At 36.5% G+C, this 72,089-nt stretch overlaps 3 protein-coding genes across 3 annotated transcripts in view; 1 reads left to right on the top strand and 2 right to left on the bottom strand.

The window, feature by feature from the left end:
* The window catches only part of LOC117332341, a 16,893-nt gene extending 8,059 nt beyond the window's left edge, over positions 1 to 8,834 (bottom strand). Inside the window, exons 1-10 of the mRNA XM_033891227.1 lie at positions 8,548 to 8,834; positions 7,103 to 7,305; positions 6,258 to 6,557; positions 5,983 to 6,043; positions 5,469 to 5,724; positions 4,419 to 4,549; positions 2,534 to 2,607; positions 1,568 to 1,702; positions 965 to 1,144; positions 104 to 306 (exon numbers count right to left, since the gene is read on the bottom strand). Of these exons, the coding sequence (XP_033747118.1) occupies positions 104 to 306; positions 965 to 1,144; positions 1,568 to 1,702; positions 2,534 to 2,607; positions 4,419 to 4,549; positions 5,469 to 5,724; positions 5,983 to 6,043; positions 6,258 to 6,557; positions 7,103 to 7,305; positions 8,548 to 8,730 (1,726 nt within the window). The 5' untranslated portion in view covers positions 8,731 to 8,834. The remainder of the gene's footprint in view (positions 1 to 103; positions 307 to 964; positions 1,145 to 1,567; positions 1,703 to 2,533; positions 2,608 to 4,418; positions 4,550 to 5,468; positions 5,725 to 5,982; positions 6,044 to 6,257; positions 6,558 to 7,102; positions 7,306 to 8,547) is intronic.
* Positions 8,764 to 15,072, top strand: LOC117333578 (peptidoglycan-recognition protein SC2-like). The gene is made up of 5 exons (XM_033892931.1): positions 8,764 to 8,914; positions 11,358 to 11,507; positions 12,082 to 12,303; positions 13,300 to 13,644; positions 14,008 to 15,072. Exons 1-5 carry the CDS (start codon positions 8,863 to 8,865, stop codon positions 14,121 to 14,123), a joined length of 885 nt encoding a protein of 294 aa, XP_033748822.1. The 5' UTR covers positions 8,764 to 8,862; the 3' UTR covers positions 14,124 to 15,072.
* A 20,827-nt stretch (positions 15,073 to 35,899) lies between these two features.
* On the bottom strand, positions 35,900 to 56,496 carry LOC117332340. The gene is made up of 20 exons (XM_033891226.1): positions 56,359 to 56,496; positions 53,350 to 53,464; positions 52,950 to 53,114; positions 52,165 to 52,275; positions 51,354 to 51,476; positions 50,860 to 51,123; positions 50,256 to 50,379; positions 48,371 to 49,541; positions 46,988 to 48,167; positions 45,452 to 46,821; positions 44,516 to 45,206; positions 44,115 to 44,231; positions 43,637 to 43,953; positions 43,272 to 43,376; positions 42,839 to 42,995; positions 42,224 to 42,407; positions 40,456 to 42,056; positions 39,036 to 40,274; positions 36,978 to 37,493; positions 35,900 to 36,310 (listed from the first exon to the last, which is right to left on the bottom strand). The coding sequence occupies exons 1-20, from the start codon at positions 56,494 to 56,496 to the stop codon at positions 36,039 to 36,041; spliced, it is 9,960 nt and encodes a 3,319-aa protein (XP_033747117.1). The 3' UTR covers positions 35,900 to 36,038.
* Between the last annotated feature and the right edge of the window lie 15,593 nt (positions 56,497 to 72,089).

The raw sequence follows: 72,089 nt of genomic DNA, 5'->3' as shown, positions 1-72,089 counted from the left end.
ATTACTTACAAACAATGGCGAATCGATATATATATATATATCAATATCAATATACCAAAAAAAAAGATATTGATATCTGAAATACTCAAACTGAATGACTTACGTAGTGGCCATTCCGCTTGTACTAACAGAGCAAGCTTTGTCAGGGAGATGTGCATATCTCTTGATACCAGCCTGTCAGCACAAATACTGGTGGCGTCACCATTACTGCAGTCGGGGCACGGTGTGGATTCATTACCACACCAGGCAGATTGGATGGACTCTTCAGACGGAAACACGATGAGGTCCCCAAATAACTCGTCCAGACTGAAGACAAAAGATATATTCAATACAATGTCAGTGATGACACATTACATAAGTAGACATATATGTATATATAACCTTGTAGCAATCGACATTTTACAGTGTATTTTCACGAAGTACAATATATTGGTTTATTTTAATTTTATTTTAATTATTTTATTTTTAGATATATCCGATATTTTAATCAACATGTTCTCCACTCGGTTGTAGTGTAAATTGTCATATATTCTTTTGATACGATTTGCGAGCTTTTATCAAGGGCTAATGTTGATCCGGATAGAAACGTTTAAGGGTTCTTATTGTGGAAGAAAACCGGAGTACCCAGTGACCTACATGGCCCGCTAGGTGACACCATATCTTTTTCCACCCAAGTTTTCCGAATAAACCAGAGGTACACCACTTGAATATAACCTTGAATAGATACAGACGGATGTAAGTTTGGATGTCTGTTTTATTTGTTTTACTACGTGATAATATCGTTTTGTGCTCAGGCTATGACATATGGATCTTTTCAATTTTGATAACTTTTTGTATTTTATCATGTTAAGTCTCCTTGAAACATTTATATATCTAATACATATTATGCATTTTTTCTGCATGTACATGAACCATGATAATTTGCAATATTATTCTTTTAGTCCTTTGTAAGGAAATGTCCTACTGTTTAAGGCCGTCCTTTTTGTCGATGATCGGATTGCTTGGCTCTCCACAGGCTTCTTCAAGACTTTCATATAGTTCTGGAGCTTCTGTTTTAGAGCAATAGGCTTTACAACTCTTTGTGACATTCGTTGTGGAAAGAGTTTGGTTTGTTCCGCTTGGAGTCATACCAATATCTCCGCAGCTAAATTTAAACAATAAAAAGAAGAGTTAGTTATCCATCGTGGGTGTTCTTCGTATCTTCTACATGGTCTTATATTGTTGGTATAAAGTAGCAACGTATCGGTAATTAATTATTGAAATAAAGTTTATGAGAAACGTTCGATCTTCCTCTGTCTAATATTTCTCATTAAAGACCGAAAAGTATTGATTCATTTATATTGTTTGGTTTCCTCATATCAACACTATAGTTCGTTACCATCTTAGAAGGACGAAACGGCTGACTGAATGATACAATTTAAGATGATTGATGTTGCTTATTTTTCGTTGGTATCTTACTCTCGATTTGTGTTGAAAATATTCTTCTATATCAAGTATTCTCTGTACACTCTATTGCTATATTACACACACATTTAAGTATTCTAATTTCGTAAGGGTAAAAACATACCACAAGGGAAAGCCAAAAGCTGTAACATCAGCAGTCAACTTCTTTAATTCTAGTCTTCCTGTTGATTCAGCCATCACATAGGAACATAACGCCTCATTATCAACATTGGAAAAAGTATTCATCTGTGTTGCTTTGCTGCAAAATATATCATACAATAACGACATTATTTTACATGGCGATATCCTTGTTATTCTATCATTTATTAATAGTTAGGTATACAGTAAAACCGCACTTACTCGGACCCTAATTCTTCAAAATCCCTTACCCTAACTGTTCGTTTGGTTCGGAACCGGTCCTTATATATTCTTTGTGCATACAACTCGGATAACTCCAATCCCTTTTTGTCGAATACTTTGCATTTCTAGAACTATTATATATCTCTCTTTCTTTATATTTATAGTATTAATACTAAAGTATTATTCGTCGATATGTGTCACACCAGACTTTTTTACCTACCTAGATTTAAGTATGTTTTTAAATGTCAATTTCAATTATTGATTTATGTCTAACTCTCGAATAATAGCTGTCAAATCAAAGTCACATATCAGTGTAAAATCAATTTACGTAATGGCTATATTAGCAAAGGTTACATGTCTATCGTAATATTTAATATTTGTGGATTATTGTGCTTATTGTGATATCGTACAGCAATGATCACTTTATGTTTTGTTTCAAATTGTTTGTATGTTTTTTTTCCTCCATACTATTGTATCTTAAATCCAGCTTCACTGTATATTGTACTAGGGCAGCAGCGTAAGTTAACATTAAGATCATGTTATTGTTAACATTTGATCAGTACCTTACGATTTAGGAACACTCGAACGAAACCCGAATATTTCGTATTCTTCGGAACTATTGGAGTTCGAGTCATCGGAGTTTTAATGTGCGATTTAAGCTTATTTTTTAAGGTAAAACAGTTATTATTTAAGGATAAAAATGTGTCTCCTGTATTGATTCGTCACTCACCTGTATGTCGTTGGGGAGTCGAAACTCCAAAATACGTCTTTCTCCGACCAGGCCATCATTGGAGTAAATTGTAGCTAGAAAAAGGCAGTGTACATCAATATATGTTCACTTCATTTCTAATGAAAGCATTATTAACGTCAGGTTACACGCATCTCTTGTATGTTAAGTTATACAAAGTACTGGAATCATCACTAGTACATATCAGTATTAGACAATCATACCTGGTTGGTTAATGTGACTTTGATGGTAATATCACTGGTAAATATCAGTATTAGACAATCATACCTGGTTGGTTAATGTGACTGTGATGGTAATATCACTTGTAAATATCAGTATTAGACAATCATACCTGGTTGGTTAATGTGACTGTGATGGTAATATCACAAGTACATATCAGTATTAGACAATCATACCTGGTTAGTTACTGTGACTGTGATGGTAATATCACAAGTAAATGTCAGTATTAGACAATCATACCTGGTTAGTTACTGTGACTGTGGTGGTAATATCACTAGTAAATATCAGTATTAGACAATCATACCAGGTTTGTTCCTGTGGCTGTGATGGTAATATCACTAGTAAATGTCAGTATCAGACAACCATACCTGAATGGTTAATGTGACTGTGATGGTAATATCACTGGTAAATATCAGTATTAGACAATCATACCTGGTTGGTTAATGTGGCTGTGATGGTAATTTCACTAGTACATATCAGTATTAGACAATCATACCTGAATGGTTACTGTGGCTGTGATGGTAATTTCACTTGTAAATATCAGTATTAGACAATCAAACCTGGTTGGTTAATGTGACTGTGATGGTAATATCACAAGTACATATTAGTATAAGACAATCATACCTGGTTAGTTACTGTGACTGTGATGGTAATATCACTTGTAAATATCAACATTAGACAATCATACCTGGTTGGTTAAAGTGATTGTGGTGGTAATATCACAAGTACATATTAGTATTAGACAATCATACCTGGTTAGTTACTGTGACTGTGATGGTAATATCACAAGTAAATGTCAGTATTAGACAATCATACCTGGTTAGTTACTGTGACTGTGGTGATAATATCACTAGTAAATATCAGTATTAGACAATCATACCAGGTTTGTTCCTGTGGCTGTGATGGTAATATCACTAGTAAATGTCAGTATCAGACAACCATACCTAAATGGTAAATGTGACTGTGATGGTAATATCACTTGTAAATATCAGTATTAGACAATCATACCAGGTTGGTTAATGTGGCTGTGTCGGTAATTTCACTAGTAAATATCAGTATTAGACAATCATACCTGAATGGTTACTGTGGCTGTGATGGCAATTTCACTTGTAAATATCAGTATTAGACAATCATACCTGGTTGGTTAATGTGACTGTTACGGTAATATCACTTGTAAATATCAGTATTAGACAATCATACCTGGTTGGTTAAAGTGATTGTGATGGTAATATCACTAGTAAATATCAGTATTAGACAATCATACCTGGTTGGTTAATGTGACTGTGATGGTAATATCACAAGTACATATTAGTATAAGACAATCATACCTGGTTAGTTACTGTGACTGTGATGGTAATATCACTAGTAAATATTAGTATTAGACAATTATACCTGGTTGGTTAATGTGGCTGTGATGGTAATTTCACTAGTAAATATCAGTATTAGACAATCATACCTGAATGGTTACTGTGGCTGTGATGGTAATATCACAAGTAAATATCAGTATTAGACAATCATACCTGGTTGGTTAATGTGACTGTGAATGTAATATCACTAGTAAATGTCAGTATTAGACAATCATACCTGATTGGTTACTGTGGCTGTGATGGTAATATCACAAGTACATATCAGTATTAGACAATCATACCTGATTGGTTACTGTGGCTGTGACGTTTACCGTTTCCTCCGTCTCCAGACTGTTTGTGTCCCTCCTAGTATACTTCCAGTCCGTAAATGTTGCGTTTACACCTAAGTTGTTTTCCGATCCCAGAAAGTGTACTAGATAAAAGATGACAACTCTCAAAATCAACTGCAGTAATTCGGGGTTCGCCGTATTTTAATTCCGCCATTTCCCTTTACAATACATTTCAGTTTGCAATAACGTATTCAATCAAGCTTGCCACCTCACGTAATGTTAAATATACGATCACGAGTGCGAAGCAAGAGTGAAAAATATCGAAATATTCTGTCACACGGGTTCAGTTTTCTTTTTATTCCATATTATATACAGAATTTAAAAAAATCGAAAAATTAATAGTGTCCACGTCAACTTGACGGTACCATTTTGAAAGGACTGATCAACGCAATTTAAGCGTTTTCTGCTGTCATCGGAGAATCTGTGCATGAATAGCTAACTTCAAGTGAGGTTTTAGTAAAAATAACTAGTATGAATATCTCATAGATACAGCAAAATAGCCCTTTTATCTATCTTCGTTTCGATTGGAAAAATTGAAAAAGTTTCATTGGGGTAAATACAAAGGTTCGCTCTGATTGGTCAAAAACGTTTTGTTAGTTTATATATTTCTATATTTCACTGGCAAAAATGCTATAAATAAACATAATTTGCTATAAAATCACATTTCATTTCGTTGTTTTTAGTAAGGCTTACGGTTTACTTTTAATGTCGGTGCTCTGTTTCTGTATCGCCCGGTTTGGTCACAATTTAATTTGACATCTTCTTAAACGGAAGTAATACATTCATTTAACGGCAATATCGTTCTTACGAACATGTAAATGTCCTAATTATGTTGCCGTAAAAGATCTCAAGAAAAAAAGTCGATAAGAGGAACAAAAAAAAAGATTATACTGAAACTTCTTGCTTGTAATACTTTTGATTATTTGCCCGAAACATCCAATGTTTACACGGTCTAAAATTCTAAAGAAGTGCTATATTGCGGAACAAAAGAAGCATACTTACACACATTGAACTGTCCACGTTCATTAAGATTGATTTTAGCCTCCATTGCCCCAGTGGCAACCATAAAGACGTCGACTGACGTTTTCAGTTGAGCCCGCACTGTCAGGTTCAGCGGTGGTAAATCGGGAAGGATGGCCAGAGGAATGCTTACTAGATCAAACAGCCCTGTGTTCAGTATATTAGCGCTGTGGTTACTGGAGACAGCTCTAGTCGACATTACCGACAGAGTCAGCTGATCTTGTACCATCCCGGAAATCTTCAGGGAATGAAATATATATACTTATAATGACTTCATAAGTAACATGGATGTAAAATGAATAACATTTCTAGTCTTTTCTTATGATCGTTTGCAGTGTACCGACACATCGTGATTATATCATACACTATTTGTGTACATGGTAGTGTCAAGTCAAGTAGGTGTTAACTTTCGTATTTAGTATTTATTTTATTACATTATGCTGTTTGTAATATTACTTCGTAGCCATATATAGGTATTAAGAGCAACAAACCCTACCTCTGACACAAACACTGCTAGTTCTGCTTTTTTCTCGGGAGTCCGGACTAATTTTATCTGTCTGCAATATAAAATTGGAATTATTTGATGTAATTATGTCGGTATTCCATTTTTAAACTCTACCTCAACAATAGATAAATTATAAACACATAAGTTAAATCAATATAAATTTACACAAAACAATGTATACGAATTAAAATGGACTTTGCTATGTACGTAAATGTTTCGGGCTCTATAAATACAAATGTCTGACAATGAAAGATTGAAATACTTACAACCTATATGACGTAGAAATATCACCGGAACATGATTCACACGCTACGCGGTACACGGTATCATCTGTGACGGGTGGTAGACTGTCGTTGTTAAACACAGTTGGAGATATCTGTGTTGATAATTTCTGGATACCAAATATGCTGTTCTCGGGATTAAAACGAACTGTTTCTGAAAAGTTCGTGTTGAAGTTAACAGCCCCGATAATGGCAGATGGTATTCCAGATGTTCTCCTCTTGACCCGAGTGTGGGGTCCAAGGTAGTGAAGATTTACTTCAAACGCCTCAAATAGCTTTGAAAACCTGAAATATAGCATTACATATACTTTCAGTATCACTAAAATATTAAATAATATTTTTTTCATATATATAAAAGGTACATTTCAATAAACTTGTCTTCTTGTTTACTTAGATACCTTTACATTATTTGGAACAAATCGAGTTTGTGCTGTTAAATATCTACTGTAATGGACAACATACAAGTGTATAGATGTCGACTGCTTGTAAACTGTTAAATGATATATTGATGTCAGGATATAAGAGCCTGTATTGAAGTCAGACTCCTTTGTGCGGCCTTTTCACTTTCGATACATGTAGATGGATCATGTTATAGCTTGTAAAGATTCAAGGGGAAATGGTTGTCCCAACTACATACATGTGAACTTTTCTTTAAAACACTTATAAATCTATTATTTTACCTAGTTTCACAGAGACGATACTGTCTTATATAACTTGTCCTGGTAACTGTGCCACTTAATACACGTGTCTTATATTAGAACGATTAAGGTAAACCAAGCCAGGAATGATGGAACAGACCTGTATCCAAGACTTATACATTATAATCTTACTCCAATGGTTCAGTTGATAATTCCACACGGTCGTCTCGTTTCATAGTCATTTCCAGCACGTGCCGTAATTGATTGGTTCCACTTCTTCCTTTGTAACATTCCCGTACAGCGTTTCCTAGGACGACATCACCAACACTCCATGTTGATATTGTTTCCGGGTCGAATGTTACAACAATCAAAACTGTTTCCTTACATCTGGTACCCTAAAATATACATTTATATGTTAGCCTATATTGATAAAAAATTGTAAAAATAGCAAATTATGAATTTAAAATTACAACAAGACGGTAATGCCTTCTGTTTATATATGAATAAGCAGCATCGAGAAAAAAAGAAAAGAAAAAAATGACACCGTTACTTTACCAACACGATTTAGACGTCTCACCAATAAACATTTTGGTAATTTTGTATTATGCTCATATCTAATATCATTGTTATATAACATGATTTGCTTGTCTTTCGTTGGTATGGGATGTTTTATCAAAATATCTTAACATATGCACAAGGATTCGAGCTTGCTGGTTGCATCTTTATATAGTTTTTTTGCAGATCTAATGTATCATATGTTCTGTGGATCAGATATGAAGTTTTCGTTTTGTTTTTGTTTTTGTTGATACAAAACCGTATTACCAGCCCATGTATATATCTTTGGTTCAAAACTGGGACTTTTGAACAAATGTTAAAGGAACTGTAAATTATATTGTTCTGAATATCCCATTTTTTTTTTAATTTCAGGTACCTGTGTTTGGTATACCACGGCCTGAGGTTTAAGTACCAGTGTTTGGTATGTCAGGGTCAGAGGTGTAAGTACCAGTATTTGGTATGTCACGTTCAGAGGTTTAATAACAAGTGTTTGGTATGTCAGGGTCGCAGGTTTAAGTACCACTGTTAGGTATGTCCCTGCCTGATATTTTAGAACCTGTATTTTGTATGTCAGGGTCAGAGGTTGAAGTACCAGTATTTGGTATGTCAGGGTCAGATGTTGAAGTACCATTATTTGGTCTGTCAGGGTCAGAGGTTTAAGTACCAGTGTTTGGTATGTCACGGCCCGAGGTTGAAGTACCTGTTTTTGGTATGTCACGGCCCGAGGTTGAAGTACCTGTTTTTGGTATGTCAGGGTCAGAGAGGTTTGAGGACCAGTGTTTGGTATGTCAGGGTCAGAGGGTTAAGTACCAGTATTTGGTATGTCACGGCCTGGTGTTTTAGTACCTGTGTTTGGTATATCACGAACCAGTCAATGCCAAAAGCCTGAAAGTGGCAAGTGCGATATAACGGAAGCTGGTACAGAAAAGAAAAGTATTCCAAATTAAGTCAATATCCTCAACTCGTGTGATGGGAACAGTGGTTTCAATAATGCCTTACCTTCAGGCCCACTTCAAATAACAATAGTAAAATCCAACATGTCAGTTAACATGTCTCACACATAAACATTAGTATAGACTTACCTTGATTGTTTTGTGGTCATCTAGATTGATGATATTTCTGGTGTGTCCTGAGCTGGTGAGATGGTATACATGTTCGCCTTCGTCTGATTCAAAGTTGGTGTCATGATGGAAATGATGTGAGAAACCTCCGTGCAAACCAGTAATGACAACAACAATAACACACACCACATACACACCGGCCATGTTTTGTCTAACAACAGACCGTACAGACCAGGAAGAAAAACAGTGCCTATTATGACGACTGATCGAAGTGTTATAGTCGACTTGTATTCTGTTGTATACACATAGCTCAGACGGCAGACAGAGTGGTTGGAAATGGACAACAAAATACAGCTGGCCTGTCTCCTTCTTTGTATTTCACTTTTAGGTAAGTACGTAATCCGTAAAACAGTAACTACGCTGGTAAATTACAAAACAATATATATAACCATGTATAATGTATTCTGATCACGTTTTGTGTAGCATTTACACATATCTCTTTGTCAGGTCCTTATTGATAATTTAATCTGGAATGGTAAAGTACAGATAGAAACATCAAATGAATAAAACTCCGTGACTGAAGCCAACTAAATTCTTTATGTATGTAATATTTATGCAAAATATCAATTCCAACCATCTACATTCACGCTATGATTACCGCGTATGTAAAGGGAAATAACCATCGTTAAATTTGTACGAGTATGAGCAAATGCAGAAACATTTGCTAATTTGATATGTCTGAATTCACTTTGTTATGAATGTATATATATATATATATATAAAACCTCTTTAAAGTTTGCCTTTGATGCCCAATCTTGAATTTAGAGCTAAGAGATGAAAACATTCTTTTAATAATAACATGAATTGGAATCAGTTGATCCACGTGTAATGTCCTGTTTAACGCCGAACGAAAATGTTGTAAAATACCAGACCTACGAGTGAGACCGAACTCTTTATAAATAAAACTCATTGAAATATATGCCGACAACCTTAACACTGCATGTCGCAAAAATGTAACAGCGCCGACAACATAAACACCGTCGGTAACAAATTGTTACAGTGCCGACAACATAAACACCGTCGGTAACAAATTGTTACAGTGCCGACAACATAAATACTGCCGGTCACAAAAGGGTACAGCACCGACAACATAAATACTGCCGGTCACAAAATGGTACAGCGCCGACAACATAAACACTGCCGGTCACAAAATGGCACAGTGCCGACACCATAAACACTGCCGGTCACAAAATGGTACAGTGTCGACACCATAACCACTGCCTGTCACAAAATGGTACAGTGCCGACACCATAAACACTGCCGGTCACAAAATGGTACAGTGTCGACACCATAACCACTGCCTGTCACAAAATGGTACAGTGCCGACACCATAAACACTGCCGGTCACAAAATGGTACAGTGTCGACACCATAACTACTGCCTGTCACAAAATGGTACAGTGCCGACACCATAAACACTGCCGGTCACAAATTGGTACAGCAACGACAACATAAATACTGCCAGTCACAAAATTGTTACAGCGTCGACACCATAACCACTGCCTGTCGCAAAATGGTACAGTGCCGACACCATAAACACTGCCGGTCACAAATTGTTACAGCGTCGACAACCTTAACACTGCCAGTCACAAATTGTTACAGCGCCGATAACATAAACACTGGCTGTCACATGAAATTACCAACACATGAAAACAGTTCACTGAGATCCCTGAGACTGGTTTCATTGACGAATAAGTCGTAAGGGCTCTCTGGTTACGCAAGTGAGTACAAGTACATATATACGTATATAATGTAACGAATTGTGTATTGTTTGTGTGTATTTTTGTTGTGGATATCTGTGGTATCTATAATTCTTTATCTATTTTAATCATTTATTTTTCTTTATCTTTTATTTCTGACCCTTCTTACAAATAAACATATAACCCGAATTCATTTCAACGACTGGTTCTGTTATTTATTTTTACGTGTGTGTATATGCACATTGAGCGTGTTACACAGGAACTATGGTGAGTAAGCTTATATTATTGTATAATACAAAATGAATTCGATTTATTTAGGTTGTATGTAATATCGCAGCCACAACGTGTAAATAAAGATTACACAATGAGTGGTCGTTTATGATATTTCTTTCATTCGAGTTAGTTATTTTTCAAAAGTTACAAAAGTCACAAGCTTAGAAGAGTGTTTTCTAACTTTTGTAACTAACAAGAATGAAAGAAATACCATATTCAACACATACGAGCTAGTTTGACTTATTTCTACGACAATAGAAAAAGATATTCTCAGAACGAATTGACCTGTTTTTTGTCTAAATGTTTCCTTTTCACAATAATAGGTGGGGTGTAAGGAAAAAAAATAGTCAAATGACGCAAATTGATATGCAAAGCTGCCAATTTCGGAAATGTATGGAAATATTACAATTTATTACAAATTATTTCAAGTATTAGCAAGTTTATTTCTATCAAAGCAATAAATGGATAGAAACATTTATACATGTAAAAAAACAACATATTAAATTATTTTTCAATATAAATTTAATAGACGCAGTTAGAAGTTTAACATTTCTGGAGGATAGTAAAAGTATAAAATATTTAGTTTTGGGTATTGTATCAAAATAAACATCACCTTATTCTTGTTTTAAGCCGATAAGATTTACTCGTTGTCGGTAATATCAATCTTTATATCATATTTTTTATTTAAAGGGTACAGTTTGTATATCATATATTTGTTGTAATACATGTATATGGTAAATTACATTGGATCATGTCATGGCATGACTAACAGTTGTCACTTTTCCTATTTGTTTTAAAGGGAAACCAAGTAGTGCAGTCGAACCTGTCAAACCTGTCAAAAGGCCATCGGGAGTATGTCAGGATGAGACAATCATATGCACTGGATCATACATGTCTGAATTTAAATGTCCTAAAATAAATCAACGATTCTGTACTGATTTACATCACAGTAAGTTTATATTCAACAAAATGTACACGAATCCAACAATGGATTGGTAGCTATACAAAGATAAATCTGTGTGACACACACATTGGCTTACTAATACACGAAATCAAAAGAATATAATTTACACAACAAATATAATCAATTCTAACTACTGATGTAGATGTCAAAATTTTATATTGATATGATGTTCTTAAAGATACAAAGAACAAATGGTTTACATGTTCGTTGAAATAGCAGGAAATTTCATTTTTAATAGTACGAAAAAAACCAATGTATTGCTAAATATAGGATCTTAAATGAGTTATCATGCTTATGAAAGAAGACTATTCTTACCCAAAAATAATTGTTAAAATATTCTTAGACTTGTTTCATTTAAAGTTACAGCTTTTTAAATATAACAAAATGGCATCGAGTTTGAATATATGATGTAAGGTCATTTTTTGTTACCATATATTACTGCGCATATAACTATCCGTAGAAATCTTTAGTATTTAGTCTGCCATAATAAAAATGATAGATATGACTAGTTTTTATTGTCCGTTATAAACTAAACCAAACTGAGATTGATTACTTTAAGTACGAAGCACTGGGGAATGTGATGGAGATTTTCCCATCATTACACGTGATTCCTGGGGAGCCAGAACCCCACTGAAACCCCTTGGGACCATGGGATCCAATCTGTCCTACTTTATTATCCATCATTCGACGGGAGATTCCTGTTCAAATCGAAAAATGTGCTTGAAAAAAATGAAAGACACCCAGGAATTTCACCAAAAACCGACAAAAGGTGGTGGAAAAGGTTAAGTATTCTTCATCTCATGTGTGGTACATTCATTATGAAGTATATACAGGCTTCATATTTGTCTAAAAAAGAAATGATTAATTTTCGGATTTTCCGAAAGTGTGTTTACACCGGAAATTAAGTTTACAAATCACGTGCCTTATTCTTTATTTTTTTCTAATTTGGGCATTTTAACTGTACGGTTCTACCTCATTTTCTTATATCTATATAAAAAAAAAAAAAAAAAAATAGTGAAAATTTGTACTAGGTAAACATTATGAGCTTGATGATGTGCATAACACCTATACACATTGTTTAAATATATTCAGTAAAAGACAGTCATCGAGGAGACAATACCAAATGAAAATGAAATGTTTTTTTTTTGTTTTGTTTTTGTTTTTAATGTTACACTTATATATTTATCTAGTGTAATGAAAATGCCAAATGTGTCAAAAGCATATACCGGCACAAATTCTTAAATCCATGACCTTGACATTTAGAACCAATGACCTTGACCCTTTATCTGACTTTTAGCCACAGTATATATCTTTTGCAACCGAACATAATCGAATTCCACGTATTTTGGTCAGTAAATAGTTATGATATCAGCTGTGAACCTTTGTGGAAAGACAGACGGACAGACGCCGACCGGTTAACATAGAGCAACCGTATTTCCGACACGGGGCTCTTATTAGGTATCATACCGGTAATTTGGAGCGATTGTTTAATGATTCTCTTTTCTCTGTCCCTTAAAAAGATTTATCGTGACATGTAATTATGAAGTTTACAAGTTGTTGTTTTTATTTAAGTGTTTATTGTTACGATTTAAAAAAAAAACAAAAACATGTTTGGCTATGACATATTTCCCCCGCAAATTGTACGTAGATTAAGTTATTGTGTTACGTGTCACAATGTGTCACAACGTCCAACCCAGAAAATTGTCTCTCGAGGTTCCTATTTAAATACACAATCATATCAATTTATTATAGCTATTTATAACAACAACCTTTGCAGGTTTTGATGACATCGGTTACCACTATCTGATTGGCGGAGATGGGACTGTGTTTGAGGGTCGGGGTGGAAGAGCCAAAGGCGCTCACTCACCAGGCTACAATCATAGAAGTATCGGTGTATGCCTTCTCGGTGATTTCACGAAAACTTTACCAACTACTGATGCCACTACATCACTAAAGAGGCTCCATGCTTGTCTTCAAATCAAAGGAGTACTTTCTGTTAACAACAGTGTCTTCGGTCATAGAGATGTTCGACCAACGGAATGCCCCGGGTCCAAGTTCTATAGCAGCTTACATGAAAAATTCGGAGATTTCTGGCACAGAATCAGTCCGGAGATTTGGACAAGTAAATAAGCATATATATGTTTTTAAAATATATGATTTTTAAGCATACATTTTGTAATAACTTTTTTGTTCTTGAGTTTCTCAGTAACGACGTACTTAGTATGTGTTTATTAAGTTAACTATCTAAATATATAGACACAGTCTATGCTAAATAAATCGAAATGTATGTTACAATGTATGGTTAATATGGTATAGATTAAGCTAAAACATAGGAACTGTATGTATACTTGAGGACATTATGCATAAATCTTTACACTGCGGTATTTATTAAAGATAGTTGTTTGATGGCAGTGTAATTTTAGTACTACACGTTTCATGAGTCTTCATTCTAATGTTGTTACGTTGTCCATGTTTTATGTTGCAGACTGTAGAGCAAACGGAGGAACATGCTTAGACGTTACTAAAGTTGAATGCGAGGGACGCTGGAAGACTGGCTTGTGTCCAGGACCTACGGAAATTAAATGTTGCATTCCGGAGTAGAAGTTTAACACGTATGATTTGAAGCTGATTTATAAACTCCAGTATGTGAAATCGTCCTGTGTACATTCTGCCGCTGGTGACAAATATTCTCCAGTATGTGAAATCGTCTTCTGTACATTCTGCCGCTGGTGACAAATATTCTCCAGTATGTGAAATCTGCTTCTGTACATTCTGCCGCTGGTGACAAATATTCTCCAGTATGTGAAATCGTCTTCTGTACATTCTGCCGCTGGTGACAAATAATCTCCAGTATGTGAAATCGTCTTCTGTACATTCTGCCGCTGGTGACAAATATTCTCCAGTATGTGAAATCGTCCTCTGTACATTCTGCCGCTGGTGACAAATATTCTCCAGTATGTGAAATCGTACTCTGTACATTCTGCCGCTGGTGACAAATAATCTCCAGTATGTGAAATCGTCTTCTGTGCATTCTGCCGCTGGTGACAAATAATCTCCAGTATGCGAAATCTGCTTCTGTACATTCTGCCGCTGGTGACAAATATTCTCCAGTATGTGAAATCGTCTTCTGTATATTCTGCCGCTGGTGACTAATAAATGTATTATCCAGCATGTGATATCAAATCGTATTCTGTATATTGTGATGCTGGTGACAAATATTCCTCTGTGTGTAAAATCGTATACAGTACATTCTGACGTTTACTTTTATGTTTCTGTTACATGATTTAAACTCAATAATTTAAAAAGTTACCATCCGATTCTGGATGATTGATTGTTATGACTCTTATGTTTTTCAAAGAATGCGAAGGAATGTTAATTTAAAATAATAACCAGTTATCGTCTTGTTATATCCATATTTTCTTTTGTATGTTAAATGATGTTACTGTACTTAACTTAAGGTATGACTATTAGTGTTCACTGCCTGCTCATGAGCCATGCATGGACATTAGGGTTAAACATTTATTAGACTAATAAAAGCGGTACTGAAGAAGTTTATTCTTAATATAGTTCTCCTTTCAATTACATCTATAAATAAATAAGAATATTATGGGTCCACGTTGTTGGAAATACTTCGTTACCCAATATAAAATAAGAACAGATATACTCGATTTGTATCGATGCTTTAAAGTTGGACGAATTTGTGTATGCTTGGTACAAGTATAGTTACTATTTCTCAGTATAAAATGTTGCGATACTGTAGCTTCAGTGTACTTCATTATATTGTTCTCCGGGTCTGATCATACTGCGCTTAACTCAAATTAGTATTGAATACATAGGGATGGAATACAGACTTTTTATGTATAGAATATTTTGTATAAATCGAATCAGACCAACCATCAATTAAATCATATAGAACAAACAATGATTAATAAGTATATCTTTGAAGTATTAGATGTTTTATCACCCCTAAGAAAGATTTGTTAGATTAATTAGTTAAGATCGGGTCGCTTTGTTACGCCCTATGATATTATAGGGGTCGACAAAATTTCTAAGGAGCATTATGGATGCCGCTTCTCTGTCGTTTCAAAATTAAAACAAATCGGGTCTAAAATACGCATCCCCAGATATTCCGGGAACGAACACATTCTTTTGTATTTTAGAAAACATGTATACGAGTTGTCTTTCCTTTGCCAGTTGAAAATAGATGACATAAGACAATATTTAATATTAATATTTAAAAGCGTCTCCGCGACTCAGAAAATGATTCACGTATAGAAGACGATTAACTGTAGCAATCATATGCAAAATTGATGTGGATCATATCACATTTCTACCTGATGGAATAGGACTGAGCATGTCCTAGATTATGTAAAGAGGGTATGGAAAGGTCCTCAAAACAATGATTCGTTATATGCCAGCTACTGACCTACTATGGAACCATAGTAAACCAGTAAAATGTATAGAAAAAGTCAGCTTTCGGTATCATCACTATGAATTTTACTTGTCCTCTATTGCTCCAAAGTAGACCAATAACAAACCATAGAACTAATAGGTTATCAATATATTGACATAACTTAATTTCATACACGTCAAATTGCATAAACGTTTTGCTATTTATGTCATATGTAGATGATGAGTCCTTAAATGTGTTATCACTATAATAAAAGCATCCTTCATGGACGGTAGCACGATACCCTGCAAGATCACACGATACTAAAGTTAAGCTACTCTGTCTTTGAATATCGCAGCTAAAAGGTAAGCAGTACACGCATATTTTTGTCTCGGTATGGGAAAACGTCATATAACCTTTTTTTTTTCTCTTTTTTCCCCTACACACTCAACACAAACAATAGGTTATGTAACGTGACCATTGAAACAGAAAAATAGCTAACACTAAGCCAACAGCTAGCTAATACTCTCGCTACCACTTATTTGTAACCATGTCAAACATATGACACCAATTGTTTTGTAAGATATTACCATGGTATTTGCCCTCCCCCAAAATCCTTACGTACTAATGTTCAGCGTAATGGGACAATATCTCAATTCCGACTAATCAGAAACCTCCATTATGTTTCAATATTAACGGTTCTGGAGACACCGCGTCTGTTAAACTATAGGCATTGATACGTTACACTACTCGACCGAGTCAGAACAAAATAAATCTCGGGACTAACCTAATCAAATCAATACAAAACGTCTGGGGTCGTTGAGGTAGGTCTATGAGAAACACCTCTGAAATTGATAATTAGATTTGAACTATAAAAAAGCAAAATTTTACAATTGGGAAAGTGCATCGATTGTGGTTGTTTAAACCCTTATCAAAAGGTCAGGTCGACTGATCTGAAGACTTTCGACTTTTTAAAGTGCCCTCAATTTCGTTCTTGGTATCAATATTTTAATTCCTTAGTTTCAATAAAAAGATGCAACGAAAATATTTAGAATTTTGAAAAAAACTCCGCATGTTCTGAGAGGCTATAACGATTAAACAATGGACTACATGTAGACCAGAGTGAATTTGGTTAGTGTATTTGAAATTCTAAGTAACATCTATGTAAGCCGGGGTGGGCAATCACAACCACAAAGCATGGGCTCTTCACTATTTGTTTATTTGTATACACGAAGAACCAGGCTCCCCGAGCATAGTCTGTGAAGACTGACTCCAGCGCTAACAATGTTAGAGACATGTGTTCGTCGATCTGGTCTGTTGCGAGTCCCAGTCTGGAGTGACTGTTGGCGGGTAGAAACAGAGGGCTTAGGGCGGGTAGGAAGGGAGTGCTGGGTAAAGTCCGTGGCAAGTCATACAGTCCGTTCGTCACTGGTCAAGCCTGAGATATACTCAGGACATGCACACTACACACGTGACCACATACACCATTCTACCACACTCACACAATAACAGGTACAAAGGCCCAGATATGTTACACTGGGCTACACATACCCCCCCCCCCCCTTAATTGAAATATGTCCCCATAATTCAACTAAGGTAGAAGAATAATGTAAATATCAGCTTCTTCACCAGCTATAAAAAAACTTAATTAATCGTTTTCTGGAAAACAAAGAAAAGCAATAGGGAAATCACAATTAATTATCTAATATTAGTAATTCAACTTCTGAACCTGTGGAAACAATAAAAGAACATTTCCATAAATTTCCAGACAGCCTCATATCTGTTATGCTAATCGCATAACACTCCTTGTGTAATTATTGCATAACCATTATGTCATACAACAATACTGATAAAAATATTTTATATTCCCAGTACAATGTAAGTTGAGCTTTTGCTTACATTTATATACATATATAGTAAATAATGAGATGCCAGTAGTCAAACACTAAACCACTACCAACCTCAATAAGACTGCTGTACAAACTATAAGCTCAAATACACATAAACAAATAAAACTAACGATAGAATTATTTTAAAATGCCGTCACTTACACAACCATGATCAGATGCCCATCACAGCATATTATGTAGTAGAAATGATATTTTAAGGTTCAACAACCATTTTGTCTTGCGACTTGTACAATGTAAACAGAACCCCTCATAATGGGACCACCTTGCTACTAGGACCCTTCCTAATAGTGAAAACCTTCCTAATGGGGCCAACCTGTGAACAGAGGAAACCTCTGTATTCAGAACACCTGCTTAAAATGAAACAATGTACCTGATGTATATCACATCCAATACCACACACCCATGCGGACCAGCCATATTTACTTTATAGCTAACTGTCCACTACGACCACCTCACAATGGTCACATTACAGTCCCTGGGTACTCGTTTTACATTATTAAAGCCAATATGACCACTTTTTTGAATAAAACCTATGGAATAAAACCTAATTTCAGAATATCTCATAAAAGGGTTTTAGAACTAACTGGGACGTCGTCCACGCTCCGTACCGGTCTGGGGAATTCCGTGTTCTGCCCGAACGTCGGACTCCTGCTGGACCAGCAACTTCCATCTCTGATATGGAATCCTCCCCTTTTTTCAGTTGGTGGGGTATCTTGTCTCTCAGCCTCATCAGGGTTTTCCAAGGAACCTAATGTTGAGGGTTCCATTTCCATGGAAACCTCTGGAGAGATAGGACTTGCTACTGGCTTGGGCTGTCTGTATGGAACAGAAAAATATAACTGTGAGTCAGGTGCTATGGAAACCTGGGGAAGATTAGGACTCCTAACCGGTACAGGGGTCCTATCCAGGGTAGGGGAGACTATCCTGTTAGGCTTCCTTCTCTGGGGAATGGCATACCTGTCACTTACTATGCTCGAATCAGTCTCCGTGTCGGAGCTAGAACTTGATTCAACTAGGGACTTTTTCCTACTGACTTTACTTTGATTCACCTTAGCCTCATCTTCATGAGGCCAGTCAGACTGAATTGCTGTGAATAGCAACAACATGTTCCTATGAAGTGTACGCACGGAACCAACACCATCTTCCCTCTGCACCTTATACACCGGTAACCCATCTACCTCTGCTGAGACCACAATATAAGGATCCCGCTCCCACCTATCTGCGAGCTTATGCCTACCCTGAAGACCTACTTTTCTCACCAGTACTCGGTCACCCACGCTGAGTTTCGACTCTCGTACCCGAGCGTCATAGGCCGCTTTATTTTGACCAGCTTGTTTACCATATTCTTGAGCTGCTGAATGTAAGCATACTCCAACCTCTGCCTCAGCCGTTGGACATATGTCTCATGGTTACCGGTCCGATTCGCTTGTGGGTCATTGATACCCAGGAAAGCATCAATGGATAACCTTGGATGGCAGCCAAACATTAAATAGTGGGGAGAGTAACCAGTTGCATCACTTTTGGTGGCATTGTAGGCCTGAACCAGTGGTGAAACATATCTCTTCCAGTCAGACTTTTGTTCATCCTCCAAGGTAGCCAGCATTTTTAGGAGAGTTTGATTGAACCTCTCTGCCGAACCATTGCCCATGGGATGATATGGGGTAGTTCGAACCTTTTTAACCCCCGCAAGCTTACATAGCTCCCTAATGATCTTACCACAGAAATTCCTGCCCTGATCAGACAGCAATTTCTCAGGGAAACTATAGTGAACGATAAAATGTTCATACAAAGCTTTTGCCGTTGTGGAGGCAGTTTGGTTGCGGCACGGGATAGCTTGTGCATAACGTGTGAAATGGTCGGTGATGACTAGGATGTTCTCCTAACCACCCTTCGACTTTTCTAAACTTAAAAAGTCAACACACAGCAACTCTAGTGGCTTAGTGGTTTCGATTGGCACTAAACTAGCCACCGGCCTCACAGGGGTTTTCCTCCTAATGCACCTGCCACACTGTTCTACCTTGTGACAAACATCTTTTTCCAGGCCTGGCCAATAGAACCCCCGCCTGGCTAACCACAAAGTTTTCTCTCTACCCTGGTGTCCCACTTTATCGTGTACACCCTTCAGTGCCTGGGCCCTATATGCTTCAGGCATCAGCAACTGTTTCATCTGTTCACCATCTACAGTTGCAGTTCTGTAAAGAACCCCGTTCACAAAGGATATGCGCCCTTTCTCTCTAAGATACCTACGCACCTCTAGAGGCTCATTCCTCAGCACTTCTCCCCTCGTAAAAGTCTTCCTACTGTAGAGGTGTTCAAGTCTACCAATCACTGGATCCTTACTCTGTTCAAGAGCCCAATCCACTATACTGATCTCCTCTGGGTTGCCACCAGCCTCGTCTCCGGCCGAAAGAGAGACTGGACCTAATGTTATCGAGTCAGCAAGTGGTACTGAAGCTGTAGCAGCCTGGCAAATAGCCTTGACTGTGTCTGAAAAAACCTGGGGGCAACGGGATAACCCATCTGCATCAGTATTGTTCTTCCTGGGGCGATATGATATGGTGAAGTCATAACTAGCTAAGGCGGCTATCCAGCGATGGCTTGTGGCATCTAACTTAGCCTTAGTAAGGACATAAGTTAATGGATTATTATCAGTGATCACCTGAAATTTTGTACCATATAGGTAGTCTTGAAATTTATCAGTGACCGCCCACTTTAAAGCCAGAAACTCCAACTTAGGAGCCGGGTAGTTTCTTTCGCTAGGGCGAAGCCCCCTGCTCGCGTACGCTATGACCCTAGGATGACCTTCCTGCTCCTGATAAAGGACACTACCCAGACCATCTCTTCTGGCATCAGTGTGCACTACAAATGGCTTGGAATACTCAGCATATCCCAAAATTGGAGGACTCACAAGCTTCTCTTTGACTGTGTCAAAGGCAGTTTGTTGGGAGTCACCCCATTTCCACTTTGCAGGTGCAACTTTCTTTTTTTTACCGATTTGTGTTTTGCCAGGGACACCGTGCCCCCTTAGCAGTGCATTCAGTGGCTCGACTATCTTAGAGTAGTCTTTCACAAATCGACGGTAGTAACCTGTGAACCCGAGGAACCGGCGGAGTTCCTTAATGTTTCTGGGTTCAGGCCAGTCTTCTACTGCCTTGGTCTTCTCTGGGTCAGTACTAATACCCTGCTCTGAAACCACATGGCCAAGATATGTGACTGAAGGCTTAAACAGTTCACACTTGGACGGTTTCAGCTTGAGACCATGTGCCTCAAGCTTACCAAACACAGCCTGCAACCTCTTTAGGTGCTCCTCGAAAGTTCCCGCAAAGATGAGAACATCATCTATGAAAACTAAGCATTCGCGTAGGTGTAAATCACCCATGCACCTTTCCATCAACCGCTGGAATGTGGCAGGAGCATTCGTCAAACCAAAGCCCATACGGTTGCACTCATAAAACCCAAGGTTACCTACTGTAAAAGCTGTGTAAGGCTTGGACTCGTCCTCCATCTCTACCTGCCAGTAGCCGGAACGTAAGTCAAGCTTAGAGAAAAACTTTGAGCCATTTAGGGTGTCAATGACTGCGTCAAATCTCGGGAGATGGTAAGCATCCTTCCGAGTTCTGTTGTTGAGCATTCTGTAATCGATACAGAATCTCAAGGAGCCATCCTTTTTCCGAACAAGTACGATATTTGAGGAATATGGGGATTTAGATTCCCTAATAACTCCAACATCAAGCATATCCTTGACATGCTGTCGTACTTCTTCAAACATGCCCGGGGGAATTCGTCTATATGGTTGTTTAAAGGGTTTTTGATCTAACAACTCTATATTATGCTTAACGAGATCTGTCTTTCCCAAATCTGAAGCGTCCTTAGAGAAAATGTGACTCCACATACCAAGTGCTTCCCGAACTGTAGCCAACTGTTCATCCGACAGACTACTAGTATCAATATGTACTCCTAACTCTTCAGGAGTAGACTTAGACTTTGTTGGCATTGTCACCACACTCGAAGCCAAGTCATCTACAACCTTAACCTCCTGAACCTGACAAAACTCTGTCTTTGGTCTTATCGATATGCGTTTTGCAGTCAAATTACAAACTTGCACACGTAGCCTTACTTTATTTGTCTGCTGGTTACATTTAACCACTCTAGGACAAACTGCATACCTAGCATCATCACAGTCTATGTTTTCAGTGACAACCTCACTGACATCACAACCAATGCCTCTAACTATACCATAAGGCTCTATAGTGATTGTTTTCTTACTCAGTGATCTAACATAAAACTTGTCACAACGAATACTATTCATAGCCACATCCCACTCATGAGGTACTACGGCAGCACTTTTCTCACCAGGAATGACTTCCTTACATGGTCTTATGATATTAGTACCCACAATCACAGGACACCTCCCATTGTACTCAGTGTCTGGAACTACTAAGACTGGAACAGGGATCTCAAGACCATTCAAAAATGGAATTTGGACCCATGCCTCAATATAACCTAAGTATTCTAACCTCGTACCATCTGCTATCAATCAAAGCTATCATCTCCTCACCATTTAGAATTATCTTACCTTCATTCTTTTCTCCAATCATCCTATCAAGTACTTGTTGGCCTTTGTCAGGTTGAGTACAGGTCTCTACATGGCCATCAGCAGACCTTCAGGCGTTTGGGTTACCACCACCTGACTGTCGACCTCTATAACCTCGACCTCTTCCTTGGTGACCTTGACCTGATTGACCTTTATGACCTTGCTTTTGACCTCTATTCTGATAACCCGTTTTACTCACCTGCAAGCTGTTCAACTTCTCTAATATATTTGAAAACTGGTCACTCACTTTTTCATCTAGTTTCTCTAACTTTTTGTCAAATTTCTTTTCCAACTCCTCTATAGAACTAAGCTGCTCAGTCTTATCTCCCTGAACTACATGCTGTTGGATTTTCCCCCACTAATAATATTTATCTCACTCTCAACAATACGAATTTCCTTCAGCAACTGATTGTAATCTAAAATTGTATCAAACTTGTGTCGAGTCTGACTCTTCAACTTGTCACAAGATAGTGACGACCAGAACTTCCTACGCAGCAGAATATTCTTAGAGTAAATATCTAAATGCCCATGTTCTACTGCCACTTGTAACATACTATCTAAACGGCAACCAAAATCTGTGGCCGTTTCACCTGGTTTTTGATAGGAGTTAAAGAATTCCTGCATAATCATATCCTTGGTGCGTACATCACCATACAGGATATCAAACCTATCCAAGATCTCTTGTACCCTATGTTGATTGTCAACACCCATCAGGGCAAGTCTGGCACTCCCCCTAAGGGATCTACGAATAGCTTGACCTAATATACTCTCTGATATTACAGGGTCATCCGTCAGGTACTGTACCTCATACCTCCATTCTCTTTAAGTGACTTCATTTTTATGAGGTTGCTGTTCCCCTGAGAACTGGGATATTTTAGGGATGCTACCACTATTATGACTAGGTCTTATAAAGCTTCATCAAACCCAAATCTGTCCTTTCTAGGAGGACTAGTTTCAAACTTAAAGCTAGTCCCAACATCCTTTACATTCTCCTCCCCCTCTTTAAGAGGTGTGATCTTAAACTTACCAGTAGCCGTAAGTTTCGTAATCATTTCCATTTCCTCCCTCGTAAGAGACATGATTGTATCTATATGTCTAGACCTGTAGATATGTATTTATAGCATAAACAGGTAACAACTTGACATGTATGATAGGGCAGCCCCAACCGACACAGTCAAAGTTGTCTATATACTATAACCATACTACAAGTATTAAATATACAAAGTTCTACATAAAACAAAATAAATGAAGAACACCCCCAATGAATCTAGTGTACTTCCAGGATACACAGTAAAAACTTCTTCAACCAACACCTAGCTGAGAATGGTCCAGGATGTATACCATCCTTGTACAAACCAAACTTTACACTAACTCTGGCCTTAGCTTGAGACTGTAACTTCCTATACCTGAGTACATCTACTCGAAAACAAGGGGATTTGACATTGGCCCTATTATTCACTGCATGAAAATAATCGTTCAGATGTTTTAACCTTGTCTCCAAAACCAAATCTTGTTCCAAAAATATTTTGGGATCAGAGGGACCTTTAGCCTTGTTCCACTCGACAATCGAATAAGGAGGAATTTCAGCAAAAATAAGTTTGACTGTCTGAAAATTTTCTACATACTCAACATACAATGTACTGGTCGATGTAACATGTCAAATATTCATTTGCCAGCTCATTAGTAGTATGACGCAGAGACACAAATGATCCTTTCTTACGAGTCAAATCGCATGTTCCAAGCCAAACATAGATTTCAACATTATTGTACAATTTCACTTTTCCCGTCAAATATTTAGTCAACCAAGTTAGAAAATCAGGAAGCTGAGCACAAGCTTTACAAATAATCTCCAAATCAATATTATGGAAGGATTTAACAAAATCCAAATTTCTTTTCAGATAGAAACCTTTACTACTGGTTAAGATTATCACCTTCTTACATAGTCTCTGATTTGTACACACAATCGGCTGAGTAATAAACTTAGTTAACTTGCTACAACTCATTTCTTTCTACTGGACAGCACCGGCAGATACTTCAGCAGCTACAACTTACTGGACAGCAGCTGTGTCAAAGGAAATATTAATAGTTTATGTACTGCACACCTGTAATACAAAGGTTTAAATTAGTGTTTTGAACCCCATGATAGCAAAGTCATTCTAACACGCATACTGTACACAGGTACGAACGTCACCAAACACAAGGTGTTACACACAAAACTTACTCTTTCGTCTTAAGTAGAATGTCATTCTTATGTCGTGCAAGGGATAAGGAATGAGAAAGAGAATTAATTGGAAACATTATAAAATTACACGGAAATTCTGTAACATAGAAAATAACCGATACTAAATATTGGTTAACTTATCGACTAGGTCGCCTGGCAAGTGTATCCACGTGTGACACTTCTACCCAACGAACCACTCGTTCATTCTCTCATTGGGGCCGCGGTGGCCGAGTGGTTAAGGTGTCCCGCCACTTTATCACTAGCCCTCCACCTCTGGGTTGCGAGTTCGAAACCTACGTGGGGCAGTTGCCAGGTACTGACTGTAGGCCGGTGGTTTTTCTCCGGGTACTCCAGCTTTCCTCCACCTCCAAAACCTGGCACGTCCTTAAATGACCCTGGCTGTTAATAGGACGTTAAACAAAAAAAAAAAAAAAAAAAAAACATTTTCTCATAAGCTCAATATATACGGCAACATAAAATTTACATAATTATACAAACTGAACAGAAAAACAAACAGAGTTCAAAGTTCACAGATACAACACAACGAATTCCGCCATCTCATCGTTCAGGACCCTCATGTCTAAAACGTTCTCCGGTACGTGTATCCCCCGCCAAACGTCATACACACATACACAGGAAGTGACCTCCGACTATAGTCCGTTCCAGAATACTGCTTGTCTGGTACAACAAAGTGGAGATTTCTTCAAATTAGATTGGCCAATCTACGAACATCTCGGTGCCTGGTTTTGGAGTCTGGAGTGACTGTTGGCGGGTAGAAACAGAGGGCTTAGGGCGGGTAGGAAGGGAGTGCTGGGTAAAGTCCGTGGCAAGTCATACAGTCCGTTCTTCACTGGTCAAGCCTGAGATATACTCAGGACATGCACACTACACACGTGACCACATACACCATTCTACCACACTCACACAATAACAGGTACAAAGGCCCAGATATGTTACCCTGGGCTACATCTATGACAATTGACAGCAGACCTTTTAAATTGTATTATTATTATTTTTTTTCAATCTACACATCTGAACAAACCAACAAATTAAGCAACACGGAGTTTAACTATATGAAATTGGTAGTTTTTTGTCAAATAAAACCGAAGTACGGGGAGTAATAGCAGAAACCTGAACGTCTTATGCTAGGAAAAGACAACCCCAGTTCAAACCACTTTGTGAAAGGTCGAGATTTGATGTTTCAAATTCGAATTCAGCCAATGAGATCCCGGGAAAGTGGGAGATATCTTGCCAGTCAATACTGAATCGTTGTTAAATACACACAACTTGTAAGACCTAATTTGGATCACAGCAACCAAAACTAGAGCCCACATGTCAAACAATGAATAATCCAAAAGGGCCAAATAATTAATAATAATCTCTAGATCGGGATACATGTCCTGAAGTTCATCACATGAAACGGGATAAACTATTTTACAGAGAACCAGCCTAAACAAGAAGAGGGAAACGGGTATTTGCCATAGAAAGGTTTGAATAAATCTTATTAGCAAAACGGTTAGATATTTCGAATTCCGTTTCAATTATCGAAGGAGAAACCAAACGCTACGCTATCGTTATATATTACATCCTACTAAAATATTCTGACATTTCAATAAAAATTATCAAAATAAATATATATTATCTTTAAGCAAATTTAGAAATTTACTGGAGTCTCCCTCAAATGTCTAAGCAATCTGAACCACAACGTATGTGGTCAGATAGGGTAAGGGGAAACCTGCTTAATATGCCGAAAAATTAAATTAATCAAATCAATAAATATAATTTTTTATTCCAGCGGCGAAAGTGTCTATCAAAACGTACAACCAACATTTCGGCAACACTTGATGACAGATAGTCCCGATCAAATGTTCACCTCATAGCTTTTTAAACAAAATTCGTCAGTAAATTCAGCCACATAATCATTCATCAGCAGGATTTGATTGATCCAAAACTCGCAGTAAATCCTTTCCATTATATTTTCAAATACTACACATTACAGATTTTTGTATTTTCTCAATACATATTGATCATTGTATGTTTTCTATACTGATACAGTTATGAAAAAATACTTGAACTTACGACATTACTATTGATGTATTTAATAAAGTATGTGAAGGCTAGTAAACTATCTCTCTTTCATGATTTCTTTGTATTACCACACATTGATTTTATGTCAACTGGTGCGTGCGTGCGCGCGTGCGTGCGGTAAATAAACTTATTGAAACTCTATGTATCGTATAATACTGTTCAACATATAATCTATGCATGTATATAAACACATAAAACTGCTCTTGTTCCACAACGCGGTATTATACCCGATATACCATATAGTACCCTTGTTCCACAACGCGGTATTATACCCGATATACCATATAGTACCCTTGTTCCACAACGCGGTATTATACCCGATATACCATATAGTACCCTTGTTCCACTACGCGGTATTATACCCGATATACCATATAGTACCCTTGTTCCACAACGCGGTATTATACCCGATATACCATATAGTACCCTTGTTCCACTACGCGGAACTGTACCCGACGAACTGTGACATTTACAGGGTCCGTATCAGTCACTACTGATGATCCATATTGTCTAACATATAATTAGTTTCACTCGAGTCCTCAGTGCAAAAATATACAGAAATATACAGCTGACCTGGCTGTGTTTATGTAATATACATCAAGTACCAACTAGCTATACAGTTGAAATATAAAACAATGATTGCTCAGTTCCTCTGAGTAATCCTACAGTAGAAATACAAATACACCTAAACAGAGAGCTATTTATATTAACAGAACAGAATAATATCCTGAAGAAATAATAAGTGCTCCCTGACCAAAATGAATCTTCCCTATCTGGGGTTTATTCAGGGTAATATCACATTATACAACTATGATTACTATAAAGGTAAGAGTTTCAACACTCATTGATCGAGTGAGCACTCACTTCGACTGAGTGCTCACTTTTACCGAGCGCTCACTTCACTGAGTACTCACTGCTACCGATCACTCACTGAGTACTCACTTCTTACTGAGCATTTCCTAGCATATATTTAACGCTATGCATGTGCGAACAACTCTTTGCTCTCGGACACTTTTTTATAAACCACGAGCACACCAAAGGCTATTGATATTAATAAACTTACAACGTATGTGATGCACCGATCACATAGACTTACTAGAGTCCCCACGGAGAAGGGAAGCCTTACTCTGGCACATCTACCTCCGTACTCTACCGTAAGTTATCAACTACTGGACAGTACTTTAATGTAGGGAAGCCTTATTCAGACAAGTCTATATCTGTATTATTACCTCTTAATCCGGTCTTTACGCATCTGTGTCTGCCGAAGACGTGCACCCTAACTACACTGTAGCTGGACTGAGACAACAACTAAGTACTTCCGGGTTCAGGCCCCACGAATGAAGTCCCCTCAGAAATGTATGTATTTCATGGAAATAAATCAAATGCCTGTTTAAACTTGATTTTTGTCTATGAATTTAATGTAAATTTATAGTAGAGATGTCAATCTATGTTTTGTGATGTAAAATATTATTATTGATCATGTATTTTGTCCGCCAGGGTCCTGTGTGAAAAGTCCTAATTTGACCTCTACCCCTGACCCGGATGTACATGTATATCATCCACGTTGGTGACACATTTTGACAGCTATCTCCAGAAAATGCCGAACATGCTATGTTGAATGTTTATATTTTGCTTCTCACATGTTGGTCTTGGCCAGGTGAGTTGGAAAATTGGATATGAGATTTTGGGAATTTACTATGAATTTTAATGTTACAATGAAACATATAGCGAAGCTAATTGTGGTCTCGGTCATAATATGATAGACTGTGAAATCCATGTTTTTGTTTGTCAAATCCACATTTTTTGACCGATTCTCATAAAATTTGCCATGCTTATTGGCAGATTTATGTGTGATAGGTTAGTAAAGTTATTTTTCAAAACCAGGTTGAATTTAAATTTAAAAAATTAATTTTTATATTAAATTTTTTATTTTTTCTATTTATTTTTTTGACAGAACAGGGGCGCTGTTTATAGTGTCTAATTTGCATATTTTGTGATATTGTGTATTCATACACCATAATTGAAAGTAAAAATGGAGGATTTTTTTGAATTGTACAAGTGGAAGCTATCAAAAAACTCTGTGATTAGCCCAGAAAACGGCACCTGCAGACTATGGACAGGACCTGTGACAAAGACAGGAAAATATGGAATTATATCTTTTAAGGACCCTGTTGATTCAAAGTGGAAAAAAAACATGCTCATAGACTTGCTGTTATTGTTCATTTTCAAAATTTAGGCTTGTCAAGTGATCTGGATTGTTCGCATATGTATAAATGTAGACCATATAAGTTTAGAACCCCATTTTATTAACAACAATAGACAGTATTGTTTAAATTCAAACATTTGTCATGGTCATGTAGGTTTTAGGGACTGTTTGTTAAATTTGAAAATTTGAAATATTTTGTTTTAATTTTATTTTTTGAGGGTATTAGCTATTGTATCCGGAGACACAATATTCCCGACCACCGCCACGGGGAGGCTCCCTTCTTAGGTAGTCATATATAGGTAACTTTTTGTTGTTGTTGTTGTTATTATTGCTGTTGTTACATATGTGTTTTTGAATTTTGAATTCTGGTTGCCAATATGTCTCTTAATCAATTTTTCACTTTTCAATACAGATGATGCTGAAGCTGACTGTCTCCCTTGCCATGTTGCTGAATGACTGGATCTAGCTGCCCTCTCCTGTAGTCGGACTTTTGAGCGGACTTAGACCTTTTCTTATGATCTTTATGCTGTGCTGCCAGTCTTGATAGAGCTCTCTTCTTCACTTCAGGTTTGTATTGGTGCTGTCTTTGGTACACTTCCTCTGAGCTCAGTTGATCAAGCTTATGTTTAACTTCTCGACTCAGAGTACCACCGAGGTGTTCGACCTTCTGTTGAATAGCTTTCCTGGCCGTGTTGTTGAGAGTTAAGATGGTGTTGTCAAGTCTCCCCTCAGCATTCCGTCCAAAGTTCTGATATTTTGGTAGAGCGACATTGATGCCTCTGTGACACCCCTCATTTTTCTGAGTTGATGTGTTGAGTCTCATTGCATAGACGGCTTCATTGCTTAACTTCATTTTCAGGAGCTCCAATACCAACATCTGGTCATCTGGCGTCATCTGAAGATGATGCATCTGGTTCAAACTGAGGAACATGGAGCGCACCCACCAGTTGTCACCGTCATCTCCAGAGCACACCTCGGAGTGCTGACTGTAACGCGGGACGAGCCTCAGCTTTGGTTATTCCAGAAATCAACACAAGGAATCTAACACCATTTTCATATATACAAATTTATTTACATAGAATCACAAAAAAAAAAAAAGAAAAATACCAACTCATTCACTCTCCCAATCACCCTCTCTACTATACTACATTTATTCATATATCACTGAGTCGACAGTCTCTCCACACGACAGGAATGTCGTTCACTTTTCCAAGTGCTTGTGACGATTGGCGTCACGATCAGTTCACCTCGGTAATGTCAATCACGCAAATCATTCCATGTTTCACGGTGAAACAGAACAGGAAAAAAACAATAAACAGCATCCGCAGCATCCGGCAAACGGATTACAATAATGGTCCTCTACTGGCGAGGATATGTGCAGTGGATAGCAACCACTTCTCCTTCTGAACCATTAAATGGCCCTATACTTGTCTTCCTGGCAGTTGACCTCAACCTCTGGTCGGCCCTGACACTGCATCACGAAGACCCGTTGTCTATTCAGGTTGACCCATATCAACATCTGGCGATCATGTGCCCGTCATGTGAAGCTTTATCAAAATAAAAAAAACACACTAAACATCCATTCTTTCACACTCATAATCAACATATGTTAATAACCTAAAATGTTATCTACAGTTTACCAACACGTATTAAATTATTGTAAACTACCAATAATTATATCCTAAATGTCAATGCAATACTATACAGTAATACAAAATACTAATATCTACGGTGCGTGATGAAATTCTACATAAAACATTACTTAAATAACGAATAAGGAAAACGAGCCTTATACGACGTTCATGAGCTTTCGTAGAATTTTCACCTGCGCGAACTCACACCAGTACACCTGCTCACGACTACCACTCATGGCTTCCATACATAATTAGCATGAACAAAATCACGTTACTGAGTTTAATTATCAGTTTTACAACAGTTAAACTACTAATATGTTAGCTGACATACATACAAAAAATGTATGCAATACATTAATGTATCTATAAACAACGAAAACAAGTATTTTATCAAAATATCACACCTGTATTCGATTACACAAATAGTCACGCATGAATGGCACGCACCGATAACTAGATGGCTTGACATACAATAAATACACAATAAATATGGCAATAAATAACCATATTAAACAAGCAAAAACACAATTTACGAAAGATAGCAAGATTACTTACCCCAATCCGATGTCTGGGCTTCTTCCACATATTTATCTTGCGCCATAAACACGGCGAACAGGTAAAGTTCGTGAGTGAACGAAGTGGTCACCTGGACAGTCCCACATATACTGTACCTGGGTACGCTCACACACATTTTCACGTGACCAATACCATACGAAGACATACATAACTACAGGCGACCGTGAAACTGACTACACCAGGACAGTCAACATCATACCCTTTCCCTCTCAGCCAAGCGCCTGTCCAGCAAAATTTGTTGTAGAGGGCACGTCCAAGTATCCACTTCTTTGGAGTACATGTCTCAATTCCCAAGCTGATTCCCTGAGAGGCATTCAGTCCAGACTTCTTAGAGTTTCCAAATGTAATACTGTTGTACCGCCCATCCACAGCTATTCCGATGGTGCTCGGAGACTCCTGTCCTCTCAGGGTGTTGTCCTGTACCACCAGTCGAGTCTTTTCCTCCATGTCTGTTTTGTTAAGGGCAGAAATCTCCCGTGACACCTGGTTGGCCTGTCGTTGCAGGTATGTTCAGGTGTCCGAGAAGAAGTCTAGCTCCTTTGGTGCTGACGGACTGTCCACACAGTGCTGAAGGTAGATATTTGTTAATTAGTGCTGGCTTTGGTCCGGGCTTCTCCGAGTCCGCTATTCTGTAAAGTTTGTAAAGCTGAGACTTGTACTCACACTTGACACACTGCACAGAGCAACTCCATCCCAGGGCCCATTTCTTCTCGGAAACTAGTTTGAATACGGGTACTGGACAACTGGTGTGGAATTGCTCTGCATGTATATTGATGACATCGTTCCACATCTTCATCATCAAGATAACATCAATTATCCGGTTTCCATCTATTTCAGTCTCCGAGTCTGACGAGGCGGTGGATGCATGTATTGTACAGGGTCTATCTTCGGTGTCCGCTGCTACTTTGGATTGACTTTCCGGTCTTGGTGTTGTCACCAGCTGAGATACTTTGGTGGCGGTCAGTCTTCTGGTCAGAACTGGGGTCACCTATGTGTTGAAAGGTTTGTACCTTACATCTTGGAGAAATAGGCCTTTATTCTCGAGGGTGTTTCCAGGTTTGAAATGGTTATTTCTTCTCTTTCTGTCTCCCTTCATACTTGTATTGGTCAGTATTGGTCAGTGGTGGTCAGATGTGTTTGGAGTACAAAACTGAAGTGAAGCTGAACACTGATCTGGTAATTGTGATATACACATCAGTGCCTGTTTGATAATTGACTTCAAAGGTGTTTTGAAAAACAATTGAGAGAGGCTAGTATATTATCATTAAACAGATATACCCATTAAGCTCCCTCCCTCACCCCCACCCCTTCCCTGCCTCTGGCTAGACAGCCTAACAGTACATGTAAACAAGTGCTGGCTACAGTGTGTCCATGGTGGTCATTCACTATGATTGGTCACTGCATGTCTTTAGTATTACCTGTAGATTATCTCATGTTTTTTATGAAACCTAATTAATACTTTGAAGCAGTTAAAATATCAATTTGATAGCAAAATTATAGTATTTTAAAACAAAATTAGTTTTAAAATCTTAAAAAAAATAAGTTAAAATTTGAAATTGAAAGCAAACTTTGCATAGCTATATGCAGGGAGTATTAAAGTTTACATACCACTTTACAAAATTGAAATATCTCAATTATTGAAAAAATCTATTTCATTTTTTCTTACACATGGTGTCAGAAATATATACAGTAATTGTATGTAGAATTGTGTCTTAATTGTCAGTGTCAAGGGGGTGTTTTTAGATCTCTCTAACTCCTGTTTTATGTGTCATGGAGTAATTCTGTTTTGACCGCATGATTTCAAATGGCTCACAGTTTATGAAAAATATTATTTTAAATTTTTGACAAAAAGAGTGTCCTATAATAGGACTGAGACCACAATTAAGTACTTCCGGGTTCAGGCCAAGCGAATGAAGTCCCCTCAGAAATGTATGTATTTCATGGAAATAAATCAAATGCCTGTTTAAACTTGATTTTTGTCTATGAATTTAATGTAAATTTATAGTAGAGATGTCAATCTATGTTTTGTGATGTAAAATATTATTATTGATCATGTATTTTGTGCGCCAGGGTCCTGTGTGAAAAGTCCTGATTTGACCTCTACCCTTGACCCGGATGTATATAATCCACGTTGGTGACACATTTTGACAGCTATCTCCAGAAAATGCCGAACATGCTATGTTGAAACTTTTATATTTTGCTTCTCACATGTTGGTCTTGGCCAGGTGAGTTGGAAAATTGGATATGAGATTTTGGGAATTTACTATGAATTTTAATGTTACAATGAAACATATAGCGAAGCTAATTGTGGTCTCGGTCCAGCTTCGACCGCCGCCTTTTATAAAATCAGCATCTTTAGAACGCTTCTAAACCTCCTAGGTGTATATCACTTACAAACGTCTACCTGACGTCGAGACTAATAAACAACGTGGAAGACGGACAGTCCGGAACGACAGGTAACATAACAGTGATTCGCCACAGAACTATATTATACATATGCACTGTTGTTATACTACGCGGTACTGTAACCGACAAACTATGTTATACAATTATTTCACCACTTGGTACTTTCTGACGAACTATGTAATGCCCTTGTTCCTCTACACGGTTCCGAACCCGACGAACTACGTAATGTCCTTGTTCTGCTACGCGGTACTGTACACTAAATTAAACAATCGCGTAGTATATTTAAGGATTGGACCTCATTTTGACTGCCTATACGTTAGAGTGCCCACAGCTGGCAATGAACATTTCCAATGGTTAGTGTGTTAGCGCTTCGTAGAATATGTTCGTTGCCAAGTGCGGGCACTCTACCGTATACATATACGCAGTCAAAATGAGATACAATCCTAGTTTTTACATCAAATACAGAATGAAGAAATATAATTTAAAATTTGTGGCGACTAAAACAGTTCCAGTGAATTTACTTAAAGACACCAGTATTGATAACAAAATTAAAAGAAACAACGCAGTTGTTTTTTACTTTTACGTTTTTATTTAATTGATATATTCACAATTAACAATTTCTGTCTGATATTAACTGTGGTTGTCAAACACAGCGTGTATTGACACATATTTAATATTGACGTGGTAAAATGTTCTTTAGGATCTGAACGCTTAAGCAATTTGTTAACCTTCCTCGTGTAGAAATTAAATATGCATCCGTTTCCAAAATATTCAGTGCAGAGATCATGAGGTAACAGTAGTTAACGCTATCAGTGATCAGCCCTTTCAAAATGGAGCCGTCTAGTTGACGTACGATAACGTCACTAATAGACGATGCCAACATTATGTTACCGATTCCAGCACTTATTAATCCGTTAAGCCTTTTTACTACATACGCAAATTTATTTGCAGTCAGAATTGATTAAACTGAATAAGGGAGCTATGTAAATAATTATAACATGAAATACATCGAAATGATAACCTTGCAAAAGATATATCAAAACACATCAAAATGAATTTATGACTATAAGCCCTGTCCTGTTCGGATAGGTATAACACAATAAAATGAGGTCTAATTCAAATTATGACCAAAATCCAATAATGAAAAACTCTTCATTTATTATAAATTCATTAACGAAATGTACATATATATGGTGTTATGAATATATAAAATAGACCCTACGTATTATACTTGGCTTAACTAAATACAACCAGAGACTTGTATATTGTGTATATTGTGATATACAAGTCTCTGATACAACCCATATCAATAACAAACAAACTACAGTGTAAAGACTCTATGGTCCATGCGTTATGTCGACTGTATGTTAGTGTTGATAGACATCGCGATAGGATAAGTTCCATAACGGGTTCATATATATATATTACTTCAAGCTCAAAAATCATAACTAGAAATTGTCATAGACGATTTGACGGGCGCTTCACCTACTAAGCACAAAAGACCAGAAGGGTTAATATTTTCAAACATAAAGACTACCTTAGAATATTTTATAGACATTCATCCAAATTTTAATATTCTTTCAAGTCTCCAGTAAAGCCGGCATTTGATATATTACGTGGCAACAAAGTAGATGGAAGAGGGGAAATAACTCGTACATGTCGGATAATCATTATAATCGCTGCAGTCGTTAAACTTTGTCGGCTTTTGTTCATTAACTTTCCTTCAATTTATCGGCTCAATGGCACCAGTGAATCTAGAGAAGAGGTTTAAATAGCGTTTTTCATAATGGCGGCCATAGCGTGGATCTTGGGTTTTTGACGGACCTTTAAACATAACCCTAGGTCAAGATTATCTGAGACATTTCAGGCAAGTCTGACCCGAATCTCACTGGTGGAACTTTAGAAGAAGTCTAAAACAGATATTGTTAAGGAAAACCATTATCTTGCAGGCACTTTACAAAATGGTTGCCGTCGCTGCCATGAAGAAGGATTTACGAGTCAGAAAAATATCACACAGTCATTCATGTTAACGAAAAATATCTAGAGAATAACAGAATATTCGATATTGTTCATTTGTATCTATAGTGTGATTCATATGCAATCAAAACAAGGGAAAAGGTGGCGAAATTTTGGATTTTTGTGTGATTTCTTTAGGCTTACGCTTCTTAAAAAGAAATGTCAATGGATCCGTTGTTGCTAGAGCTACATGGTAATACTCCGGTTCGAGGTTAAAGTTCAATTTCCTGTCACGCCAATACTGTATCAGAGCCTTGGACATGCGCGAACATTTCCCAATGAAAAACACATTTACCTAATATACATGTAGTTATTTTGTTTGTAATATTTGCCGTGGTATTATACAATGGTAATACGAATATCATGTTATATTATAAAACGCTTAACACGTGTCGAATGACATTAGTCATACTATTTTTTAACTATTCAGTTTTGGATTACGAAATACTACTAATAGATATTCATGAATTGTTTACTACACTACAGGAAAGCTGTCTCTGTATGTGGTTTCTGGACCGGTGTCATACACAGCTGTTACCATCACAAAAAGTTCCGCTATATTATTATCCAACTCAAACGTGAAGACGTTACTGTCAAACACGTGATACCACACGACATCAGAGAATCCGATTTCGGTGCCAACTGTCAGTATGTAGGACGTCTTCAGCCTGTCAGTCACTTCAAAAACCTGGGAACAATTAAGGGTGACATTTCCTCCCTCAACTTCCGGGAATCCACATGGCGTTCCTGAAAAAATCAAATACGGTATTATGTCTAATTACCTAAACCACTGCATTAAAAAAAAGAAAAAGCTTTGAAAAGAGAAACAAACAAAACAATCTCATCGCCTTCACGGATTGTAATTTATCACATTACTGGTTCGTTCATGCAATGCGAGAGTCAAAAACATCCTAGGAGACATGCGTATTGCCACTATTATGACGTCATGTATAATTTATAACTTCACTATAAAGATATAACTGTTTATATGATAAACACAAGCTTACACTTGTGTCTATATAATATTGAATTAAATTTATCAAATACGTTCAATACTTTAGAATGTCACTCGCCTAAATGTTCGTGGCATACCACATTATGAAACTCGTTTAATGCATTCACAGATGTAAGATCATGTATATATATTTAGGGAATGATGATATGACCATGAGACACTAATAATAGTATACCTTGTAGTGTACTGCCACTTAATGATAAACCTCATAATGTAGATTTGTATTTTACTGACTCCTGGTTGTTTTTAGATACCCGCAAACAATACTATTCTATTCGTACTCTTTTTCGTATTACGTAAACGTTTAAAGTTAAAGTGATCCTGATTTTGTAAATCATAGTCAGTTCATCATCTCTTATTAATTAAGAAAAAAATAGATCAATTTATATATAGCATTACCTGTCAATAACGGTGACTGTCGGAGTACATATATGGTTGAGTTGATGATCTCACTGAAAACGCCTCTCTCGTTAGAGCCTCTTACTTCCAAGCCACATTCCGAGCCCTTCACGATGTTTAACGTGTAAGTTGTAACATAGCTATGGAAACCCACGTCTACCCACGATGTCTTGGAACCGTTCATGTAATCTATACGATACTGGTACGTGACGTCACCCCCGGGATAGTCAAACTCGTCCCAATGGAACTGAAGGTTCTCCCCGAACCTCGTCACGACCTGTCCAGTGACCGTGGTACCGTGAACATTTAGGAATTTTATTCGGCTGTCGGTATGTCCGGGAGGATCAAGAAGGATGGTGATGTCATTTGTACGGGCCTGTTTTATCATCCCGGCATTGTTTTCACACGTGATTGTTCCAGTGATAATGGTGCCATGTGGGATTCTTAGGGGTTCTGAATCCACACTTATCTTAGATATATTGTCGGTCTGCATTCCTTCGGTTCTCCATATCGACCCTGTTATCATAAATTGATGTTTAAAATGTAAGCAAACTCGATTGGGATTGTAGTACCAAAATATACAATAGGATCAGATGGCACGCTAAGCTTATATAAATCTATTTCAGGTATGAATAGATTATCTAAAATTTAAATGATTGTAACAAATTGAAGAAAATGAATGTGTGTATATGATGTATATTGGTCAGTATAGAGATTTCATATTTGTATTGATAAGCTGTTAATGGTTAAATGGAGGTAATATCTTCATTCAAATGTGCAGTTTGTATATCCTAAAACAAATATCATTGTTTTCATTATTTACATCTCAAAGGCAATACGTATTGAATCCATGAATACGAGGGTTTCTGGCATAAATGCCCATTAACTCCTCCTCCAGCCTTCCACACATGTGAGCTAGACTCATATCGGATGCCCCAACAACCCACCAAAGCTATATTATAATGTGCATTAAGAGACATAGAATTTATAAGGTGATATGTTCATGTAGAAATTAATACAACAGTGTAATTATTAAATCTATACATACATAAATAAATCAATCTGCGATTAAAATAAGAACTAATCTAAGAACTAATGTAAGAAGCAAGTCGTTGGTACAATATCTGTAGATAACAAATGGTATTGAAGCTTTAGAAGGCCCGGAATGTTTTCTCATAATATTGTTTATTCCAAAAGTTTTAAACATTCTTAAACAAATTGCAAGATATCAATATCAAAATCACCAGGTATCTTGTAATTTTCCATGAGACAGTACTTTCAGAGTTAAGTGTTGCGGATTATTTATTTTATTCCTTAATTGTAGCCTTTGTTGTTCATATAAATAACATTTAGAATACAGTGAAATAAAGTGCATTCTCCTCTGTTACGTCATCATATTGGCGAATCAATCAGATGGTCTTTATATGGTATATTGTGGGATGTTCCTTTCCTTTGCCAAGTTATAATCCGTGCAGCTGCTATTTGAACTGTATCAATTTAATGTTTATATGCATTATTACAGTTGTCCTTAACAAAAAATCTTCATACTTTAGTATTGGTCTGATGAATGCTACGTTTATGTATGAATTTTTCCCCATCTTATTGATATTTTAAACTTTTGAGAATGTTGTCTCTTCTATGTAATTTCTGAAGAAATATTTTGTATATGTTCAATGACCCATCAGCTTTAATATTTAAGCCAGGTTGTTTATAAGTTTGTGAACTACTGATAAGAGTGTTTGAGAAATACAACCGAGGGATAATTGTTGCTCTTGTTCTTGAGAAAAGAACAGATTTTGTTTTATTTGGTTTAAATCTAACATCCAATTTTACCCAAAATTTGATATTTTCAAAATCAGTGTTTAATTTTAAGGTTATTATCTTTCAATGCATGCCGATATTAGTCACCAGCTAATAATTTTACTTCGTTGCTTAGAGTGTTAGGTAAATCATTACTAATCAATAGTTTTAACTAATTATTTGTAGCTTGTATCTTATATGACTTCACGCAAATTCCTCGCCACAAATGAGGAGCAGTAATGACATATTTATACTTACCACATGCTACAACACAGTCCACGTGCTGACTCTCTTTGTCCACTACCTTCCACGTGATATGGATGACCACGTGACCTTCTGTTCCATCACTGTACTGAAGGAGTCCGTCTGATATTGTTGGTGGAGTATGGTCAATGATAAGAGGCGATGACCGGAAGTAGGATCGCAGACCGACGTTGTTTTCCACTACTGCAGTAGCATATATAGGGGTTCCATGAGGTAGATTAACCGGGAACGCGTGATAGCCTCCCGTAAACACTGGCTCAAGTGCACGGACCTGGTATCCGTGTATAGTTGTCCCCACACCTAATTCTACTGATCGCACATCACTTTCTGGATCGATGAACTGCAGCATGGCTGATACTGTAGAACACGCTATCTGCTGCAGAGGTATCCGGTAGGTTGAATAATTGTGTAAACTAACGTCGTTACATTCCTGCAGGACAACTGTAAGACTACCAAGGTCTACCTTCCTATCTGATGCTTTCACAGAAAGAACAAGGCTCTCCTCGGAATGAACAGTAAAGACATGGGAAAAAGACTGACGCACCAGATGCGCTTTAAATGAGTGATCGTTGAGAGACACTACTATATCAGTATCTTCAGTGCTGTTTGATATGGTCACCAAAAGTCGATAGACAATTGAATCATTTCCCAAACTTATCTTCCATTCTTCATTTGGTGTAGACAAATTACTTTCATGTGTTTCATTATACAGTGTAACGTAACTGGCACATTGGTAAGCGACTGGTGGGGTCGGATCGATAATCACCGGTGGAGAAAGAACTTCGTCACTTTCCTGTCCGGACGCATCCACGGCTTTAACTTTGATAATGTAACTCCTACCGGCCAGTAGGTGTAGACCTCGCAGTGTAACTTTAGTGTCTCTGCCTACCGACTGGAAGGTCAAAGACGAGGAATTGTCTGAAATGTCAACAACTGCAACTTTATACAGCTGTATATGTGAATGTCTGTCCATAAAGCCGTTCCAGGAAGCTTCCATGGTATCGGTGGAAGCTTGACCTAGGTGGTTTTTATAGTTCTTCGTATTGAACACAGTCCCAGGCAAAGGGCGTTCCGTGTCGACAACGAACCCGTCCGAGCTATAAGTAGTCGACACGTTTTGTGTATTAACAGCTGTCACTGTAACGTAGTATCTAGAACCAGCATGTAAATCCAGCTCACTCCAGGTGAAGTTCGAGGCCTTTCCAACATTAAGTACAGGTGACGTGTCAGAGGCTTAAAAAGAAAAAAAAAGATCAATTTGGAATAAGTCTTTTAAATAATCATCACTAAATGGTATATTGTCATGATACGTTTACTATAGACTACATGTTTTATTTCTATAATTTACAGTTTATTTATACATGTGTAACAGTGCCGAATGAGAAAACACGAAGTTAAACCGATAGTTACTCACCTCCAGGACTTGTCCCTAGTGACGTCAAATAATGAAGGATTCCACTTTGAGAGTCGGAGAATCCATTCCTCCAGCAGGCCGTCACAAAGTTTGTCACTTTGATGAATTCTACATGGGAATCGCAGTTATCTATTGAGACTTTTATGTGAAATCCTTGCAAAATAGTCGGAGGTGTACGGTCAATCAGTAGAGACTGTGAGCTGAATATCCTGTAGGTGTTTGTATCATACCAAGCTCTTATATAAGTTATGTATTTATGGTCGTGTAACAGGGCGTTATCGCTGCTTACACAATAAACCACACTGTCTCTCATTCCTATATCATGCCATACCTCTTCTCGTAAGGTATCAAATATACCAGCACCATACTCCATGTTTTCTAATCCCATACTCCACTCCATGCGTATAACGTTCAGATGAGATTGTAAAGAAGAAAGGATCCAGTTGGCACCCAAACATGCTGACGAAAGTGAATGAAGTGTATGGACGCCGATATCGTACCCACTATAGACACTCACAGACTGATAATTTGAGCTGTCTGTTTGGTTGCAGGTATTTGAATCGACAGTAGAGCATTTCTGTCCAAGGGCAGCACATGTACAGTCTTTGTTACAATAGTGGACATCACACGAATGCTTTTCTATCTTTAGGATTCCATAATCACCTTCCATATCTGTTTTAAGTACACGGGTGGTTACCCTTGTAGCAGACGTAACTAGTCCAGCATTGTTTTCCGCTATGATTGTCAGTATGATTTTAATGTCCACTTCCAGTTGTTGATTTACATTGAAGAAGCCATACTGAATGTCACCAGGTTCTCCAACATGTATGAGTGAAATGAAGCCGAGGGATAATTCATTACCACTATACGTCTCTCCAATACTCACGTGATACATGCTGATTCCTGATTCTACGTCTTCAAACCCATTCCACGTTACATTGATTGTAGTACCATTATTCTGTAATCTCCACGACATGTCATCACCGAATCCTCCAATGTGTGGCGGTGATGAGTCGACTAACAGATATCCACTGTTAACCGCCGTACATAACCCGGCTCCATTGCATGCTACCACTGTCGCCTGGTAGCGGTCACCGCTGAGAAGCCAGTGTTCTGGTTTAAGTAGAATGGTGGTGTGATTTTCATTAAAAAGTTCCAGGTCTTCTATATACGTGTGGCCGTTATGGTGATTTGTGACGGAAACCTTCTGTCTTACAATGGGGGATTCATAGTCCTCAAACATCCACGAGATTTTGAGAACAGAAGTGTCCCATTGAGTGAAAGTGTCCTCTGAAATATTAGCTGTACTAGATGTGAATACAGGTGTCTGGCTACAGATCGGTTGAGTGACGTCGACCGAGAACATGTCTGACGTCACGTAGATGTTAAGTCCAACTTTGTTGTATGCCCAAACTGTGGCGTAAAGAGGCGATTGAATTGGAAGGTCAAGGCCAGTGAAGAGATGTTCGGTAGACAGATGTGTGTTAGTCAAAGGAATAACGTTACAGGCTGGATCGAGGGTGCTACTGATACAAACTTCGTAATGATCCAGGTCGGAATGGGAGTCGTGAAATCCCACCCAGAAAACCTCCACGTGTGATCTATACAACACAGTAAAGACTAAAATTAAGTTTCTGATTGTCGTTTAACTGTCGAGTTAATATAAATTAAAGAAAGCTTATTTCTGCAGTTTTCCATTTTGAGTCCTCGTTATTTTCTCTAAACTAGGAACTTGCTATTTTTATTGAATCATTGTTAATGCCTTTACCTCTGTCCTATATAATTAAGATGTCCTTCCGCTCGTCCTACAAGTACCTGGCCACGTATCGGGGGCGAGTGATCGACCAAGACTCCGTTGGACGTGACGTCCGTACACAGACCTCCGGTATTGCAGGCCTGAACCGTGACGTAATAGATAACGCCCTCCTCCAGGGGTACAGACCATGTCATATCTGTTCATATATATGATGTTTATAGTAATAATCATGGGAAATATTAATAGGCGTGAAATACAGTAAATATCATTCGGTCGATAGAGAATTCAAATATAAGAAATGCCATAACTCAATCCAAATCTGCGTTCACAAGGTCTACATACTATAGCTATTCATAAAATATCTAAAAATAATGGCTAAACACGAAGTCTGTTCATGTACACCTGACCATATCTAACACAGAAAAAATAAGAGAAATTACATCAGAAAATATATACATGTAGTATATATGATATAAATGTGGCACGCGGGAAAAGGCAGTGTTCTCGTTTAAGTAGAGTTGAGTTATGTGGCTAGGCCCCGGATATAGATATATATTTATGAGGGTTAAGGTTAGAGTTACAATAAACTTGCGAAGTAATGGTGACGCAAAAACGATTACCACATACTTGTTCTCAGACCCACAAACGTAAAGCGTCTGACGTCTCTTTTGAATGGTCCCGTCCCCAGTCCGACTTTGTAGTGATCCACACCAGACTCGGGGTCAGCGAAGCCCTCCCAGGAACACACCAGGTGGCTGAAGTTGCGTTGGTAAGCAAAATCATTCTGAAAGAAATAACATGAGTGAAACGACAGAGACCTTTCTGTACCAAACGAACCTTAAAGTCGATGATGTCTTTCCAACATTTGTCTTTTAATATCGTTTAAATAACCATGAAATACTAAATGTGTTTATATATATCCCGTCTCATGGTATCTACCGTTCATTCGTTTTCTGGTTTTATTTTGATATTTGTTTTGGTGTGAATAGATAACACCGGGTTGTTTGACGAGCATGTAGATAAATGATAATAAAACTATAATATAGGACATTATACATACACTATAGCCGGGGCCTTCTCGGACAATTCCTGGCAAGGGATGGGTATCATCTAGAAGGAAATACCGTGACACGGCTACTAGTGACAATCCAGCTCGGTTGGTTACCTAAAATGGTGTATTTTTATACTCAAGTCTACAACAATGTAACATACAAAGTTTTCGATTCGATAAATAAAATCAAAATGACTCGGAAAGAGGGTATTTCATTACAATAATCATATCAAAACTATTTTTTGTTTCTTTTGACTGACGTGTTCAGCGTCCCGTAAGTACTATCGTTGCGCTGTTAAAGAACGAAAATCACACTATTGATATGTTTTTTGATAAAATTCGTTATTATTAATTTATTGCATAATGTCGCTTACCCGAAGAAATGCGTAATAGCGATGGCCATGCTGGAGGTCTAAATCACTGAAGTCAAAGAAAAACGTGGAGGGGTCTACATGTAGAAAGGAGACCACATCCGGGACATCGGCATAGTTCCCTATTGCTACTTCGTAATATTTAATTCCTGACTCCATGTCGAAGAATCCCTTCCAATGGATTACACGATTCTGAAGTGTCGTCACGTATCTGTGTACGTGTAAGTCTCCAACAAACAGTTTACCTTTTACTGGAGGAGTGTCGTCAAATACCACACCGTTAGAAATCGCTGTAGTGGCCAATCCGACCTTGTCTCTGGCTTTAATGGAAGAGAAACATTGGTTTCATATTCGGCTAGAGTATGAAACCTCTTAATAATCTGTTTGTGTCAAAATATATACCCCGTTATTTCCTATGCATCACACATCAACACAGCTGTAAATTGTGGTAAGAACTAAATTGTCTAAATGTATTAAATACCTTCTACCGTGGCGTAGTACACGATCCCTGATGTCAGGCGTGTATTCCGTACCAGTACTGATTGTTCCTCCCCAACATCTCTGTATGTCTGCACATCTTGTCCCATGGGATAGGACCCTTTGTACAAAAATGTTTTTATAAATTAGTGCCAATTCATGATGGCTACGTTGTGTTGGCGACGTAAATAAGCATGTAAAAATGAGCTCTATATAAATCAAAAGCAATATAAAGTTAATATCAGTCTTAGGTTATATTGATTATTTTCTTTTGTTGGAATATTGTCAATCACGTACCAATAGACACTTTTGTTTGACGCTAGATATGATTATTGGTTAAATGTGCGCTATGTGTCAATGACAAACTAAAGCCAAATGAAGTCAAGGAATATTGTAATTACGTACCAATAGCGTATCTGTACTGCAGGAATCCAACACCGTAAGAAGCGAAGTTGTCATGGAAATCTGTCCAGGAAATGAATACTTCATTGCTATCAGACAGATAACCTCCATTGGAGTGAAGGATGACAGACCCCGGACTTGGTCCAGTTTCGTCTATTATCAAGCCATCACTACAACCTTCGACTTTATCGAAATGTTCTACAAAGTCCTTTCTTGTTCGGTTACATGCTGCACTTCTGGCACAGATGTAATATTTACCCTCGTCGAGATTTACCTTTCCGAAGGAAATGGCGCCTTCATTTGTTTCTCCATACATCAAACAGTTGATGTCACTATCACATGTGTCGCTTGGGATTTCTGACTTTGTCATGAGATACCAAGTTACTTTCCTGTCCTGTAGTCCGATCATACACGCGCCTAACTTTGGTCGGGTACGACTGTAATCTAACTCGAGTTCATGAACGTTATTCAGTTTCTCGCCAATATTTGAGCTAAATATTGATAGCTTTAATTCAGAAAAGACAACAGAGTCCACGTCGATGTCATATACTATTTCTTTAGAGAATTTATTCTGATGAAATTGTATCTGTAATTGTTCACAACTGATTGTCTCTCTTCCGGAATGACAGAATGCTTGCAGACAAATGTAGCGTTGTGTAAAGACATCTGTGGGCATCTTTTTACATGCTGTTACCTGTATTACACATGAAAAGGATGAAAAGTACCGTCTTAGCAATAAAACATCAAAAAGAAACCATACGGGAATGTGACCATGAACATAACTAATATTGACTATGGCTTAATGTTCAGACAAAATCATCTTATTTCAGGTTGAAGAATTAATTCTGAGGATTTAATGTTGTGATAAGAGATTGTTAAATATATACAAAATATACTAAACGAATTTATGACTCATTGTACCAACGAAATATTCTTTACCTGGTATTGTTCGGTTCTATTTCCAACACTTGTGGTCCAGTCATGGTTCGTAGACATGCCGCTGTCACTATCCGCTATTCTCCACCGATAAAACAAGGCACCCGAGTCGGCTATATTCGAACACTGAACGTCACTCCAGGACACATTGATCGTGCTGCACGTGTCAGAATAGTCCATTAGAATGGCCGAGATCGGGCCAATGTGTGGTTCAATTTCTTCTACAAATCCATCGGAAACGACTCCAGCTAGACATGTCGTTGCAAAGCATACTTTGACTGAACCAAAAATATATTTTGAGTCCGTTATTGAGTTAGTGAATACAACACTTCGTAAGTCGGCAGTCGCGATTACCGTTTCAATGACACTAACACTGTTGTCCGTGTCCTTCACAAACAAAGATATCTCAAAGTGTGTGATGTAATTAGTGTAACCTTTTACCTCCCAGTGCACAGCTATAGGAGCACCAGCATAATGATAATCGATGTCCTTCTGGCATCGGAATACATTGAATCTCATCTCGGGAGCGTTTTCCGGAATATTTGAAGCGATAGTAAAAAGCGGACGACGATCAACTGGTGTAAACGTAATACTTCCTGGTTCACCTCTGTTGAATACGACATCATCGCTGGTAATAGTGATGACGTCATGCAGCTGTTCTGGGAACTGTACAGTATATCGGTGGCCGATGTGTAGTATTTGGTCACAAGATGCAGTAGCGTGTGGAAGAGTGTCGTCCGATTGCAGAGTCCATTGACATACAAATGAATCATTAGTACAGCCCAGACCATCAAAGACCGATATCATATTCAATACATCATCCTCAGAAAGTACCGTGAACCCATCCGAGGACGCAAGACCCGTCCCGGCACTGTTGTTTACTCGTAATACAGCGAAATAAGTAGTGTTCTTGGTGAGAGTTGCATTGCTTTGGCAGTGAAAGTTCTGATTCTCTACTGTGTGGAAGTTATCGATGTCGTCTATACCCGGACTGATCCCTAGGCCAACTTCGACAGTCACGGCTGTCATTTGATCGGATATACCTGTCCACGATACACAATAACCAGTGAGGGAAAAAGAAACATCTCTATCGGTGAATGGTTCCTCAGTTAATCCAGGATATATATCTTTTACTGACCCGATGGTTGGTTTATATATTGCGGGAAGGTGGATAGCTTCACTCATCACTGTGCAGTAATGACCAGCGATATTGAATACGTGTAGCTCGATATGTAATGGATTATCCACATCCATAACTAATTCCTGAAGATAGTCAATGGAAAGAGCCAGACAATCAGAAAGGTTTGTACAAACGGCTGTGTCGAATGCTTCCCAAGACGAAAAGCCTGAATTTCCCTCATTCTTCTCAAAATCTATAAAAAAGTTTTTCGCGTAAATTAAATAAAGGATGACAATTAAAATACAATTTACTATGTTGTTCACCAAAAATATAAGAAGTGTATTCATAAACCCTACTGTGCAATAAAATAATGGCTTATCATTAAATCTTTTGTTATCACAAAAATTGAAAATACTTACGAATTCGGTAGACAATGGATGAAACGTCTTCTCGCTGTTCAGCGTCTGTGAACATGTTCCTATGTAGGTTTGCTACCACATGAGACCCATTCTGATATAACGGTACTGACAAGGGACATATAGGTGCTGACTCGTCAATTACAAGAGGACCAAATGTTGCTGTAGTCGAAATGCCGGCTTTATTTACGGCCTTGATGAAGATGTAAAACTCTGTCCCGGTAGTAAAGCCAATATGTTGTTGTCTGAAGAATGTATTTTGGTGAACAGATTCAAAGTTCTGAAGATCTGGGAAATCAGCTGATAGAATGGTTGAACCAAATCCAACATAGGTTGTGCTGATTGGTATGTTATTGTTAAGGAAGTTCCAGGAAAGACGAATGCTGTCAACGGGAAGGTAGAAGTGAAGAAGGTTTGTCATACTGCAGGCATTAGTGTTATATGATTGGTTGTAATCCAATGGAAGTAAATCGAGTTTAAATCCATTTGTAGTGTCTGTACATGTATGAGAACACAATGATGCTCCGGTTATATTTGTTCGTGTCAGCTTTTCAGAAATGAGCCAAATGTCACCGTTATAACATACTTTGTGTTTTCTTGTCCGTGCGTTGGAGAGTGTAACATTGGTTATTTCAGGTGGAGAGTCATTTCTTGTGAAGCCATCAGAACATACGGCAGATGAAGGTTCCATGGCACGATTAAACGCAATAACGGTAACAAAATATTTCCCTTGAGCTTGTATATCAAACTGAGTTGATGTTGATGTTGTATTTTTATACTGGATGTGTCCCGTTAAGTTTCCTGATGAAACTATTTCATTCTTTTGGAGACATCTGGTCGCAACAGCTACTTTGTAGAACTCAATTCCACTTTCATGATCAATAAAACCGTGCCAGTGAACAGAGATACGGGACTCACTGATGTAGTCAATATCTGTCTGGCCGTCTAATCCTTCGTAAACAACGCCATCTGCTGGTGGCGATTCGTCAACATCTACGTCGACTACAACTGACGTTGTCAATAGGGCCGTATTTGTAACTTCAATCTTGTAGTAGTACTTCCGGTTATGGTTACCTATATGAGTGTTGTTAACAGTTAATGCGTTTAGGTCAAAACTGAAGTGGACAAATTGGCAGATACCGACAAATGGACATATACACAACTGGGGTTCTGAACATGACGTCTGAAAAGAGAATTTTAAAAAATTTACGGAATTTGATTTGAAATTGATATGTATACAAATGTGAAATAGTATGCATTTAAGTATATTACAGAGGAGATGATTTAGATTGAAAGTCATAAAATATTGTTACATAATAATGGCTTATTATTATTACAGTTAATATGTCAATCTGAAGATAAATCTATATATCAATAAAGGCTAACCTCGTTATTGGTTTGTCGTACTCCTTCCGCTCCTTGTCCTATCAGTCTTTCCGGTTCTGTCTCGTAGAACCACCAGAGAACTTGTAAAAGTCCACTGTGAGTGTCGTACGAGTCAAACTCCAGCCACATTCTAAATAGATCCGTGGAATTGTGAACAAACAGTTGTTGGTGTCCATCCCGTACTAACCAGGCATTAGATATTACTGGAGGGCTCGCGTCAACGAAGAACTGAATGGATTCATCAAAAGAGTTTCCTACAATGTCACTCGCATTCAACATGAATCTGTATGTATCGCCATCCTTAACCGTATGTGGTATGCAGACACTCTGAGAAGATATGTTACTGATGACATTGGAAGAAATCGTTTGGCCATCAGTTTCCTTAATTAATTCGTAATTAAAATGGGTGATTCCATGCACGTTTGATGTTCCTATAACAGGCAATATACCGTCTGTCTGATCGTAGGCTGGCGGGACGAGACCATGTTCGGCAGCGTCTATTGGTCTGAGAGGGTTAAAATGCACAAATTTGTCGTTATAGTACCGATCTCGCCAGCTAACACATATTTCACTATGTACGATTTGCCAGGTGTAGTTGGTATTTTCTGCAGCTGATGTAACATACAGCTTATATCGTGAGTCAACTCTGATTCTGGATGAATTGTCGTACAGGACGAATGTTCTGCTCAGTCGTATATTATTTGCAACGTCCTTGACCTCCAGCAGAAGACCGTACATAGCGGGCTCGTGTTCAGGTAATTGTATGGTTATCATAGAATTTTGTACCATATCTAGGTCCGTTGTGCCGTCTGCCTTTGCACTATCCATGAATAGTCTGTTAATACCGCTTTCTTTAATGTCATGAATCGTCACTCGGAGCGATTCAATTCCGGACGAGTGTAGCACGTTACCTCCTACAGGAAATGGATCCGTCCAACCGGATGTTGAAATACTTATCACTCTCTCCCTTGTGACACGTGACGATACCGTCAATGGCTCCTCCGAACATGAACCACTTACACTGCAATGTTCTGGTTTAGCATTGTCGTATATATAACAGAGATCACGGGTCCTCTCAGTCTTTGTGTATCTCTCTGTCCATGTTGCGTGGGTATGAACATTCTTCGATATGAAGTGACCTCCAGCTTTTGGATGAAATCGCAAGCATAACCTAATGAAATAAACACATCTTTATAACTATTAGATGTAAGCAATATGGCGTTTTGGCTCGCAAATAGGAGAATGGTATATGTTCCTCTCTCCGTCTTCTCACACCACTTATCCTACAATCACAAGTACACTCAAAATTATTTAAATTGATATAAAAGACATTCTCGTGTGATTAGCATATTTGATTTTAACTTCCGTTAAGATATAGCGTACATCTTCATTATACCACTTGTCGATCTTTGGGATCGTAGATTTCCGATACTTTGTCAAACACCCTAAACTGCCCAAAGTGTCGTATACTACTGAACGATAGGGCGCTAAAATACAAACCTCCCAATCACGTAGTGTGTTTGTCGTTTGTAATTGTAAGACAATTGTAAGACACGTCTATTAACAACAAGCACACAAGAAACAGTATAATACAGCACGCAGAGTCAATGGAACACATCAAATTGTTATATATTTATACATAACAGTAAAACAGCAATATTAACAACAAGAACACAAAGTCAATAGAATACCTCAAACTGTTATATATTTATACATAACAGCATTATACAGGTTAATTAACCAACTTGATGTCACGGAGAAATATGTTGTTTGAGAAGCCAGCACAGGTTTCATCTGTAACGCAGGACTGCCGAAGTTATTCTTTCATGGCAGTAACATTTACATTATAACCAAGGTTTATGTATGATTATAAAGATCTCGTTACCTTTGTCCGTTGGATAAAGTATGCGACACAGCTATCGTCTGGTCCGTTGGGATGAAATGTGACTGAGGAGAGTTGCTGTTCGGGTCACTGCGGACAGTCCGACTGGCTACCAGTGTCTCAACACCTAATAGAAATATTGTTACGAGAAAATTTCAGTAAAGAAATATCAAGTTTGTCAAGGGATTATTTGATTCTTACAAAATCTTCCGATAATAACGTCAACGAAAAGTATATCCTATGCCTGTAAAAAATGTGTTAGGCCTCAATGTATTCGTTGCTTAAAATAACTTATTGTGACGTCATATGCATAAGACCACATAGGCCACAATATTTTGATTACTTAGAATAATTTATTGTAAAGTCATATGTATACAATTTGATTAGGCCACTTAATAACTAATTGTGATGTCGCATTGAACAAAGTCAGTTTCAAAATACACGATCAACCATCAAAAATGATGTAAAAGGTTCAGATGTTATCAACATACTATAATCCATATATACATATACACTATATGACATTTGATTTTAATCATACCTATCTAACATATCTTGTAATTTCAATCTGGTGTAAGCATTAGTTCATACTAATTCGTTAACGTACCTGTCACTGGTTTTTTCACTGTATGTATTTGGACATCAGTTATTCCAAACACCTCGCTGTCGACAAACGCCGGCCTCGCTACATGTGTGACGTCAACAATGAAATCAAATGCTGTGGAGGTCAATATACTATCGACCTGGAAATTCCCGTAGAAATCCTGCTGGTTATCACAATGGGATGATCCAACAAACGGTGACATTTTAGAATCTCCACTTGATGCAGTTACTCGCATGCTGCAGCTTGTGATATTCGGTAGGAGGGTCGCTGCACAACAGACGATTAAAATATTGTTTTAAAGCAGTAAATCCCGACTGCTGCTATTGACAGTCCGATAGAATAGCCCGTTTGATAAAATAAACTCGCTTGATGATTGAAGTTGTGTAAGGCAAACACACCAACTAAACGAACAGGCATGTAAATGATTACAGTAAAACATTCAATATAGAACTCAACCGAAAAAAAACCCCAAAAACCAAAAACCAAAACAAACTTACGTTGACAGATGGCCTGACTGCTGTCATAATACCTTGAGAACCCAGCAGCACAGGAACAAGTTCTGGCGTAATCTCCACTACATGTACCTGGCCAGCACCACCGATCCTCCCAAGAACACTTTCCTGGGTTGAAAACAATCCATTATGTCACATTTCCTCCAGATTGAAAATTATAATTGTAAAGGTTTTTGAAAAAAGAAATAGTTAAATGTAAGTATGAGGTGTCAATGTCAACCGCAAAACCAGTTAAAATGTAGGTACGAGATGCCAATGGCAAGCTCAAAAACCAGTTAGTATGTAGGTATGGGATGTCAATGGAAAGCGAAGAACCAGTTAAAAGGTGGATACGAGGTGTCAATGCAAAGCACTGAACAATTTAAATCTTGGCACAAGGTGTGAATACCAAGCACAGATCCAATTAAAATGTAGGTATAGGATGACAATGCCAAGCGAAGAACCAATTGAAATATAGTTACGAGGTGTCAATACTAAGCACGTAACCGTTAAAAATCGGGTATGAAGTGTCAATGACAAGCACGTTACCGTTAAAAATCGGGTATGAAGTGTCAATGACAAGCGCAGATTTAGTTAAAATGTAGGAACGAGGTGTAGATGCCTAGTGCAGAAACAGTTTTACAAATGTAGATAAGAGGTGACAATGCCCAGCGTAGCCCGTACACTTTTACTGAGTGAATCAAAATGAAGGTCACATCTGAAATCGATGATATATATTTCTATATTTAACATTAATTACATAAGTGTCGTCAGTTAGATGTCCCTGAATATGTTTTCTGTGATAAATCAGACTTACGAGTACATGTCGAATCACCATTGTCAAGTTTGTAAAGATCCAAGTCGGAACACTTCAAACACAAGGCCGGAATTGCACTGTTGCAGCAGGATATTTGACAGTTTGCTATATCTGTAATTCAACAGCAAAAACACAACATGATATCTCACAGTTACTTTAATAGTTATATCTGTAATTCAACAGCAAAAACACAACAGGAATTCAACATCACAAACACAACAGGATATCTCACAGTTATATCTGTAATTCAACATCACAAACACACCAGGATTTGACAGTTAGCTATATCTGTAAGCCATAATCACCGATATACAACAGGACATCTGACAGTTGGCTATATATGTAGGTCATCATCACCAATAGACAACCGGATATCTGACTTTTAGATATATCTGTAAGTCGATCGATATCATCAACTCTAGACTGGATATCTGACAGTTCGATACTATACTCGCAATTGGTAATTAACATGACACTATACTCGCCATTGGTAATTAACGAGGGTATTTTACTCATCACTGGTAGTTAGCGAGGGTAATATACTTGCCATAGGTAACTGACAAATGCACTTTACTCACTTCTGGTAAATAGCAATAGTACTATACTCGCCATTGGTAATTAACGAGGGTACGATACTCACCACTGGTAGTTATCAAGTGCGCTATATGTATCATTGTAAGCTACCGAGGCTGTTATGCTCACCAATACTAGCTACCGAGGGTAAAATACTCACAACACGGTACGTACCAAGGGTATCCTACCTCCTGGTAGGATATTAAACTTACCTGTGCACGGCCGACAAGTTGTTGTATCACTGTTCGACCCGGCACAGTATGATCCCTGTCCGACGGGGGTCGGGTTATTGCACGAACGGTACCTCATCTTTGTTCCTGATTCACACGTCACGGAGCACGCGCCCCAGCTACCCCAGTTACCCCATCCGCCATCAACTATAATAATAAAAAAAGGTGTCTGTAAGAACGTAATGGTTCAATACTTTGGCCTCAAGTATATTATATATATAATGTAACTTAAAATCTAATGTATATATTTATATATTAATTTTCTAAAGACAAGAGTTTATTCTGAGTTGAAGGCAATATGAATATGAAATGAGCAGGTGACATCCTAAAGTGCCTGAGGCAGCATGCGTAATTACTAAAGTAAACCAAACGTGATACCTACCACTACATGTCACGTGCAGGTTATTGGAATTGGAATATGAGCCAGTTACTGAACAGTATTGACCAGAAGGACACGGAGAACGTCTGTTACAAACATACCAGCGCATGTACTCCATCTACATAATAAAGAATATTATATATCACATTTGGCATCCACCAATGTAAACAAATCGGCGTTTTGTTTATACAAATGTTTTTCATGTGAAAAGAGAAATACTGCGACTATCATTGTGTCGGTACCATGACGTGATAAATATCTGTGTTGGGTTTAACACTGTATTGTGATTTACCACTGTATATTCCTTTTGAGGAGAATACCTGGACGATATTATTTGTTAAGGAAGTTGATGTCTACATTGATATAACTGTTGAGGTGGTAACAGGCTATATGACCTATAGAGAGAATACCTCGGCTATATTACTTATGAGGATGTAACAGGGCTATATTACTTATGAGGATGTAGCAGGGACATGGTTTATTTTTTAAGAGGAGAGTACGAAGACTATTTTAATTTTAAATCAAATACAGTGCTGAATCTGATGGTCTATCTGTTCAATTTGAACGAACGTTTTGAATAAGGGGATACGGTCATTGAATCATTAAATAAGTTATACGAACAAAAACAACTTTGTGAAACAAAAAATAGGTCTAGTTTCCTTAATTTACCAACAATACTTAAACTGAACATAGATTATGAAATTGCTACAGCTGTATTATTTTCACGATTAACAGAAGTTCTGCTAAAAATACCCATAAAGGTCAAAATGATTTCTTAAAGAATAGATTTATTAGATACAACATAAGACAAATGAAATGTATCATAGATTGTTATATGCATGTACAATATATTTTTTCTTTGTTTTGCAAAAGTTTTGGACACAATAGAATAGCATTTCATGTTTCTTGTCTATCAAAATGTGGTTTTGGAATTTCTTTTATCAAAAGGGTAAAGTTTTATTGAAATGTGTATATTAGTAGATTATACTCTATTTAATGTTATTAGTGTTCATTACATGTACAAATCATAACAGTTTAAACCTAAAATTTAAAGGCAAGCCTTGTGACCAACTGCCGGCTTGAGTACCACACTCAAGACTCCCATTCAGCTACTGACGTACTGATACCACATCCTGATGACTAGCAGGAGAACCGAGAGATAACGGATAGACTTCATGGAGAATTGGTGTGCTTTTACATGTAGAAGCTAGTAAATATGTTAACATATATGATATGATGGATTCGACTCTTTCGTTATTATTGCGATGAAATTATAGAAACTGCGACGATAGTTTAGGTATCACGACGAAAGCCAAATAATTTTAATGATGAATTAGGAGCTACGATGACAGTTAAGAAACTACAATGACAGTTTAAGAAACTACAATGACAGTTTAAGAACTACGATGACAGTTTAAAAACTACGATGACAGTTTAAAAACTGCGATGACAGTTAAGAAACTACAATGACAGTTTAAGAACTACGATGGCAGTTAAAGAACTACGATGACAGTTTAAGAACTACGATGGCAGTTTAGAAACTACGATGGCAGTTTAGAAACTACGACGACAGTTTAAGAACTACGACGGCAGTCAAGAAACTACAATGACGGTTGAGAAACGACAATGACAGTTTAGAAACTACGATAACAGTTTAAGAACTAGCCACTTTCGGAAAAACGTAATAGAGGAAAATTACAATTACTGTTTAAGATGAAAAATAATCTAACTCCAGTTTTTTTTTTTTTTTTAAATATTCTAGTGCCCCAATCTGTGGGTCAAAATACCCCTTAAGCATTTAGAAATAGAAATGATATTGTTGTTTCTAACTATAGGATTTTTGATACATATTCACCTTTTTTTACCTTCAACCATTCCTCTATGGAACGAACTAGATCATAATATTACATCTTCTCCTAGCTTGAGCATTTTCAAAAAGGTTATTACACCGGATATGAATACATTAAAACATCCCAGTTACTATGGTTTTGGTGATAGGAAAATTAATACAATTCATACTAAGTTAAGGTATCAAAACAGTTCTCTCAAACATGACTTATTTCGTTTTAACCTGGTTGAAAATTCTGAATGCCTTTCATTTTTTCTTTGAGTGTCCAAATTACGATATACAGAGGCAAATACTTTTTCTTAGTCTTCGAAATGTAGATATCGATGCAGCTATGAACTTACAGTTACTCCTATGAGGAAATTATCATCTGCTAGTAGACACTAATTTAATCATATTCAGAAATGTACACAAGTTTACAAAAATAAGCAATATATTCTAAAATGCATATGTGTTTGTTCTGTACTTCCTGCCTTTTGACAAATCGGAGAACAATGTTACAAAAACATTACAAAGATGATACAAAAATACTAATTTCGTGACCTTTACTCTTTATTTTGTCAAATGTTTTGTATTTGTTTTGGAAAAGGGCATTGATAAGTTGCAAAAACTTGTGCCCAATCCCTTTGTACGTTTAGACAACAAAATATGTTTGATTCAAATAAAAAAACCTACAATGACAGTTTAGGAACTCCGATGACAGTTTAGAAATTGCGATTATATTTGAGGAACTGCAATGAGAGGTTCGGAACTATGGTTATTGTTAATGTTCTACGTTTGGAACAGCAATATTAGTTAAGGAACTACGATACTAGATTAGGAACTCAAATAATTTGAAAATAGAGTGATATGTTACGAACTACGATAATAGGTTTAGAACTTCGGTAATAGTTAAGAAACTATAAACGATAATGACCTAGGAACTCAGATGATTTGGTAATAGTTTGATATTTAAGGAACTATGTAGATAGTTTTGGAACTATGATAATAGCTGAGGAACGCTAATGATTTGAAACTACATTGATATTCAAGTAACTACGATGATAGGTTTGGAAATACGACGATAGTTAAGGAACTATGATGCTAGATTAGGAACAAAAATGATAACTTTGGAATAACAATGGTTACCTTCCTTTTCTACAATTGGTTTCTAAATTATCACTTACAATAGATTCACTTCCTCCTCTCACTTCTTCCACTTCATGCCAAGTACATCCTTCCCTGCACTCCTCCTCCAGTTCATAAAACCAACCTCGTTTTTTCCGGGAATGAAGGAATGCCTTTGCCTTTTCTTCCGGGATCATAGGTGTATTTCCTTCAATGTAATTGTGACAAGAAAATTGTACAAGCAAATGTAGACTTAAGAAAATTCGGTTTTGCCTTCTTAATTAGTTTATAATGTTTTAATAATATGTCAAGATATTTCATACTGTCCAATGCTTTTTGGAAACCACACCTTTCACCGCATTAAAATGAGTTGTTCTGAAAAACTTAGAACCAAAAGAAACTGGTTTATTGTATCAATACGTGTTTTCTACGAATGACACGTTATACTTACGTCCACACTGTATTAACATGTGGGTCGAGTTCTCGATTGATAACCATACACAACTTAGCGGGCGACAATACGCAGCACACTGCTCTCTGGTTTTTGTCCCCTTCAAAAAAGCATTTGTCGATGTTTTAACATTTGCACAAGGTTCATTTCAAGAAAGATAACTGTAACACCAGAATATTATTCTTTTTACATTTTCATTGTAAGGAATAAAGTCGTGCTATTGATAGGAGTGTATAACAATTTAATATGAATACAGGACTAGGTGCCGAACGACGATTACCATACAGTCGTCTTCCATTTAGATCTCGTATAGTGTGGTCCAATGTGAGGATATCTATTAGTGTATTCAGTAATCTCAAATTATCAGCCATACGAGTGAAATCTATTTGATATTATTGAATATACTTTTAGATATATTATATCGAAAATCTTGACGTCTTATAACATGACGGAGAGGTATATGTAAATCTTTATTTCCCCTTTGTCGTTTGTAAGCGGTGTTCTGATAGATCAAATAAAAAAGCGATATTTTTCAACTTTCACTAGTGAAAGATATCAGAAAAATAAACATTTTTTCAAAAGTGAAAAATATCACTTTTATCGAATAAATAATTTTCAATATTTCACTGGGTAAAATGTAATAAATAGGGAATATCGAATGGCTTCCCGTTGAATATGAAATATATTTCACGAGTACGACAGAATAAGCATACTTTCACGAGTGGGAAGAAAAAATATCGATATTCTTTCATGCGAGTGAAATATTTGTTGTATTCAACGGCAAACTATTAAAATATTCTTTTTATTGCATTTTTATGTTAAAAAACGAAATTAAAAACACTGAAAAATTAATAGTGTCATTATATAGGAATCATTAAAACAATTAATGACGTCGTCTTTTTGTGTCGTTACTCCACATCAACTTGACAGCGGTAATTTGAAAGGACTGATCAGCGCAATTTAAGCGTTTTCTGCTGTTATCAAATAATATGTGAATATGTGCATGAAAATCTTACTTCAAGTGAGTATTTCGTCAAAATTCGTCTGAATATTTCAGAAATGCTGCAAAATAACCCTTCTATCTCACTTCGCTTCGATTGAAAAAATCGGCAAGTTTCACAAAGGTGAATACAAAGGTTCGTTCTTATCGATGAAAAACGAAAAACTTATATTTTTACTGCAATATATAATTACAATAAAAACAATAACAAAAACAAGTATATTACAATGTGTGATCCTTTTAAGTTTTATTGCAATGTGAACACAAGGGTTAACATTTTGAAAAGGTGTACATAATTCAAAGAGTTGGTGAAAGCTTGTGTACTCAATGTTTTCAGAAAACAGCATGAGAATCATTTGTTTGTTCTGCATGTTGCCAACATTAATAAGAGAAAAGAGATATTAGGGACTAGAGATCTACATGAAGAACTTCACAATCTCAAATAATTGTACAAATAATACACTAACGAATGCATTTCATTACAGATTCAGTAGTATATACAGCATATGCCGTGTAGTTTTTCGACTCTTCATAAGTAATGTATAAGATAAACCAACCAGGGTTATGGAGGCCAACCCTTAGTTTTAACAACACAATACTTTAATTTTACCTAATACAATGTTTACATTGTCAAAAGAATATATATCACAGAACAATCATACATATGGTTACCTGATAAGGAACAGCACAACCTTCTTTGTTCTTACAGTTGTCAGAATAAGCAGCTTTCTTCATCACATCGTAAGGATTAACAGTTGATCCGGTTTCTCCTCTACACCCCGCTATCATATTTAACAGATATTTTTATCTTGTAACAAATCAGATGATTTTATAACATAATTCTAAATATAAAAAATTAACCACAGTTTTCCACATCAACAAAACTTACACAAAGGTGAGTGATTGAAATAACAGAGCTATAAGAAAATAATTAATAACCATAAACAAGAGAATTGCTTAAGTTAATATTTTGATTTCAATTTGAATTCCGTAAAAAGAACAAATTATACCACTATTTACTCTTTGTTTGGTTGGAATTTTGAACTTTGACCCAAACCACTTTTCCTACATTATACATGTCATATATAATGAAGCGAGATCTACCACGTGGTCGGATCCCGTACGTTTTCCACTATTAATTGCAAATAACTATTTTACCGAAAAGGATTATCTCATTATGATATTTATGTCGGTGAAATAAGGAAAGTTTGAGATTTGTGTTCTGCCGCACAGAATGCATTTCCCTTACGTTTAGATATGAGGACACATTTATTATAAACATCAATTATATGTCCGTCACATAGAAATGTCCCTGACCAAGGGTTTTAAACTCTGATAGTGACCAATGATTAGATTAGTTTTTAGCGGGAAGCAGACGCCATCGCTACATACTTGCGAACATATTACCCGTTGTTTTTTAGTTGATGGATAAAAGAACTGCAGAAATTAAAGTTTGAGGCACACGTCTAGCTATTAGGGGTCATATAAGTAAACCTAGTACAGGAAATAATGAAATGTTTATATACATGTATATGGATATTTGAATAACAATTCGTAAATTTGTGCATATGGGTAATATCTCATCGCATTATTTGAATATGTCGAAACACTAATGTATGAAAATACAGATCACACTATCAGCGTTTTTTTTTTATTCATACTATTGTGCTAGAACAAGTTTTAAGTACCTTTTTTAAATCAACTAACTCGAGAGAGGTAAATGCCATATCCTACAACCCCTCAAGCAAAACATATATTCTGAATAGCAAAAAGATTATGAACGTTAATAATGATTTCGCCTCATTTCGTTTTGAGTACGTGCCACATACTGTTATATGAAATGACAGTTCGTCCAAATGAAAACCATTCACAACATATCAGAAGGTCGTGTAATTGGTGACCCAAAATACTGTGTTTCTTTAGATGTTGTTTTCAATAAATCTCCTGACAAACACAACACACAAAGGCCCGCTATAATACATTAGGAAACACGACAGGTACATAACACCAATAATCTCAGCAAACCGTAATATAATGAGATACATAAAAGTTAATTATATACAAACCGTATTGATAATATATCAATGGTAATAAGTTAGACAAAATCACAGTAATATTTATACTAGGTTGTATTCGAACAGTGATTATGTGGCGTCATAATTATACAGGAAATAAAAATACACATATTTTCGACAATACTCTTCAGTTTTAGAACACACCAAAACAATATACCATGAAGACTTGAGATGTAAAGGTCTATTTGGATATACATGTGTTGTCTCCCTTACAACCTCTGAGATAAAATAGATCAATTTCCTATATTGTCTTTGTAGTACTACCAACTTATTCTTTATTTGTTCGTCCTTAAAAGATATTTTCTTCGGTCTGAGTTGAATATCTGATAAAGCTATCAAAACGTTTTGTGTAAGTTTAAAAAAGTCCCGCAGAGTTCACCTAGAGAAAGATTGTCTCAAGTGAAAATTAGTTATGTTTCACCGTGTAGAAATTCTCCTACTCCCTTTCTTCAAGAAGAATGTATTGAAATCACAGTAACATTAAGCACGACATATCATTACAGGGGGTTATTATGAGAACAGCAGGATATATCTTAATATTATGAATCACGTTTAAGTCGGTTTTAGTCACTCTCAACCTTATATTCCTGTTTATATTCATAAAAATTAAATATAAAATATTGCTTTTAAACGACACCTGTCATTAATATTAGATGTTATATATATATATATAAAATAAAATCAAGAGATATCTATGTTGTTGACAAAATAAATAATTTTTAATATGAATAAACCGTAAAAATATGTTACGATATCCACCACAAAATCTATGTAATATAACAACTTGTCTATTCTGATCTCAGTGTTGCCCCGATAAGACAAGAACACCTATACATGTAGTAGTATATATCTGGTATTAAACTTTCAATAACTATATCAGTATTATATATATGTGCTATTTTTATCATTACAGTGATTCGTTTCCAGTCAATAGGCAATTAAGATGAAATCTCAATTCTTTGTATTACACCATAGCTGCAACAATTCGAATATATTTATTTCAATATGTAACAGTGATATAACAGGATTACCTGATTATATATGGTATTAGAATACTAATAAACATATTGTTTTGACTCACCCCATATCTGGATATTAAAAACCATAATTGTTTAGACTCACCTCATATCTTGATACTAATAAATATAATTGTTTTGACTCACCCCATATCTGGATACTAATAAACATAATTGTTTTGACTAACCCCTATCTTGATACTAATAAATATAATTGTTTTGACTAACACTATATCTTTATACTAATAAATATAATTGTTTTGACCTACCATATATCTTGATACTAATAAACATAACTATTTTGATTCACCTCATAACTGGATGATAATAAACATATTGTTTTGACTAACATTATATCTTAATACTAATAAATATAATTGTTTTGACTAACACTATATCTTGATACTAATACATATAATTGTTTTGACCTACCATGTATCTTGATACTAATAAACATAACTATTTTGATTCACCTTATAACTGGATGTTCATAATTGTTTTGACTCACTCCATAGCTAGATACTAACAAACGTACTTGTTTTGATTCAACCCATATCTGGTTGCTGATAAACATAACTGCTTGATTCAACCACATATATTGTTACTAATAAACACAATGGTGTTGACTTACCCCATATCTGGATACTAATAAACATAACTGTTTTAATTTATCTCATAACTGGATGATAATAAACATAATTGTTTTTGCTCACCCCTATCTGGATGCTAATAAACATAACTGTTTTGACTCATTCAAAATCTGGATACTAATAAACCTAATTGTTTGACTTATCCCATATCTGGATACAAATAATAATAATTGTTTTGACTCACCCCATATCTGAAGCAGCACGATGACTACGAGACATAGTTTGGCAGCCATCAGTGAAAATTACTGATCGCTATTCCTTCATTTGTAACAACACTTTTATATGATTCAAGTCGCTGTAAGTTACTTCTATACGTCAATGATTGTATAGACTCGGGTGTAACTGGTATACATATATTGCTACCTCCACACACCGTACATATACTTACTTCATTGTTTGGTTTGGGGTATTTAACAGGAAACTTGTATCAGAGAGAACAAATTAAAATTAAAATTAAATGACATACGGTCGGGTGTAACGTATACCCACTGACATAGATATCGGACGTGTATTCCCAGAGATACTCCGTACTGGATACCTACAAATGGAATTTTTAAAATGAGGAAGAAAACTTTCCTAGTGTTTGTGATTTGGTGCTACACGGCAGGTGTTTTGGCGTATAACTTTCGTGATGGAATGGATCACCATTATGTATATACGTCCGAGTCAGAGGTTCTTGGGAAGACAAATATTACAATTGTTTGTCATGTAAGTATATATGCTTTATTGTATATGGAAATCATGATGTCTAAATCAGTATTGTACATTGAAATCATGATGTCTAAATCAGTATTGTACATTGAAATCATGATGTCTAAATCAGTATTGTACATTGAAACCATGATGTCTAAATCAGTATTGTACATTGAAACCATGATGTCTAAATCAGTATTGTACATTGAAACCATGATGTCTAAATCAGTATTGTACATGGAAATCATGATGTCTTAATCAGATAAACTTTATCATACCATGATTACACAATGTCATGTATATTAACAGAGAGAAATACCCAATATATATTTCTGATTTGTCGAAATAATCCTTATATCTGAGATTGAAACTTTCATATGCAATATCATATAACAATGATACATAATTCCCATTATTCGGATTAAATCCTAATCCTAATGAAACAATAGCCATGAACTAATTGATCATCCTCATCTTTTACAATAATCCAACTTCATAACATGAATATCACAACCACCTACGTCTAACATTAAAACGTAAAAGAACATGGGACGATCATAGTTCAAATATTTATCACAAAACTAACTCTAGACTTCGTGTTCTAAGATATTCAGTTGATAACATTATAAATCTTAATACTTCACATAGTTGACCAGTATTGGGGACACTCTGATGTTGTGAAGGAAAACTGTACCAAAACTGAATATGAATTTCCTGAATATGTCCAACTTGAAGCTATGTGCATAATAACGGGTCTCCGAAGGGTTACTCCTCATCACATTTTATATACGGAAACCCATTTAGAGTCTTTAAGCTCAAGAAGACAATTTATAAACGTATATTAATGTTTAAAATTATTAATAACTACACTCCAACTTAACTCCTCAATATCATACAACCGTTTTTAATTATAAACAATATCTATACCTTCGGAAATAATAGTTTTCAATCACGAACTGCTTGTTGTATGAAAAGTTTCATTCCATCAACTCCGACTATGTAGGATGTTCCTGACGGTATCGTGGGAGTCTATATTTCAGTTTCCTCTGGGAAAGTATTGATTTTACTGTATCTGAAATTTTCATCAATCTATTCCCAGAAAATTTTACATAATGTTATGTCAGCTAAGGCATTTTAAAAGTGGTTTGAATAGTGATAAATATCACCTGGTTTATAATGCTTCCTGTGCATTTGGTGTATCAAGAGAGTATACTGTGCATTTTTCTTTATTCCAATTCTAGACACCATGTTACATATTTTTATAATTTATAAGTTTATATAAATTTTCACTTTTGAGGTATCCTCAATGGATCTGACCATTCTATATATCAAATCTTCTAAGCGTTTCTCTATTCAACATGATGGCTTCTCATCTCAACAAATTTTATTGTTATAAAACAAATAGATTGGACAACAGGCATGTCTATATAAGTCCTCTCGAAAAAATTATGAGATCTATAGAAGTTACCTTAACAGTGAAAATGTATATAAACTGTTAAATTATATATATATACATGAAAAAATGTTTTGTGGTGTCTAACAATCTTAAAGTGAAATTAAACATGATAACTACTTATTAGTAGTAAACATACTCTTCATACAGATATATACTTTTATCAGTAATATTATTTTTATCTTTTTACTATACATTGCATCAACATTCTAGTCTGAATTTTTGAATGCATTGATTTTGTTTATTGCATACAAGTCAGCATTTAAAGGCCTATCAAAAAGATGTTGTCTTTACACTTTACTAAAGAGTAATTCTACTTTGAAAAATTCTTGCGTTGCCATTGTTCTATTTGATGAATTATACATTCTTTTTAGGTTTTGGAAGGATGTATGATTTCCTCTCCAATGTAGCCTTGTATAAATATTTACCTTTATAATTTACAATTATACTTTTAGGATCAAAAGAGGGAACATAACACCTTTCTGCAAGGTCCAATCTATAGTTTTTATAAAAGAAGACTAATATATGACTTAGCATTTTTTCTGATTCTTTTGACAATGCTGTATTTTTCATGCATAAATATTTGTATGAATTATATATGCATTTTCATGAAACATTTTGAAATGAAATATTTTCATTATTTAGTATTTTTGGCATTGATCACAAACCATTATTTAAAGATGTTGTTTACATTCGGGTTTTGTACAAGCATTATCCATATTATCAATACTGTTTTCCAATAGAAACCTGCATAACTTGCATTCTTTAAAAAATATCTGATATTCTTAAACAACCACGTTTCCTCATAAACGACGAAAAGTAGTAGGATGCAGTTTTAGTTTAACGTCTTCAATGATGTCGCGGAGCGGGGGTTTCGTATAACAGCGTTGTCAACGTTTCACTTTGAAATTTGGTATTGAAATCCGTTCTCGGAGAGTATAATTCGAGCTAGAACTGAACATGATATGTAGTAGACTATACTTAAAGGGTCTTATCTATAACTTACTCAGGATATTAGAGATGCTGAGAATCTAGACTGGAGATTTTATGATAAACTCAGTTCTCAAAAACTACATTGCCATTCAAACCAAACGTGAAATATACATGTAGATACGTCTCAACAAACGCTGCAGATTTTGAGAAATTGATACAAAATCTGTCTTGGTTTTTCCAACTGACTTAGAAATTAGTTGATAGTCAGATTGGAAAACATATCGATAATAGGCTTTATACATATACACAGTGAATCTTGCTTAAAAGCAGATGCATTTTGTACCGCTAAAATAATTTGCAATATACAATTGTTTTTTGAACGCAAACCACGCAAACAAGATCGTATTACTGTTATTTCAACACAAAATACCACCAATTTGTTTGTTGCTTTAATTGAAATGGATAAAATTGTGTTTGTAAAAATGTCATATTCATGGAATCATATTGTAGCCATTAGAAAAACAATTCAATTTTAGTCGTGGTTAATTAATGAGTGAAAATATTGATTATTTCTATAAAATCTGTGAATAGATAGAGTTAGAAAACTTGCATGTAAGTGAAAGTGAAAGCATGCTTTAGTTCATGGAATTGCGTTAATGTGCATGAAGGCGTTGGTGATATGGCCTCGAGCAGCGACTATACGCATGTTATGACATGACTACAAAGGGCGATTATACATTAAGTAAAGTGAACCATAGGACACGGGACAATTCACTAAAATTATCCGAGTATATATATTCACCTTGATATAGCAAGAGTTATCACCGGTATACATTCGGAAATTTGGAATTGTGTACATATTTCAGAATAATTTATCTCCCTACTTTTCAAATAATCTTCATCCATGTATAGGATAACGTTATATGTACAATGTTAGAAATAATTACAACTACACTGTTACGAAGGTTCAATCATCCATTTCTTATATATAACCTATTATTGAAGAGGGACTAGAAAGCTAATTGTTTTACATTCAAGATTATGAATTAAAATACAATTTTTTTCAAGTTGGTGTTGTTAATTATCCAGCATGTGAAGGCGGAATGTAATCTATTGATATCTATTATAATTTATTACAGAGCGTCCTTTAATATATACAATAATCAGGGACTGATTTAACGACACACGACCATGCCGTAGCTATCGTAAAAACACATGATTGTGTGTAATAGCGGAAGAGGGACGTCAATAAGTCATAAAGAAATGACGTCGTGACAAAATGCTATTTTAAAGTTTTTGTCAGTCTTGAGATCATTATAATATTTTGCACAACTACCTCTATTTTAAAGAAAATGATAGGGCAGCACTCATTTATTTTTCAACAATCAAGTCATTATTCTGGATATAGAAGTAGGTATAAGAGTAGCCCTGCTGTAATTTGATATAAAGTGGTAATTCTGTCCCAAATTTAGTCTATCTGGCAACGATAAACGGGCACAGTTATGAGGACATTTGTGACAGTAAATTTACATACATTACACGCGAGTAACACTGACACGGGCGAGGCCGTACTTAAAGGACTGTTAATCGAAATTTAAAGTCAGTGAAGTATATAGACGTTCGGATCTCTTAAAATGAGAAGTATAGAGACAAGATGGCATTTACAGACATATGCTTTAATCTGAGTAAACCTTTTCTAACTCAAACCTGAAGTGAAATAGATAACCGGTAAAGATGGTGATGGCCGAAAGCAGATTACCTGTCTACATAAAAAGTCTGAAATAAAAGTGGATGTCGAGTGATAATTAACTTTTAATTGTCGATTTTTAACGGGGAGCATGAAGTTGGTTCCGATTTTCGAGTTCCGTTTAAGTAAAACGGAACTAGGAACCAGTTCCGAGTTGGAGAAAAACGGAACTTGGAATCAGTTCCGAGTTCCGTTTAAGTATAGTTTATCTTAATATGATGCCCGATTCTGAAGAGGAAAAACTATGTGTCAAGCAAGTGTTACTTAAAACGGAGCTAGAATCCAGTTACAAAAAACAACGAAAACTGCGTCATAATCGTCCCTCTTAGACGTTACAGTAGCGTTGTCATCCTTTCCCCCCCAGAAGTCACAACGCATGTGAGATTTTTTTAAACGGAACTGGGAACTTATTCCTAGTCCCGTTTTTCTTAAACAGAACTCGAAACTAAGCTCCGTTCTTGCGGTTAGACACACCTAAACACCTAGTGTCCATTAGAGTGTATCGTCCTACAATCAATATACACGTCGTTATATTTCAAAGAGACTTACAGTAGCCAAGTCACTCGGTAATAAAATACGGTACCTTATAATTATTTTGTTTCTATAGAACTCGTTGACGCCGGCAAATCTTAATTGTTAAATAGCTATGATTACTGCCTTACTGATGACCTCGGTTTGTTATTATAGTAACTATGATCACCATACAAACATAGACAATACAATCCGTCTATGGGTTACGGTACCGATTGATAAGGTCAATCAAAGCTAGAACGGTTTCAGCTGGAAGCGCCCCTTATGTCGAAGCTAAAATATACCTTCATCTAAAACCCCACAACGCCAAATATAAATATCATAACTGATTGATTACGGTAATGGATACATTTTTCCACGACTAGCGAGATGACCGACATGGAGACTATTGCCAATAGTCCATCAGTAATATATTTTAAATATAGTTTAATCTTCCTTGAACTTTTATATAAATAAAGGGTTGGTGCTTATGCTCGACACCGGTATATGTCCAGTATACGAATCAGCATGTTATTTATAAACTTAGGAAAGATTTCATCAAATTTTGCTTTTTTTCATTTTAAAATCTAGTTCTGGAAATTTCTTACTTTAATTGTGCATTATTGCTATGGTATTTCTTATCTTATATTGTTGTTTAGTCGGTTGTTCTAACCTTATGACATGTACGATGTCTTAAAACCATATACCGACTTTCTAATAACATTGACTTGACTTGACTTCACCTTATGTCACATGTCAGATTTACATAAGATCAAGTAGGTCATCAAGAGGGGCTATTCGTAACTATTCATAAAGCGTTGATACTTCATTGTGATATCTATATATTGTTTATTTCATTGTGATATCTATACATTGTTTACTTCATTGTGATATCTATACATTGTTTACTTCATTGTGATATCTATACATTGTTTACTTCATTGTGATATCTATACATTGTTTACTACATTGTGATATCTATATATTGTTTACTTCATTGTGATATCTATACATTGTTTACTTCATTGTGATATCTATACATTGTTTACTTCATTGTGATATCTATACATTGTTTACTTCATTGTGATATCTATACATTGTTTACTTCATTGTGATATCTATACATTGTTTACTTCATTGTGATATCTATACATTGTTTACTTCATTGTGATATCTATACATTGTTTACTTCATTGTGATATCTATATATTGTTTACTTCATTGTGATATCTATACACTGTTTACTTCATTGTGATATCTATACATTGTTTACTTCATTGTGATATCTATATATTGTTTGATTTTCCTACAACGATTATGAAAAAAATAATGTTTTATTGTGTATTGATATTGCATTGCGACTAAGAACAATATTTCATTGTATGTTGGTATTGTATTCCGATTAAGAACAATGTTTTTAATGTGGTGGTATAGGTATAATTGATGTTGGGTTTAAGTCGTTTGTGTTTGCTAAATTTGAGTTGTATCCCTTTACGTTTGCTGTATGCATATACAAGTGAAAATGAAAATAAGTCTTGTTTCCAGAAATAGTGTGCGTGTAGGGTGTGTGTTAATAATGATCTATAAAAGGCTTGGAAACATGATCTCAAGTAATCCACCTCGTGTACATACACAGGTTTGGGACTTCCAGAGTACAATATATAATTGTATTGACTGCCTATCGAAGGGGACTTAATGGTTAGATTTCGTTTTTGTTAATCCACCATTGTTTGAAAGATCTTACAACGATAGTAAGCTTGATTAACACCCCAAATTTACCGTAGAGCCTATGCCCATACATATTGTTTACATTTTAGAACGATTTTGTAATGAATGAGTGCTGAAGTGTTGGATCACGGACATGTATTCATTTAATAATTTAGTTTACCCAACAAGCATATCATAATATGATTTCAAATATAATGTGTGAAATATAATAGCGTAGAACTATGTAGCTAATACAGAAATCGGTTAGTGACATATAATGCTATTTCCATGTTGTAATTAAGACACTGTTATCTCGTGATTAAGACAATCTCGTATTTTGTAAAAACGACAAATCAAAAGTTTATTCATCTGTTTAGATATTTACAAGAGATACAGTTTAGATTAGTATAATTTACATTAGATAGTTTCTGCATCGTCATCTAGCTACATTCAATTATTACTTTTAACATAATCCTAACCTTGCATGGTCTTGTTGGCTTTGGATATAGTTTCATCACTATTCTTTGACTTAAGGAAGTCCTTAATTTGATTTTACTTCGATTATTTTTCTAACATTCTGTAATGGTCTCCTGTGGAAATTTTAAGTTGAGAAATAATAGTCCATGTTATAAGCGCCGTATAAATGTCTATTTGGAAATAATCAGTGTGGAAAGAAATGTTAGCTTCTTTTTGTCAATTTCTGAAGTCAGTCTAGGAAGAACTACCATCAATTCGTATATATCTGCCCGTTTCACAATACGAAAAAAATCTTAAACAAACACACAAAAAAAAAAAAAAAAAAATTTAATTAAAAAAAATAAAACGAACAAACTAATAAACAAAAAAAAGAATGCGTAATATTGACATATGATCTAACTAATGTTTTTCATTCAGACTAATTAATTTGAGGTTATAACATTTTTCTTGTGTAATTCTGGGGACGGCTCCTTCCTGTCTTATCCTTGACCTGACCGGTACCCATCTTGATCGTGAATCATGCGTCGTCAAACAGCTATGTTTATATGTCTTAGAATTATCAATTGATGTTAAGATTTCACTGTAAGCCAACATTCTTTTCCAGTTACTAAATTTCGCGATTTCTGCATTACAACAAGTTCGAGGCGATTAACATTCCCGAAATAGTTTAAACTTTTACTTTCACTTTACATGACAGTTTCATATTTACCTAGGACATGTAAAATTATAAATGTACATATTGGTTAAAACCAAGGTGTTAATATATTTAGAAATACAACTGATCAGAACTCACAAATTAATAAACAATAGTCATAAGCTCGATAAGGTACACAAACATATATATTTAAAGCACGTACATGATTGTTAGTGATGGGTATATCATTGTTTACTAGTCCCATGTCGTGTCATACACTCCCTGACACGATGGATTGCATAATTTCAGTCTTTTAATGGTTTTTATTCATTTTGTTGTTTGAATGGAAAAGATTTGGTAAACATCATAAGGCAAGCCAAAGCATGCATAGTACTTCAAATTTCTTGTCGCCAGACCGGTACTCATCTTGATCGTGAATCATGCGTCGTCAAACTACATTTCGCGATTTCTGCATCACAACAAGGTCGAGGCGATTCCCGAAACAGTTTAAACTTTTACTTTCACTTTACATGACAGTTTCATGTTTACCTAAGATAATTAAAATTTAAAATCAATAACAATAACAATAGACCCAGTGGGGACTGTTCAACAAATAGCCATACGCTCGAGAGGGTACGCAAACATAAATATTTAAAGCACACGAGAGTTTGTATTCTTGGTCGGGATCAGCTGTTATGAAAATAACGATGACGCAGTTTTGTCACTGCAATGAAATCCGACACCTTCCACGAATATTCAAATACGTCCTATATGTATTGGAGAATTAAATCAAGTATGTATATAATCTATTGCATTCGCGTGTACTGTGTTAGGACTACAGCAGTAATCCACATGTCCCTAACACGACTGGTACTGTTGTCGCCGTGTACTGTGTTAGGACTACAGCAGTAATCCACATGTCCCTAACACGACTTGTACTGCTGTCGCCGTGTACTGTGTTAGGACTACAGCAGTAATCCACATGTCCCTAACACGACTTGTACTGTTGTCGCCGTGTACTGTGTTAGGACTACTGCAGTAATCCACATGTCCCTAACACGACTTGTACTGTTGTCGCCGTGTACTGTGTTAGGACTACAGCAGTAATCCACATGTCCCTAACACGACTTGTACTGTTGTCGCCGTGTACTGTGTTAGGACTACTGCAGTAATCCACATGTCCCTAACACGACTTGTACTGTTGTCGCCGTGTACTGTGTTAGGACTACAGCAGTAATCCACATGTCCCTAACACGACTTGTACTGCTGTCGCCGTGTACTGTGTTAGGACTACAGCAGTAATCCACATGTCCCTAACACGACTTGTACTGATGTCGCCGTGTACTGTGTTAGGACTACTGCAGTAATCCACATGTCCCTAACACGACTTGTACTGTTGTCGCCGTGTACTGTGTTAGGACTACAGCAGTAATCCACATGTCCCTAACACGACTTGTACTGTTGTCGCCGTGTACTGTGTTAGGACTACAGCAGTAATCCACATGTCCCTAACACGACTTGTACTGTTGTCGCCGTGTACTGTGTTAGGACTACTGTAGTAATCCACATGTTCCTCACACGACTTGTACTGCTGTCGCCGTGTACTGTGTTAGGACTACAGCAGTATTCCACATGTCCCTCACACGACTTGTACTGTTGTCGCCGTGTACTGTGTTAGGACTACAGCAGTAATCCACATGTCCCTCACACGACTTGCACTGTTGTCGCCGTGTACTGTGTTAGGACTACAGCAGTAATCCACATGTCCCTCACACGACTTGTACTGCTGTCGCCGTGTACTGTGTTAGGACTACAGCAGTAATCCACATGTCCCTAACACGACTTGTACTGTTGTCGCCGTGTACTGTGTTAGGACTACAGCAGTAATCCACATGTCCCTAACACGACTTGTACTGTTGTCGCCGTGTACTGTGTTAGGACTACAGCAGTAATCCACATGTCCCTAACACGACTTGTAATGTTGTCGCCGTGTACTGTGTTAGGACTACAGCAGTAATCCACATGTCCCTAACACGACTTGTACTGCTGTCACCGTGTACTGTGTTAGGACTACAGCAGTAATCCACATGTCCCTAACACGACTTGTACTGATGTCGACGCCATACTGAACTTTAACCTTGGATAAAGACACTTTAATCCTTAAATAAAAATAATATAATTTCAAATATAATGCGTTAAATATAAAAGTGTAGAGCTATGAAGCAATTACAGAAATCGGTTAAGTGCCATATGTTATTTCCATGTTGTAATTTAGACACCGATATCTCGTGGTTAAGACAATCTCGTATGTTGTAATAATGACAAACCACATGTTTTATTCCTCTGTTTACAGATTTACAAAAGATACAGTTTATATTAGTATTATTCACATTAAATACTTTCTGCATCGTCATCTAGCTACATCCAACTATAACTTTGTACAT

Source organism: Pecten maximus, chromosome 8 (assembly GCF_902652985.1).
Source record: "Pecten maximus chromosome 8, xPecMax1.1, whole genome shotgun sequence".
NCBI lineage: Eukaryota > Metazoa > Mollusca > Bivalvia > Pectinida > Pectinidae > Pecten > Pecten maximus.
This window is presented reverse-complemented; position numbering and strand designations above follow the sequence as displayed.

Bases quoted from the DNA above. Each gene is read 5' to 3' on its own strand.
- LOC117333578 (XM_033892931.1), top strand. From the start codon at position 8,863: ATGGACAACAAAATACAGCTGGCCTGTCTCCTTCTTTGTATTTCACTT. The intron at 8,915-11,357 runs GTAAGTACGTAA...TTTGTTTTAAAG, and splicing joins TCTTTGTATTTCACTTTTAG to GGAAACCAAGTAGTGCAGTC. The intron at 12,304-13,299 runs GTTAAGTATTCT...CAACCTTTGCAG, and splicing joins GACAAAAGGTGGTGGAAAAG to GTTTTGATGACATCGGTTAC.
- LOC117332340 (XM_033891226.1), bottom strand. From the start codon at position 56,496: ATGATCCCGGAAGAAAAGGCAAAGGCATTCCTTCATTCCCGGAAAAAA. The intron at 48,168-48,370 runs GTTAGCCTTTAT...TTCTCTTTTCAG, and splicing joins TACGACAAACCAATAACGAG to ACGTCATGTTCAGAACCCCA. The intron at 42,057-42,223 runs GTAAAGGCATTA...TGTGTTGTATAG, and splicing joins CTTAATTATATAGGACAGAG to ATCACACGTGGAGGTTTTCT.